This window comes from Anguilla rostrata, chromosome 8, assembly GCF_018555375.3.
Source record: "Anguilla rostrata isolate EN2019 chromosome 8, ASM1855537v3, whole genome shotgun sequence".
NCBI classification, from domain to species: domain Eukaryota; kingdom Metazoa; phylum Chordata; class Actinopteri; order Anguilliformes; family Anguillidae; genus Anguilla; species Anguilla rostrata.
The window spans coordinates 25,753,960-25,812,338 of NC_057940.1; the positions used below are offsets into that span (position 1 = coordinate 25,753,960).

The 58,379-nt window shown below is 45.1% G+C and overlaps 2 protein-coding genes across 5 annotated transcripts in view; both read left to right on the forward strand.

The window, feature by feature from the left end:
* Positions 1 to 471, forward strand: part of kansl3 (KAT8 regulatory NSL complex subunit 3) — an 18,411-nt gene extending 17,940 nt beyond the window's left edge. For all 3 annotated transcript variants that reach the window (XM_064347339.1, XM_064347341.1, XM_064347340.1), the window contains one exon: positions 1 to 471. This exon is cut by the window's left edge and continues 582 nt beyond it. The gene's annotated coding sequence lies outside the window, so the exon portion shown is untranslated.
* A 12,969-nt stretch (positions 472 to 13,440) lies between these two features.
* Positions 13,441 to 52,465, forward strand: bmp1a (bone morphogenetic protein 1a). Of its 2 annotated transcripts, none has more exons than XM_064347343.1 (20): positions 13,441 to 13,732; positions 28,297 to 28,410; positions 29,176 to 29,319; positions 30,925 to 31,042; positions 32,239 to 32,417; positions 33,081 to 33,186; positions 40,549 to 40,673; positions 42,690 to 42,805; positions 43,092 to 43,194; positions 43,474 to 43,590; positions 43,956 to 44,101; positions 45,686 to 45,881; positions 46,439 to 46,564; positions 48,174 to 48,334; positions 48,698 to 48,878; positions 49,031 to 49,156; positions 49,363 to 49,490; positions 49,941 to 50,154; positions 50,418 to 50,668; positions 51,527 to 52,465. In XM_064347343.1, the coding sequence occupies exons 1-20, from the start codon at positions 13,588 to 13,590 to the stop codon at positions 51,659 to 51,661; spliced, it is 2,931 nt and encodes a 976-aa protein (XP_064203413.1). In that variant the 5' UTR covers positions 13,441 to 13,587; the 3' UTR covers positions 51,662 to 52,465. The 2 variants fall into 2 exon arrangements, with proteins under 2 accessions (XP_064203413.1, XP_064203412.1); XM_064347342.1 differs by having other exon boundaries at positions 13,442 to 13,732; positions 29,170 to 29,319.
* The last annotated feature ends 5,914 nt before the right edge of the window (positions 52,466 to 58,379 follow it).

A 58,379-nucleotide genomic window follows, 5' to 3' on the forward strand; every position in this document is an offset into this window, starting at 1 on the left:
TAGTTTCTGAAGGTGGTATAGTGGAACACAAGAGCATCTGGATTGTCACATCACTCCCAAGAATACTGCTTTTGATTTCTTTTTAATATTTGAGACTTCAAAAATGAAGCCTTACTGAAGTTCAGTGTCATCACTTTTGAGTTTGTAGTCATTTTCATGCTGTGGCATTGTAAGGCAAGAGTTTTAGAGTTGCGTGAAACGCAAGCTGGCGTTTTTGCTTTGTTTTCTTCCCTCTGTCAGTCCAACTTTATAAATGGGTTATGTGTTTTTGATTGTGAGCACTGTGGAATATGACTTCTGCTGAACAAATAGATCATGTATCGTTACAGAATGTGCAAGGAGTTGAGGTTGTTATAATTGAACCTGATAAGCTTGGCTTGATTTAAAAACAACAAAAAAAAAAACATTGTCCATCAAAACAAATGCTGTGGAATGGATTGCTTTTCCAAATAAATGTTCAAAGTTGGAGAAGGCTTCTGGAATCATTTTAATCGGTGTGAATATTTGAATAATTTATCATCTGTTCAAGGGCAAAATAACAGATGTTAACAGAAAACTGAATTTAACACCTTATTTTCAATTTCTCCCTGAAATTGAAAAAGTATACTCTGACGTCCGTCAGGTATTACCAACTAACAGGCATTTTGGCTTCTGTAACAAAACAACGGTGTATTTTTCAGCATCACTGAAAAATACACTGTTTACAAGTGTTACTCCTCCATATTTAAATATCAGTTGCATGATAAGTTTGGAAAAAGGGGCTGATGGGATGTTTTGTGGCCCATAGGTGCCAGCAGTATAGGCACTGAAGCTGTGGATCAGATCTACTTTTTATTTTGTATTGAATCTATATTGATTCTCGTGATGTTCCAGCGGTAACAAAAATGAACCTAATAGACTCTCCCTAAAAGTAAAAAATAAAATAAACGTTTTCCATGCATCATTGTCTGCCAAATGTAGAGAAACAATCCTTAAATACTTTACATCGGTCCTGATAAAATAAGTTGGATGTTCTTGGTGCACAAAACCGAACTTGGGCGACCCTTTAGATGAGACTGTACATGAGCGTTCCAAATGGGCACCGTTTCTATCACCTTAAAAAAACCGTAAGCGCACTTTTGACAAAATATGATTTAATCACGGCATTCCAGACAAGCCCATCTACGAGGCGGACGTTGTCACTCATTTCTCAAGAATGTAACTTCAAGCGTGCTATAAGCCTATTCAGGTATTCGATATTACTATTACTGTCGTAGAGTAGGCTATGTCTGAAAAATCGGCAAGCCTGCGGGATTAAACAGTAATGGTGGTTGGCTACCGTAAATCTTCCGAAACTCTGGGAGAGCCCTGATGGAATGGAGAAGTGAATGAAACGTTTTGCTATATAGCCATCTGAATATCAGCGGGAAGATTGTAATTGCACTCCTAAACTCAATCAAACGTTTTCATCTCTAATGTCAGTAATGTCCCTATACAAACGTAATTTTAGAAGTCACATATCACACACGTGGCAGTTTCCTGTGTTGCCTAATGGCTTTAATGAATAAAAAATGAAATTATAAAAACAATGATTTCTCAGGTGTGAAAACAGACCTTGAAACGTTGTGGAATTAATGTAGCCGATCGAATGGTTTTCATAAATTGTAAGTTTTCGACGGAAACGTGTTTAGTAGCCTAGGCTTCTTTAAAATAAAATTGGACCTACATTTCCTACAAAGTCCTCTTTATATGTGACGGTTTTTCTTTGTTGGATAAAAATAGTTAGCTTTGATCGAAGCCAATTAAGCGTATAATTAAATAGCGTGTCACAATAGGCTATACATCAAATATCTTTTAGAGTCACTGTGATTCTAAATCTCATACCATATTGGTTTTTTTTTTTTGGTTCCCCCATTTCAAATATTTATGTTTTTTAGGCGGAGTACCACGTGTAATTTCAGTGTGTCACCATGTGTAGAAGTGTACGACTGTAAAATGAAGATGTTATGCATTATGTATGTGACAGTGGACCCCTTTCAAAAGTGCTACCTTCAGTGCCATTTTGTTAAAGCGTCTAATTTCTTCTGCTGCCTAAGTTGTTGGGGTGAGTATGAAATTGAAGGAAATAATCATTTTCTATGAAAGCCTACCATAAAGGTGGGCTTTCATAAAATCAGTCCACAAGTGCCCCTTACGATGGCAGTTTAATCTTACATTTTGTCCAGTGGAAGACGTATTCTAGCACACTTCAATACATATCCAAGGTCGGGAGGAAATTGTATGTAAAATATTGCAAGTCACAAGAAATCACCTCACAAATAAATGCATTGGCTTATGTCACCATGCAACTTGTTTGTATGTCTGAATATATTGTGTTACCTTTTATACGGTATTATATCTGCCAGCAGATTCTCACTCTTTCACTCTTAGGCATTCTACAGACTATTGGAAAATCAAGGTTAATAGTGTCTTTTAGTCCAAATAAATTGTTCAAATGACATTCCTATTTGAGAAGAGAACAGAAAGGCTTTGTGTTTATTTATTTAAGTGAAAGAATAGTATTGTAATTATCCCTTTGTTGTATGTGTTTATCACAAAATAATTGAATTGCTGAATAAATTGACTCAAGAAATTTTTTATAGTCTCTTATGGAAATTTAAAACAGTAGATTCAAAGTTACGTAATTTCAATTGTTTTGTATTGTATATGAAATTGCAATATGTGTAAAACACATATTTGTCTCCAGGGTGATGACAAGGATTAGGCTCTTGCCATTCTTTTTTGTCTCAAAGCTAATTCAATTAGCTTTTTTGGCATGGAAATTTATTTTCTTTGCCAGAGCTTGTACTAATAAACAAACGCAAAAGCAGTAGTGAAATAGCCCGCTAAGACAATCATGATTACTGATGATAATCTGGCAACAATAAGGACATAATTTTAAATGGAAAAATGTGATCGAATAGAAGGTTGCATTTGTGCATATGCAGGATACAATTTTAATCAGTTTGTCAAATGCATGTCCTGAAATTCTACTCCGTGCTGTTGTTTTCCCAAAATCCTAATGTTATCTTGCTTTTCTGTACTTGGTATAGATGAGTGCCATTATTCTTATCCTCCCACAAGCTCTGTCATTAAAACACAACTGTTTATCATGATTCCAGTTGAGTTGGATGGCAGTGTCTATCTTTAATTGGAAGTACTACATCAAAGATGGCAGTACCATCAATCCATGCAGGGGTAGGACCAATGCTAATGCAATGTCTAGCGACAACTGTCATTTCTATGAAATCAGTGACTGGAATAAGTATACCATCTTGACACTTTTCGAAAATAATTCTCTTGCATTCTTTTGCTCAATGCTGCTGCAGTATCAGAACATGAAACAGCTCCATCGAGTCAAATAACTGGTGCCAACTGCAGCACAAGTAATTTGCCAATCCTAATCCTGGATATATTTCTATTTTCTCTCTCATCCTCCATTGCTCTCTCATACTTTTCCTGTGCAGCATGTGCCCCTTCAGGAACAGGATGAGGTACCTCACAGCCAGACCGATGATTGTGTTCATCTGGACACTGGCCTTTGCCATCAGTTCCTCTTCTGCCACCACCATGACAGTCATTCACTTTACTGACACCTGAAAAGTGCAGGACAAATCTTCCCGCTCTTCATCTGCTTTGAGCACTGGGTCCGTCCACACATGCAAAAGGTCCACACAGTCATCACCTTTGTTTACATACAGTACATCTGGCTCCCCTTGGTCTCATTGGCTTGTATGGTTGCATCATCACCAAACTCACTACTTGACTGAAACAGGTGGACAGTCATTCACAGGGCCTGTCACAGGTACTGTTGGCCAGGTACATGGGGAAAATCAGGGTTGTGAAGATGCCAACTGTGGTCACTGTGTTTTCCACAGTCTCCTGGCTGCCCCTCTGGACCCTGTTGCAACTGACAGACAATGGGGCCAGGAGCAGTCACAGGTTAACTATGTCCATGTCTACCTTTTCCCCTTAGGGCACTGGTTGGCAGAAACAAGGTCATCAACCCCATTATTTACAACTTCTACAGTCCCCCATCACTTACACCTTCACGAGGGGCTTCATCAGGGTATCCAGAGAATCTTCTTGGAGGAAACATTCCAAAATACAGTTCCCATTCAGGTAAGGGGTGCCTGGGTAAAATGAGTGGGCTTGCCTTGTTGAGAAGTTAAGTTTTGGTCATATACTTACAGGATATGCTAAAAAGCTTCGATATCAGAAAGGGTCTGATTAAAACTCAAGTAGAATTATTTTACGGTGATCTGGAATGCACAACTAATTCTGAAGGAGAACTTCAAATTTGTATAATTTTAGGTGTTGAATGTCTCTGATGCTTGGGATCAGAATTAAGAGGTTACAGAGGTAGGATGAATCTCTGATGAGGCATTCCATGTGGGGGGAAGTGAAGCTAGAAAATAATTCTGATAAATGGATGCTAATTCTCTCCGTTTTGAGATTGCAATCCTTTCTGTTTCATGATTGCATTATGTATTTTTTGCATTTGGTATAACTTTCATTACATTGACATTGCTAATTTGCCTTGCTTTCCATTCTGATGCTGATCCCCCTATGTTTCCGTTCTGCATTTTCTTCTGGATTGTGTTAAATTTCCTTATGATAAAATATAACTGCAGTTCTGTAACTATGCAAAATAAGGTTTCTCTAAGCTGTTGCACATGATTGCCTTGTCTCTCAGGCCTGACTGCTCATTCCAATTTGTTACATACCGTTATTCAGAGAGTCATCAATCACTCAGGTAATCATCAAAAATGTTCTATTGTCTGACAAATTTTTTTATAGTTTTTGTGATCTAAACAAGATAGGGTCTTTGCCCACAGACTAAATATTTTACTTATTATGCCTATGCTAATGCTAATGTGCCAGTTGTGTAACGAAGCCTGTGGATTACTAACACCAAGAGGAGGTTAATAGCAGCACGTGCAATGACCTCATTTAACCTTCACCAGCCAAACATGCTTACACGGTATTTTGAATATTTAATAAGGACCATGTGTTGCTTTTTAAACACAATTAAACAGGGCCCCTACTCCCACACCAGATAGAGGGGGCAAAGCAGCCCAAGATGCCATAGGGAGGGGGCGTCCAGCGGTTGGAATGTTTCCATACTTGTTGTGTATATGAGTGAGCGTGTTTATCATGCACCCCTGAAAACAGCGGAGGACAGCTGGGAAGAGACATCTGTTACCTAGCCCAGTGCGATGGAAACAGTGAGCGAGTGGAACGAATGCCCCGAAGGCTCCTCTTCTTGGCACATGCTGTGCAGTCTCCCTTCCCTGCAGACTGGAAACAGACAGTGATTTTTTACTGAAGCCATTTAACTAAGCCTTTTAAAGATAAAACTTTGCTTCTGTGAATAGAAAACTATAGAGGACACTTTTATTGGCACACTCAGTACATCCCTTCTTTACTAAACCAGTTCCCAGTCCTGACTTTGGCAAATACCGCTCAATGTGGTATAATGTATATGAGAAAAGCATTTCTGGGGATTGAGGAATGTCTCTTACAGCCAAATTGGAAATGAGTCATGGCTTTATTGAATTGCATATGAATTCAGAAGTGCAGTACAGAGTACAGTAAAAATGTTGATAAGGTCCCTAAACACATATGTATGAAATATGTATAATATTATGCCTCGATCACCCATTTTCAAAGGTGCGTGTGCGTGTGTCTGCGTGTGCAGGGACTAATCAGACAAGACAAAGGTACCTCTGTGCGTGTTTCAGTATTATCTTACAAAAAATGAAAACCATTTGTGATGTGTACAATGTGTAATTTTCATGATTTGGCAGCAGGTGGCATTAAACTCAAAATAATGCGCCCCAGTAGGTGACTTACTGCCATGTGCAGAAATGATAGAATTGTGTGAAGCATTATTTTCTCAGATAGGCTGCTGTATAGTGTATACCTGCGCTACTTAGCTCCATGTCCTGCGGGTCGCAGTGTCTACCGGTATTCACTCCAAAGAAGCAGTACACCACCTGATTTCACTCGGTTGAGGAAGTTAATTTGTGAAATCAGGTGGTGTAGTGCATTCCTGAAGGGAATGCTTGCGGAAGGAACTGTTGAGTGGCCCTGGTGAATATGCTCACTCCTTGAGTTTTGGTCAATATTACTTTTAAAATATTTAAATTCCAGAATATCCGAAAGTGATCTGAAAAAAAAAAAATTCAGTTTGAGAAAAGCAATGCACGGCATTTCATTATTTCACTTAAAATGTTATACATATTGAAACGCATGAATATTTGTTAATGGAATAGTTTGCCTTGTGTACTGCAACTAGTGTTAAAGACCAGACTTAACACATTTCCAGGGTCACTCTAACAAATTATAAGCAAAGTGATGAGTACAATATTGATCTGTTCTTATCATTATATATTCAGATGGACACAGCTAGCCATTCCTTTTTCAAAATGTGATTATACTAATTTTTAGAGTTGTCATTTGAATTCAGCCTTGATTGAATTCCCTTCTGCTGTTTTGTAGATCCTTGTAAAATAGAGCTATTTCAGGCCTTTATTCCCCAAGGACAATTTTGAGAATAAACTATTCATATACCTCCTCAGTTCCCACAGTCACATCCTCTCTTGCTGCTAACTGATGATTCTTATTTGACAAGCATCCAAAGATGTTGTTTGAATAACTGAACAACTATCGTTTGCACCTTCAAAGCACAGTTTAGCACACTTTACACTTCATAGTGTAAACTGAACAAAGCGAGCTCAGTGGGCTCAGTGTTGACTGATGACTGTTGTAGTGCGACAAACCAAACCCTTTACTTGGAATTATTTTTGAGAGAACCCCCCCCCCCCCCCAAGGAGCCTCTTAATACTTTTACTGGGCCTTGAATTTCCATAGGGAGAGTGATTGCCAGACTTTGGAACGCATTAGATACTTGCAGATGCCATCCTAAAAATTGCTTGAGCAAAAACAAAACGTATTAAACTTCCCAGTTTTACAGGATAATTCAGGTATGTTTATTTCATTTTGAATTTCAGTATCATGTTTACCACTCATTTATGATGCCCCGGAGTGAACCTTCCCAGACATAGTTATCACTTCCTTATTCTTCCCGCAGTTCTCATGCTCGGGTTCCTTTCTATATGTAGTATATATATATATATATATATATATATATATATTCTACATTTCCAAAAGTATGTGGCCACCTGAACATCACACCCATATGTACTTGTCGAACATCTCATTCCATGGGCATTAATATGGAGTTGGCCCCCCTTTGCTGCTGTAACAGCCTCCACTCTTCTGGGAAGGCTTTCCTGTAGGTTTTCAAACATGGCTGCGGGGATTTGCTTCCATTCAGCCACAAGAGCATTAGCGAGGTTCAGCACTGACGTTGGGCTTAAGGCCTGGCTCACAGTCCGCATTCCAATTCATCCCAAAGGTGTTTGATGGGGTTGAGGTCAGGGCTCTGTGCAGGCCAGTCAAGTTCTTCCCCAACAAACTCAGCAAACCATTTCTTTATGGATTGCGTTTTGTGCATGGGGGTATTGTCACACTAAAACAGAAAAGAGCCTTCCCCAAACTGTTGCCACAAAGTTGGAATGTCATTGTATGTTGTAGCATTAGGATTTCCCTTCACTAGAACTAAGGGGCCTAGGTCATTCCATGAAAAACAGCCCCAGACCATTATTTATCCTCCACCAAACTTTCGACTTGGCACTATTCGGCCCAGTACAGTTGGCACTATAAATTCAACCAAACCCAGATTCATCCATCTGCCAGATAGTGAAGGATGATTAATTTCTCCAGAGAACGCGTTTCCACTGCTCCATAGTCCAATTGCGGTGTGCTTTACACCCCTCCAGTCAACGCTTGCCATTGCATGGTGATCTTAGGCTTGTGTACGGCTGCTCAGCTATGGAAACCCATTTCATGAAGCTCTTGACGAACAGTTCTCTTCTCTTGGAACTCTGTAGTGCGTGTTGCAACTGAGGACACACTACGCACTTCAGCACTCGGCGGTCCCATCCTCTGAGCTTGTGTGGCCTGCTGCTTTGCGGCTGAGCTCTTGCTCCTATATGTTTCCACTTGACAATAACAGCACTTACAGTTGCAGAAATTTGACAAACTGACTTGTTGGAAAGTTGGCATCCTACTTTATGACAGTGACATGTTGAACGTCACTGAGGTCTTCAGTACAACCCATTCTACTGCCAATGTTTGCCAATGGAGATTGCGTGGCTGTATGCTTGATTTTATTATTATTATTATTATTATTATTATTATTATTATTATTATTATTATTATTATTATTATTATTATTATTAATAATAATAATAATCATCATCATCATCATCATAATCATAATAATCACTTTATTTATATAGCACTTTTCATACAATGGTCTGCAGCCCAAAGAGCTTCACAGAAGAGCATTTGCAATTAAACAATTGTATGCACCTTTTAGCAATGGCTGAAATAGCCAAAACCACTAATTAGAAGAGGTTTCCACATACTTATGGAAAATGTTGTAGGTTATCCGATTGAATGCACTGAAAGATTTGACTTAGCCCTTTGTATAGACTGACCTACTGCAGAGAACAGGTCATTCGTCTATATCACTTCCCCATTATGTCTCAGAATTGCTCAACAATCTCCTTTGTTTTATAAATAGCAGATATAATTCAGTGTGCACATTCCGAAGAAGAGCCAATCAAGGCTAAACAAATCTTTGGATTTTGTGCTTCTGCCCTTAATTACTTAATTATTCCATTGCCCAATGATTCATATTTTTAACCTAAAATCTAATATGTGAACTAATGTATGACCTCAGTGTTGTACATAGCTTAAACACAGCAGCTCGCCAAGACCTGGGGGTATTTAACCTGGGCGCTCTTTTTACTTCAGTCCATCATCCAGATTTTGGAGTGTTCCGGGTTTTACTCAGCACAGGTATCCAGCTGACTCAGCAATCCTGCTTTGTGAAATGGGCCTATGAGCTGTACACCCCTGTGAATGTGAAAATCCAAACATGGTTCATTGTGACTTCTTTCTGTTTTCTGTGCTGTACTCTCAATTTAGTTCATTTGTCCATTGCCCATGTTTGTTTCCTGCACTGATATGTTCATAGAACACAAGATCAACTGTATATGCTGCATCTCCTCTGTTACAGTGTTTGGAATTACTGAACAAGGAGAGTTTGACACACACCAGCTCGCTCACAAATAGTAGAAGTACTGCCAGATGGAAACAAACAGACTAAACAGTTATATATGCAGATGCATTTGGTGATTGAATTTGGGTTGTGTTAGATTCAGTATCTTTATGTGCACAAAAAAAACTTTGGATTTACTCAGTTGAATTGTGGATGGTGGTTCCATGTGATTTACATGCTTTAAATGTACCGGATATATTTGTGTTTCCACATGTTAGCAGCCTAAACATTAAATGATTACTTTGAATCAAGCTGTTCTGGTTTAGTACTATTTCAAAGGATGCTCCTTTATTTTTATGTGTGCCTTGCTGAGCTGTTAGCTCTTACACAACAAGTGTTGTCTGCTAATAGAAACCTCTCTCCAATACATGCAGTTGGAAAGCAGCTCCCTTGTGACACCAGGGAAAGCAAGTAAGGCTCACAAGGCCTTGGGGCATTCGAAGCACCCCCACCAACGGCAGACGAACCGGGCTCGTTCAGCTGTCGAATCCGGAATTATCCATGTGTAAACCACCTGCCACCATGCATAAGCAGCTGATCTCAAGGTGGAATACAAAGTGCCATTGTTGAGCAGGTTCATTCGAGGGCTTCTCCCAGGAGATGTGCCTCTTGTCAGCTCCCATGACTGCCAATGGCTTGTAATTCTTGGCCCTCAGGTCACCTTTGCATTTGCCTCAGATACTTGCAGGTAAACCTTGTGCTCATATGTGCAAGGTAGGCTCTGTGTAACAGCTGAATCTAATGAAAATGAAATGAGCGCTTTAACAAATCAGTATTTCGTAAGTGTCTGTTTAGTCATAGAACGCACTAATTAGTGTGTCAAGCTGTGTCCTTTTTATGACTTTCTTTTTCCCCCTAAAAGGAGTAAGGACCATCTGCCAGTCTTGTTAAAGCCATCTTGAAAGACAAATGTTGACAGGATGTTCTCTTGAAAATGGTCAGTGCATTCCTTTACAATTAAAAGGTTGCACTACTTTTTGTGCCAAACCCTTCTTTAGTATAATACTTATTTGTTATTTATCTCCAATGGGAGAGTTTGGCTGGATATACTAAGCAAATACTAAGTGAGTGGTTCCCTTGTGATGAATTTAAATGTGCTTAGCATCTTTGGCCACAGGCTTTCAGTGGATTTTGGGCTCATGCACAACCACCTTAGGTACCTTAGGATATTTATCGCTCACCCAGAACTTGACAGCAAGACCTTCCAAGTGTTGTGCTTCATAAAACCATCTTTCATAGAAAGTTGAAACAAGCAAAGTAGAAAGCGGGAGGGGTCAACTGCAACTGCAACACCGCCAACAAGCAATTCCTACCATGTAAAAGTTGTCCCTCCCTGTTGCACAATACCACAACTGACAAACGAATTAGGACAAGGGGGGGAGTGGAAAGGATTATTTTTTGTGCTGCAGAGGCAGAATTCCTCAACAGCCCCCCCACACTTAAAAGGGAACAGCTGCCCTGCTCTAAAATCTAACAGACAGTGTGCTTTGTTTTGTCCTGAAACAGATATATTGCTAGAGCCATACATTCCACTGGACCGCAAACAGGACCATTATGGGTGAGGGGTTTCAGGCTGAATGGCTGGTGACGCTAAACCGAAGTCAGTGGCACTGTTTCAGGCAATGCACCAAAAATGAACAAATAAATGAATACTAATTTAAAAAATCCATGGATCTCGTTATTGAAAATAAATGAGCGCACGGAAACATAGGAAGCATTATGCTCAGGGATACTGGCCATGTACAGCAACTTAGCAGCCTCTCTTCTCAGAGTGAGAGATAAATGAATGGAAATGGCTACAGGTTACTATAAATAGCCACCCCATGAATAATAAATGTGCCAAATCGGAGCCCCATGAAGTAAAGCTGGATTTATTTATTTTCATATCCATTTTGTAGCCCTGTGGGCTGTGGCTGGTCATGACCAGAGATTGTGAGCTATATGGCAACAAATTAAATGAGATCTGATTACCATTCCTGATTAGTGTGCCAAATGTGTGATGTCAAAAGTTATTGATGTGTGAAAATGAGTTTGTGGGCCATAATGGGATCCGGAGTGAAATAAAATATTATGCACACATCTGGGCACCCACATTGGACATTCTGTTGGTATATCCAGCAATCAGGAGTGGTTTTCACAGTCTATGCCCACTTAATGCATTTATCTATTGTAATCCTTTTAGTATAACTTAACCCAAATTCCATAGGTGTATATACACAGATGCATATACATTCACATTTTCATATATAAATAATATCACTGGGTTACACAGACTTTGGCTGAGCGAGCTTAACATTTATTTTCCTTAGACTTCGAGATGCAGCTGTTCTCCATTCATAATTACCCTGTTCCACTGTCAGTTCTGATATACCTGTAATCCCTCCAGCTAATTCCTGGAGTATTAGGCAGTGGCAGACTTTTGCAACTATTTCAGGTGAAATGCCGACAAAAGCATATAGCTGCATGCAAGGCTTCTGCTGTTCATTCGGGCCCACGGGGCAGGGCGAAGCACTGCCAGAGGGTTCTGCACACAAAAGTACAAAGTTATAAGGATTCTTGAATATGAGATCATATGTAATTTATGTTCACAAATTGAATAAATCAAGGCAGACTTTTGTACATGTATATGGCAGCTGTATCATGTGTAGTCACAGATCTTGCGTAATTAAAGAATTTTATGGACATCTATGGACTGCGGCAAATTATCCATAAAAACAAAACCTAATCAGGCAATGCTGTCAAGACTAAAACCTGGAGAACCAGAAAGAGAAAGAAAGAAAGAAAGAAAGAAAGCCTGTCATCAAAAGTGTTGAGAAACTTCAACATGCTCTGACACAGGTTAAGGGTAGAAGACCTTGATTGGTCTAGCTGGTTGATGCTCAGCGCATTTAAGGACTAAACAAACATACAAACAGCAAAACAATACCAACTCCAGGTTTGACAGCATTTGGTGAGATTAATTATAGCCTCAGTCAAGAAAAGGACACAGGGGAGCCAGTTCCTATCTGGTAAAAATGTAAAACTGCATTATAGATCAATTGTCCAAATACACTACATTTTTTTGAGATACCATTAGATACCTTTTCACACACGAGGGTATTGGGAGTATATGAACTGGCATAAAAATGAACCAAGGAACAGCCATAGTGCTTGAAAGTTAATTATGCGGTGGGTGGAAGCACTATTTGCATAATTCATGAATTCATAATCCCAAAGAACCTTTGGGACTGTTCCTGCTTGGAATTGGAATGATCTCGAATGGATCTTCAATTAAACCCATTTCATTCCATTAAAAATCTATCTGGAAAAGAAACATACTGATCGTGCTTCGTGAGAATTCCAGTTGTAACGCCTTGTGTTTTCCTTGATTTTTTAAATTATTTTTTTTACACAAATCAGTTGCTATGTTGTTTTGTTGCTATGGGCATTTATTGCATTATCAGTCCACTGCGATTACATAACCTGGTATGATATAGAAACTTTTTTAGAATGAGGTTTATAGAAAGGCCCAGGATTTATTGTATAATTTTAGACAGTTTCGACGGAAGTTAGAATACATCTTGTTCTGATTTCCCTGCCAATAGGCCTCCGCTACTTAACGAGCTTCATCGTTTAGCTGGTTGTAGGGCTGAAGGTTCAAATTGAATTAAGTATTGTAATTTAGTGAGAAACGAAAGACACGTATTCCTGAATTATCACTATTCCATTCTTGTGGTAGTGTTACTGGCACTGGCACTGGCACTGTTTTTTGTTGTTGTTGTTGTTTTTTGTTTTTTTTGCAATTAAAAAATTGAAACTTGAGAAATGATGGGTTCATTGTTGAGCTACCACGATAAAGACGCTACTGCAAATAGCTACAGATTAGGCTATATTACATTTTCGTTTGGTGAAATTGAGTTAAAATGTGACAGGTTTAAATATAGCAAATATTTAACTAATATTTTCAAGAGTTATTCATGGCATGGTTGTATATTGTACATTGGGACGTTTATTTATTAAATGTGCAATAGGCAAGTGGAAGAATTCGCAAATTTGCTTTTAAAACCTTTCCAGAAATGATGTCTTTTGTGGACGGGGTTAGAAAAAAAGGGAAATAGCTATCTCAATCCTGTGAGCGATGTGCCACGATCTCCGTTTTTGCAAAGTTTTCAGGCTGTACACTGGCCCCGAGCCCGACTGTAAGAGCGAATCACTGCCCCAGAATCAAGACATTGTGGAGAGGCTGAGCTGTGCTTTTAAACCCGCCCTCCGGAGAGATCTCATTTCCCCCTAAACCTCCCATTTTCTCTCTCTCCCTCTCCCTATCTCATTCCTCCTCTTCTTTTCTTCTCTATTTCTTGTCTTTCCTAAGCCGTACCCCCCACTCTAGAACCATGGATCTCACGACGAGATGTTTGTTTCTCCTATCCTGTCTTCGCATGTTATTGGCGATCGATTTGGACGCGGTAGAACCAAGCTACTACGTGGAGACCTCTGCCACTTCAGATGTAATCGACTACAAGGATCCCTGCAAAGCTGGTAAGGTTTAAGAACGTTATGTTTTGTTGAGTACAGAGGTAGAACGTGTTCCGAAATGCTATTGTGTGTTTGGTATCCTGTGGTCAAGACAAGAAAAGGCATTTGAAGATGACAGCGGTGAATTTTATGTGTCTTAAGGACAAGAGAAAAAAAGAAGAAAGAGGAAAACATTCGTTCCAGATTTGATTTGCTGATTGTTTTAATACACATGCGATCATTGACCTGTGCACCTTCAATTTAACGTGTAGCAAAAATAAGTAATCGCGGTTGACAAATGTTTGAAAACAACACGAGTGGAGCAATAAAAATGAGGATATTTTCACCATTTTTCAGGTAGTCAAAAAGCCACCAGAAAAGTTTTGGACACTGTTTCAAGAAGAGGACGGACTTAAGTTTGCGAGATTTTGTTACCCAATGAAATACTTATCTTTTGCATTGAGCACACGTAGACAGCTGTCAAAAGATGACACTTGGGACATAAAAGGGACTTTGTTCAATTCATCCATTTTGATAATAGAGATAGCATTTTGAACATAAACGATTACGTTCAGATTACTACTTAAGAAAACGAGACAAACTTTCTACCCCCCATCTTGATTAGTGCGTGCATTTTCTGTTAAGGAAACCGTTTATAAAATTAAATTTTATTGGAGAAATATTTTAAAACACTTTTCCTGGAAGGTTTTGTCAATGCGCAAAATGACGTTGATCTTGTAATGACGCAATTAGCGTCTTGCCGGTCTTCGGATATTTGAAGCGCTGGGTTGCTCTCTGACCACGGCAACGTAGAAAATAACTGGTTGGTGGGGGTCGCTACATGCAATGAGCTTTATTTCCGTAGCAACGAGCTCTTGTCCTCCCAGCGGTGTAGTGTACGCGAATCTAATTGACTATAATTAAACTAATTAAATCTGACTATCTTATATCCGAAGTCTTGGTTATTTTCTCCATCGCCCGAGGCTGTAAATTCACTTTTACTTTTTTGATTCATGAGCTAACGAGTCGTACTAAAGATTCCATAAAAGTAAAGGTTTCTAAAAAGACGCCCTTAATCATGAATCGGTCAAGGTCAAGCGCGGTAATAACGGTGCTACTTAGCACAATGCATGTCGTGTCTCCAGAGTTTGTTACATCTTAATGGTATTTTTATGTGCCTTCATATTTTACCTGTCAAATTCTTCCTTGAATGTAGCCTACATGAAAATACATGTCTTTAAAGTGACATGTGCGAAGAAGTTCAGGTGCAAACCTGAAGTGATAATGCTTACATTCCTTAGGTTGTCTACCTGGCCACGTTTATAAAGTGGAGGTCCTCTTCACTGTGTGTTTTGAGATCTTGCTCCTACTGCTAATTCATTTGACTGAGAAATTCAACAGGGCCAACCTTGATAATGAGTCAAAACAGCTTGACACTCAGTGAAGTTTGTTTTACTTGGTCTAATGGTTCAGGATGACAAGCCTCTCATCCCAGCCGCTGTGACTGTTTCCTGTGGTGCGTACGCTAAGTCTACTTGTAGAACTCAAGGGTGTAGTCTCTGTGACTACATCAGTGCAGTTCCCCCTCCTCTCTATGTTCAGCTGTTTCATAGCCTGAATTCCCCCCTTGTCATAATTTGCAGCTGAAAGGACAGGCTGTGTTGTTGAGTAACCTCCCCACACTCAAACCCCCCCTCCCCCATCCCCTCCAATAAATGCTTTCCAGTGATGGGGGATCACAATAATAAATCTGTCATTGGCCCAAATTTGCTGTGTCTGCAGATTGAGCCTTTTGACCTTGAAATCCCCGGGGAACATTGATTCCTCTTGCTGGGCTTAGCTTTCCCTGTTGTTCCCTTTTCCCTGGTTCATTTCTGATACACGCTTTACAGCCCCATAAATCGCAGCACAATTGAACAACGGCAAAATCATGGAGTTACATTCTTTGTTGTGACTTTGATTATACCGTTCAAAATACAAACTAGCCAAACAAATGCATCTGGAGGTGAAGGGGTGTAGTATAGCATCTTGTAGAGTATAGCCTGAGGGGCCACTGCTTCTTGTTTGTCTTGCTCACTGAGTGTGTCAGAGGTTATGTGATTACTTCATGACTCGAAGCACTCAATCTTTTGCCTCAGGTTTACACAAGTTACTACTACATTGTATAACCTGATACCGACATGTAAACGCTTGCCTCCTGTTAGGTTTGCTTTTTAAACACACCTTCATCCTTTGACGTTGTTTTTGTCTGGTTTTTTTTTTTTTGCTAATGGACAAAGTTGGGGAAGGGGAAATGCAAGGGTAAAACTTCCCATAGGTCACAGTACGATACTCTCGAAAAAAAAATGCTGCCGGGTGGGTGTCCCGCCAAGCATGTTTGCTCTTTGGGTCTCTACCGTCAGACAAGGCACATGTGGCCAAATAACAGCTCGCAGTGGTGATTGTCCAGGGAATCTGCCTTTCAGCAGGGGACACCGACCCAGTGAATGCTAACAACAGTGTTTGCCATCGATTCAAAGGTCGCGGGCGGCAACGTCGTTCAGGTCATTCGGTTTTGTTTAGAATTTGCTGCGCACTCTGCTTTTTGGAATTCTGTGCATACATTGTATTGTGACTCTGCCAGAAGAGAGCCAACAGTGGACAAAGCTGCCTATTGGAATCTTTTTTTTTTGTCAAAAGCTACTGTTTTGTTTGGATGTGGATGCAGATTTATGAAGGGGGGACAGGAGCGTTGAGGTGTGTATTGTTAAGGTCGTAAAATTTTGCCAGGGTGAGGATGGATGCAGTCATTTGCCAGGGCTCTGAATGCAATAACGTTTATATTCATTTTTGAACTTGCGAATTGACAGGGGCTTACGATTCTTTGAGATATGGTGCAAATGGAGGTATATGTAGAAATATGCCTGATCATTCATGTGTCCAATTAAGTATGTTTCAGAAATATGTCTTTAAGAGAGACCTGGCCCATTTTCTCAAGCACAGACCTCTACCTTCATCTGTTTCGCAGATGTCTGCCATGCTGCTAAAGTATTTAAAATCCTAAATTTCTTTTTAATAGCTACCACCACCCCCCCCTCCCAGAAACCCAATTCTACTCCCCCCTACTGCCACCCCGTTCCCCTCCCCCTCCCTGTCCTCACGTGTGTTCAGTTGCCAATATGTGTTTAATAATCCAGCGGAAGGCACACAATGCCCTGGAACTGACTTGAACTCAGCTCTCAGAACTGTTGCAGTCTCGCCATGTGCACAAATGCCTGTGTTAACTGCTGAATTTGTGACTTCTATGCATCCTAGAATTTGGGGAAAATGTAGACTGGGAAAGGTGTGCGATTCTGAGACTTGCACAACATCACTATGATTGTCTCATCATTGCCTTTTTGTCAAACCGAGACTTTGTCATAAGCCTCTGCTTACAATATTGCACATTTTTCTTAGTCACATCCTTACACTTAGTCACATCCTTGCTCAGTGTAGTGCTGCACAACTGCAACACAGCTAACATGACTGGATCCTCAGCTCTATAGTGTCTGACTGCGTTGAACTTACTCACAGTTTAAAAACTGAGCTGCATCAGAAAGGAATTTTATATTTGCTCTGAGCAGTTATGTCTTAAGCATTTTTCTGTAGTAATGATCAAAAGAATGTGCCAAATAGCTTGTTTGATCTGTAGTTTTGGCCCGAACTTGTTTAGATTTTTAATAAATATTTGAGCCCATGCTTCCAAAGGAATTATTGTTTCTACTGTGATTTGGGTCTTGGCATCTGAATACAGCGTTAGAACATGTGGTGCAACTTTAGCACAGGGCAGGGGACCCAACCAGCTGAAGACCAGGCCATTATAGAACGCGGAAAAAAGAATAAATGGCAAAAGTGCCTAGTGCCAAGAAGCACTACCTTGATTTGCCTGTATCCATTGAGTTTTTTCAGGAATGGCTTTTTGAGCTTTTTTTTTAATTTATTTTTTTTACCTTTGACCTAATTCAGTGTTCTATCTGCATACTATACTCAATAAAGTTAACTGAGATTGTAATTTTTGCCAGAGCTCTAGTTTCTGGGAAGTGTATTATCCGTATAATCTGATTATATAGCGAGATAAGCAATGCATTTCCAAATGTGAATTCCATTATGTCATTATCCAGCCAGTTGTTATGATAACATTTTTACAGTAACATCACTGTGGTGTTGTCTTATGTTCTAAAGTCCATGCAATCATGGTGCTTACACTGCACCTTCTTTGATAACCAACCTTAATGAAGCCTTTAATTATGTACTTGAACTTAACATACCTGTGCAATTATGAAATTGTATAGCCACGGGGTAAAATATGATGTTAAATGTTATTTCATGGAGCTGGTGGTGGGTTTTTAGAAAGGGCAGACTTGAAAGCAGAATGGTGGAAAAAGCCATATTTGATTGAGAAGGGCTTGCTGGTGAAATATGCATTTTGAAATCATGCTACGAGAGATAAAAATATCTTTACACGGTTGCGGTGTCTCCTTTATCAGTAGTTGGTGTGATTATGGGCCTTTTCATTCTGTACTACGATCTCTCACCCTTGGCCAGTGGCCAGCCTGGTCAGTTTGAATGTGTGAGTGGTTGCAGAGCATCCAATGATGCTCTGATACCAATAAAGTTGTTGCAAAGTATCCAATGAAACTAAGCCCATAGGTTAATGACATTGCAGCGTGTTACCACCTTAACGAAGGTCGGATGTATTGAATGTGCTAGGTTTAACACCAGGCATGATTAGTTGGGGGATAATTGGATTTCGTTTTTGGCATTGACCTGCATGTCATGTGGCTACTTTGTCAGACATACAAATGTGGAAGTGTTTGAGAGCACATTGTGCTTGCAGCGAAGATTGAGAGTGTTCTCTTTTTCTCCACCTCATTTGTTTTATGGGCCTCTGTTTTGTGTCATACAATGGGGTCTTTCTATGGCTCCAGTGCTGGGAAACGCAAATCAAGACCAAATGAGCTTGAGCATGGCCGAGGTGAATCTGAGGCAAAGTTCAAGTCCAGGGGCTGCATTAGTGGGCTCCACAGCCTACAAGCCCTGGGACAAATTTTTACCCAATGTTTTGCCTAACGATTTTACCCCGGGTTTTATGACTTTCATCTCTCCACTTGTTTACTCTTGACCTTTATGTTAACTCTGTGGTGACTGCAACGTAAACACTGAGTTATACTGTTTTAATGAAAGCCCAGATACGGTGTATCAGTTGCACAGTGCTCCAGACACCTCTGTGGACTGACAAATGAGGAAAGAGGAATAGCCTACAGTATATCATCACTTTTTATGCAAGAGCACTGGGCAAAGAGCATCTTTTTGTTCTGGGGACTCCTGTACATATGCATCTTGTAAAGATTTGGCCGCATACTAACAAAAGCTTTTTTTTTAAAAGCACATTTTGATCTTCCTTGATCTAAGAAAATGTTTAGTCCTCTGGAGGCAATTGAAATGTATTAGAGGGACTTGCTCAACCACAGAAGAATCCTTATGGGTTTCCACGTCTTGTGTGTGCAGTAGACCTTGCACTGCTCCAGGGCTGTACTTTGAAAACCACGCTAAATGTGCGTGTCTCTTTTGAATGGTGCAAGGAGAGACTCCTCTCCGTATTTGTGGCGTCAGTCCGCCTCCCACCACCCCTCCCCTCCCAGACCTCGACCGCTCATGCAAGGGTGTCAGTGTTTTCCTGCCCCCTCGCCCCGGTGCTGCAGCCAGCAGACTGTAGGTCATTCACACCATGCCAAGGGGAGAGCTCTGCTGGAAGCTGGTCAAAGTATGCTGGGCTACACCACCTGCCAGTCAGGGAGACTGCTGGCCATTCAGAGGGGACTTGCTTGCTACTCGGAGTTGTTTACTTCCCAGCGGTGTAGAAGTGTGTGTGTGTGTGTTTGTGCCCGCGCACACGTGTCTATGTGTGTGTGCGTACGCACGTGCCGGTAAATGTTTTCACATCAGCTTAGGTCCCTGACTTCATGTCAGGGTGAGGAAAGGGGATTTGGAATGTTGATGTGACATCCTTTCCATCCCTTTGACATTCCAGGAATCCCTTTGGATGTCTCTCTGATGCGTTTCAGGTGGGCTGCGGGCCAGTGTGGCCACTTATTGCTTGCAGCTTGCGGCCTTGTTTCGAGGCGGCTCGTGCAGGCAGACGCAGAGCAGCCTGGCCGGTGCGGTCAGGCGGGTGCGTTGTTGTCACCGTGCCGGCAGACCAGATCTCGACACGGTGAATGCAAGACTCGGTAGTGAATGTCACCTTCACTCTAGAAAGACATCGTTATGTCTTGGAACATGTCTGCCCCTCCCCCACCCCCCCCCCCACTTCGGTGTCAGGCCCGTCACTGCACCTGGAGGTGCTGCCATTGCATTTGGGCCCCTTTTGCTCAGTGAATGACCTGGCAAGCACCAAAAAATAACAAAGCCTCGAAACCTCTTACGCAGCGTGCGTCTGGAAGGGGCACTGCCAAATGTTCCCGGAGCCTGCGTTTATTGAGCACCAAGCAGTGCGGCTGTCGAGAAAAGATCTGAAGACTTATGTGCTGCTAACTTGTTTTGACAGAGAGGGAAAAAAAGAGTGCGATTTGCTCTCGAAAGGTTGGGTTTTTGTCGAGCTTGTGCCTCGGACACGTTGTCCTGGCAGTTACCCCCTTTGGCAATGGCGCTGGCCATAACTAAAGTGATTTTAGTCAGCTGTGGGGGAGAATAAACTGCCGGGTGTAAGCATCATTCCATTTAAAATGACTTATTTTCACTTCATGCCTGGTTTTAAAATGTGCCAGTGTGGATTTTAATTTAAATGAAACAGCTTTAAAAGGCCCCTACAAAGAACTAAAGTAGTTTTCCTTACAGCGATGATTAATCTGGTGTGTTTAACCGGAGATGGAAAATTAACATATATTTTTCTAAATAAAAAAAAAAGACCTAGAAGAGTTTTTACAGTGTACTTCAGGCTCACCAGTTAGCGGATGTGCTCGCTTCCGAGGTCAGAGGCCCTTGTGAGGCTCATTATAAATGCTTTGTGTTTCCCTCCGCACGCTTTCTTTTTATCATCTCATAAAGCCACATCGGACGCCTTAGTCCGCTTGGCATCCATCACGCCCCGAACAGCGTAGCAGAGACCAAGCGCCCTGTCAAAGCTGTCCCTTTTCATCCTGTGATTTTTGGAGCTGTGCCCATCCGAGTACCTTTTTTAATTCAAGTTAAAGGACCTCCCTGGCCAGTCAAAGGTAATTAGAATGCCAAAGAATGAGCCTGTTCTGCCTTATAAAGGCTAATTCTATTTAATGCAATGCTTGGAACAATATGTTTGTTGTAAGTGCTAACAGCGATCACAAAAGCTCTGCGAATGCTCATTTAAATGACTCAACTCACGCCCAATTACCCAATGATTATGAGAATGTTAACTGCCAGAAGGAGCTAGGCTTCACTCTCCAAGTTAATCAAATTGGTAATTCAGTTCAACTGTTCTGCCACTGAATAATTCAGTGGATCGGCGTTGTTGTTCATCTGAAACTTCTTTGCGTTTTGATGTCTTAACTCTGTAGATGAAAATATTTCAAATATTTATTGGCTTTTTGGTTGTTGGAGATGTATCAATGCCTAATTATTCTTTTTTTGTTTGTTTTGTTTTGTTCCACCACCTCTTTAATGCTATACTGCTTGACATTGTATTTACTAAGGCTGTATGAACTGTTCACATAAGGCCAGTATTTGAGTATTTATGTGCTTGCCTTCTTAAAGTGATCAGTTGTTCATAGTTTACACTCGATACGCATTGATCTTTCATTGATATTTTACACAGTATATTCAAAACAGTGGCCATTTAGACAGTGATGTGGGTCTTGGCATTTATCAATAGAGCAATAATGCATGTGGTGCGGCTTTTGGGCAGGGGGGTACAGAAAACGAGGTGGACAACAAATGCACATGGTTTCCTTGTGTTGACAAACCCTGCGCGGTCACCGTTTCATTTGGCCTGGGTCGATGGCACGTGGGTCGGAAAAGCCGTCGGCCATTGCAGGGAGGGAGCGAGGGAGGGAGGGGCTGCTCCTGTTGTCTCTCATTACCCCATCCCTTCTCTCGCTGTAGCTCGCTGGCAGGGGAAGGGCAGAGCCTGGGGCGAGGGTGGATGGGGGGTGTGGGGGAGGCGGGTTTTGAAGGTGAAACGAGAGCATGACCGGCGCTGCACCGCGCCGCGCGCCCTGCTTCCGAATTTATCACCGCTGCCGGGCTGCTGGCGGCAGGCTGCCTCCAGGGCCTCGCCGCCTCGATCTCCATCCGGCTTTCTGCCGCAGTAGGTGTGCATCAGCCGGTCTTGTGCAATCGAACGCGGCATTAGAAAATAATCCCCCTCCCTGGGTTCGAGCCTTTTGCCTCCGGCTGCTCGGGAGAACAACTCTACTGATTATGCATTAAGATCCCTTTTAGAATAAGCAGCCAAGCATTTTTCCACCCCCCCGTTTGGCACAAATTGCAGTCTTTAGAACTGTGAAGGTAAGCATTTACCAAAGAATTGCAGCTACAATATGTTTTTTTTTTTTTTTTCACCACAGTAGGGGGGTCATTATTTATTAGGCTTCTGTTTCTCATAACCCTGCCTCTACCTCCACCTCTACATGATTTAAGCCTCTGAAAGAACTTGTGAAATCAGATCCCTGTGCAGGCTACTCATTTATTTTTTCCAACCTGTACCTGTTCAAGTTGCACTAGCACTGTGCTGCAGAGTATCTGTTATGTACAATGTGGTACACGGAACAGATATAGCAGATCGCATAAATAACACTTACACTCATCCCGCAGTAATCCTGGCCCAGCACATGACCCCATTGACTGTAAATGCAGTGTTTATGTCAAAACAACCAGGTAGTGCAAGGCGTGGCCTTGCCTTTGTCATGCATGGCAAGTGCACAAGCAAATAGAGTCCTGCCCCTTAGCTGCAATCTTCCATCTCTCTATTGAAGAGCACAGCCCGAAGGTAAATGTGGAGCTTTCTCTGGCTGGTGAAGATGCGCTATCCAGTCCATGTTTTTTTTTTAGTGAAATGCAGAGCTGGCTGCCATTTTGTTAGTTAAGGACCGACTGCGAGGCGCTGTTGTGATGTGGATGCTGCCACTCTGAAGAATAGTGTGGGGCTTTGACAGTGTAACTAACACAAAGCTGCCAACGCCGTGTGAGTTCCATTAAGACTCAGTGGGGTGTCATTAGATAGGGATCTGGTATGTAATCTGACTAGACAGGCTGATTGATGGGCCTTGGAGGATTGTGGGGGGCGGGGAGTAGGGGCTGTAGGGGTGGGCACAGAGATGAGATGGCGATTAAGACGATGAATATTATTTGAATTGACTTCTCCCCCAGCTCTGGGAGCGATTAGGTCCCGTAACAAGCGCAATTAGTCAAAACCGCTCAAAGACATCTCCTTTCCCCCCGGTTTTCCTCGAGAGGAATTCTCCCATTTCCCTGACCAGACTTTGACAAATCGTTTGTTGCTAAAGACCATGGAGCTGTGGGACATGGGGCGCTGGGTTTGTCACATTGATGGCGATGGCAGCCAGACTTCCTCCGCCACAGAGGGTGCTGCATTGGAGCTGGGACTCCAAGTCTCCTTCAAAGGTGAACAGTGGGAGTGGAGAGCCAAAATGTCTCCTTTTGGAAGTTCTGTCTGTTCCAGTACCACTGATACCCAGCTGCTGCTGCTAAAATTTATGTAACGAACCTGGCAGGCCCAGGGATGCTAAGCTCCCATCTGTCTCTCTCCCATCCCCATCCCCCTATCTATTAAGCAAATGGGAATTTATTATCTAATTCCCATTGTCAATTAAATGTATTTTTAGTTTTCTATATATATATAGCTTAGCTATACATAAAGCATTATAACACTGTTTTATGGAAGGCCCTGTTCCATTTTGTGGATTCCAAAGTTTCTAGATTCTAATCTCTGGATAATCAGAGCCAGGAGACTAAGGGGATTAATTGGAGATCCCTCCGAGTGAGATTTTCGGATAAACCCCGCTGTGTCTCCACAATGACTTTAAAACCTAAAAAAAAAGAGAGTCCCAATTCCACTTGTTTACGCATTTGCTCAGTTCAGCCTTGGCTGTCACCGAGGAACAATTACACGGCGGATTAAAAGCTTGTCTCCGGAGCGTTGGGGTGGCTGGTTGCGGCTCAGTGGAGGGAAAAGGGGATTCTGACCCGAGGAGTCCTCACACAGAGCCAGCCCGGCGAGGCGGCGGAGCCGGTTCCGTCCTGGTTGGCATGCCGAGCGCGGTGCTTCGCTAACGGGCTTTGTTTCGTCGTGTGCGGAGCTGAAACGGACTGCAGCCGAACGCGGGGTGTGAGAACGGCCGGTTGTGTACGGAATGGTTAAAGCGGAATAACGTTACTCCGCCTCCGACGTAGCTGCGCTGTTCTCCGCTCCCTTTCTCTCAGTTAGGTGGAGGGAATTTGGCAGAAAGGAATAAACAAACAAATGTATTCTTAGCTCTCAGTATATCAAATCTGCTGCAGTCAAAACATCATCATGAAGTATGGAAGATGTATGTGTGTTTTGTTTTTGTTTTTTTTAAATGAAATGCTTAATGTGGCAGCAAAAATCTTTCCACGCTGTGCTTCCATCACTGCTTGCTGTCCTGAAAATGACAAGTGCTTTGTCTAACTTAAAGTTTTGTCCAAATTCAGTTTTATTTTCGGTTGATACACCATTTGATACACCAAGAAAAAAGAAAGACCAAGAAGATTAAAAACAAAACAGCTGTTCCTTATGTGTCTGGCATGGGGTGCATTATGAGCTTGGAAAAAAAAAAAAAAAGTTGTTGGCCTCGCAGCACAATTCTTTATTAGCGGTGATCCTAAATAACCACCGTTGTGTGTTGCAGGAATGCGGTTACAGTGATTCGCCTTTTGTGCGAGTGCAAATTAGAGGGGCCTATTGACCCCTCCAGTCTTCTAAACCTGTCTTCTGAGCTTGCCTGATCTTGCAGGCGGAGATTTACACCTTTGTTGCCGTTGTCATTAGTTCCTAATCCCATCTAACCCAGCCGTTCCACAACATGCCCTCCTCGACCCCTCAAGATGGTTGTTCTCCCAGGAGGGGTATTGTAGCTGCCTCCCAGCTACATATTGTTTCAATAGTTCTAGGGAATTGTGAACAAAAGCCAGCCAAATTTTTTTTCCTTTTTTCCCCCCTTTTTTTCTGCTTTCTCTCTCCTACTTGCCTTCAGTTACAAAAAAAAAAAAAACGTAATTCTCTCTGTACACTTGGCTCTGCCAGACCTGGACAGCAGTGCTCTGAATTCTCCGCCTTCATTGACATAAACCACAAGCTCAAGGTTTGCCCAGGACTCTCTGCCGGGGAAGCTCAGATTGCTCTCCATCTCCGGTTGTTCAAGCAGCCCGTATTTGTGATGAATCTGTGGAATTTATATTGCAAGAGACGGATTTTTTTTTTTTGCTACTCTAAAATGAAGCATTTGCACCGCGCTTGTGGGATATTTGAGTTTTAAAGGAGGGGGATGCCTTGTGATGTCATGCTCAGCCATGTGCTGAAGATGGGCTGTGTTTGCTCAGACCACCGTGAGACCCGTAAGCTCTGCAGTCTAGGAGCGCAGCCCCCTAACCCGCTCCCCCCCCCCTCCCTCCAGCATTTCTGCTAGATTCTTAAGACTTTCTCCCAAGCTCTCAGACAATACTGGCAACAATGAGCTGCTCATGGAAATATGTGTCTGTGTGGATCTTTGGATCCTCTCTGTGCTTGCCGCTACAGGACGAGCGCATAGAAGAGCTCAGTTTGCTCTTAAGAAAGGTCTGAAGGCCTCTTCAAAACATTGCCCCCCCCCAACACACACACACACTCGTACCAAGCACACACACCAACCTGACCAGGGTGGCTCTGGCATCCAGTGGAGATGTGTCACAAATGCCCCCAGCCGACCCCCCACGATCCCATACTTGTCTCCTCAACCCCCCCTGCCCCGCCAACCTCCTGCTCCCCGCCAGCCCCCTCCTGCTCCCCACCCCCACCCCACCCCCCAGCCTGCTCACAAAACAGGCTGTAAATTCTGCAAACGTGCGGGTGTTAAAAGCTTGTAAAACAGTGCCCGCTGTCTGTGCCCAAAGAGCTCGAACCCCGGCCATTACAGGAACGGTGCATTTATCTAGGAATCTCGTAAAAGCCGGGCTTCTCATAAAGCGCGCCTGCCTATTTATTTTCCCCTCGCTTTAGGCCTTATTTAAAAAAGATGCCATGTTTGCAAACGGGCCCTGAAATTCAGCGTAACTGCCTCTGCGGAATTCTCTGTTTCGTAGCCGACTGAATCGGGATCATTTGGGTGCCTGGAAGAAAGGCTCCATTCAAATTTTTTCATTCATTTATTTATTTATTTTTTCCCTCATTCACAAGTTTAATGTCGTAGTATGTCATAATATAATCATTCGAATTGGACTGTGAAAATTCATTCGATACGCCCTCTCTTAATGAAAAAAAGCTAGGGTCAGGGTTAGCATTGTTCTTCTCCCTCATGTTTTTCTTTAGAGGGAATGCTGCACTATAGACAGCGGTCTTCCTGTTGCCGCGGGCCGTATAACTGGCGGTTTTGTGACCAGTTTTATGTGCGCGTGTGTGAGGGGCCGCGTCGGCTGCTCAAACAGCGCCCCGTGCTAGCGGGATGCCGCCGTCGGAGCTGTGAACACAGACACCGGGCTGTTCGCCGTCCGGGGCAGGGCAGCAGCCGAGGGCAGGGGCCATATGTCCCGGAGAGTGGCCTTAAGCGGACCGCTGAAGGCTCCAGTCGGGGCCTGATCCAGCTTCTGTCCGTCGCTCCGGTCAGGCTTCGAGTGCTCCTGCTGTCACCAGCGTCGTTCCACCGGGCCGTCCGCCTCTCGCCGCGGTGCCCCTCAGAAGTCCAGCGCGCTCGGTGCAGTGCCGGCCCGCTCTACCTTTCCTTATCTGTTCTCGTCCTCTGGGTGGATTGACACCTGTGAATGGTGAACGGGGGTCCAGGGACAGAGATTTGGCCGGACTCTTGATGCTGCGTTGTGTTTGAGAAGCCCAGCTGGTGATAAGCCCAGCCCCCCCGGGGAAGCAGTGTTTTAATGGCCTCGCCATCGCCCAGAAATGGAAGGTTTGAATTGGCAGGATATCTCGCACCTCGTCGGCTGACAGCTGTGAAAGATTCACAGTCCGCTCGCTTGGATTTCAGAGAGAAAAGAGGTGGCAGCCAGTTAAACTGCTGCACCTTTCTAAACTGACGGGAGACTGTGTTGTGGCTGTGACAGGCCTACGTTTACAGTTACGATATGGCATTGCAAAGTGTGGAACAGAGATAAATGGAAATGATGCAACAGTGTAGTCGCCTTTTTTGCCTTCGCTTTTGGCCTATATACACATATCTGTGTGCAGATAGGTGATGGGGACACAGTGCAGTGTCCTGAGCCGTCATTTGTGTGGCAGCCATGCTATCCGAGCTCGCTGTGCATTCCTGCTGAATTGACTCGGATCAGCTGACGGTTGAAACGGCGCAAATCTCACCACACTGGCTGAATATGAGCAAGGAGCCCACATGGAGCTTTATGGAAAGCACCAATGACGATAACTGGATAAATTCATAAAAATTGGCCGTTGATACAGATGGCATATAGTGCTCATTATCTTAAGCATCTTGTGTATGCTAGCTGTCCAAACAACTGACTCAGATCAGCTGACGGTTGAAATGGCGCAAAGCGGTGAAATCAACCACGTCCGCCACACCAAATTTCACCCACGGTAAGAAGTTATCATGCCCACAATTTCCGCGTTGTGATTCACTGTCAAAATCGCGCAGTTCACACGCAACTTTGGGCTGAGTCTCTGTGAGTCAGTCTGTGAGTCTACTGAAGGGCTCCCTTCACCAGTTGGATTGTCTGGATGGAAAAGCCAAAATCTCACCACACTGGCTGAATATGAGCAAGGAGCCCACATGGAGCTTTATGGAAAGCACCAATGACGATAACTGGATAAATTCATAAAAATTGGCCGTTGGTACAGATGGCATATAGTGCTCATTATCTTAAGCATCTTGTGTATGCTAGCTGTCCAAACAACTTAGTTAACAGATACGAAATTACACTATATTCCTCTGCAATGGGATATGTGGAAATACTTTTTAAACAGTTTTGGGGATGTTTGCTGAGTGCAAATATAAAAGTAAATGGATTTCCGTAACTTCCGTTTTTTTAAAATTCGTAATAGGCGCCCCTCAGCAAACGGCAGAGCTCATTAGTATTCACCGTGCCCAATTAAAATGTTAGCTGAAATGAAAACGAGCTTACGGCTTCGGTTCCCTGGGACTGGGGTTTAGCAACACCGTTCGGTGCAATAAAGCATGCTTGAAAACGGTCTGTCCTCTGGGTCCCTGCTGTAGCTGTTTAGAGGGTCTGTGTGATTAAAGAGGAGGAAGTCCTTGGGGGCACAAGGGGAAGTGAGAAATTATAGACTTTTTGGGCTCCCCCCCCCGTGCTCCACGTTGACTGGAAAAGCAGAACCCTGAGGCCTGTCTAATGTGCGTCCGTCCGTCCGGCCGGCCGGGCTGTCCATCTGTGTGTTTCAGCTGCCTTTCTGGGAGACATTGCCCTGGACGAGGAGGACCTGCGCATGTTCAAGGTGGACCGCATCGTGGACCGGGCCCAGCAGACCGTCCAGGCCGTCAACCGCACAGGCCCGGGTGAGTGAGCGGACGCAGGCAGCGGACCTGGCCCCCGAACGGTCTCAGCGGCCATCTTGGGGCTCCCCCTGCATTCTCAGGTGGTTAACCATGAGTTAGAGTCCAGGGGAGTACTCTGCCATTTCACGCTTCAGCAAGCCACTTCACCTGAACCGGCACGAACAAAAAAATTGACTGTGGGGTTGTTTAAACAGAACATCTAAATATGTACATGTGAGACGTCTCAGTTTTCCTCAGTGGTATAATCTTGCTGATATTATGCAAGTATTTTCTGTGATGATGCTACTGTTGATGCCAGTGATATCTTAGTAATGCCTGAAATATCTTGCACCTGGCGATGGCTTCCCTCCAAGACTGTGTAGGTGGTAGCAACTGTTAAGACCAAGCATTATTTAACACTGTACACGTGTTTGATAGCATGTATAGATTATTATGCAACGTATTTTCCAGTTATTAGCATTTTGTTCTTGAGCTTGAGTAGATAGTGTTCCTTATAATCAACAGACAGCTGATGAAACTGACAGTGGTCTAAGGTGCTAGCTGCACATATAGGTTTGTGTGAGCAGATATGATTCTGGAATACCCCGGAAATGTTTTAGCATACTGTTGAGATTCCAGTGCACTAAATCCACCATGTGATCAGTGGTCCACAGTATTTCTGGAAATCTGTTTCTCTTTCAGTCCCTCAGGTTCAATTCAAGGCAGGGTTTTTTTTCCCCCATATCCTGTATGTAAAACCTCTCCGCTGTTCTTCGTCAGTGACAGGGTCTGCAGCGAATGAGGGGGGTCAGAGCCGCACAGTGCCCAATCGGCAGGGCATACGCCGTCGAAAAAGGGCGGCGACCTCCAGACCTGAGAGGGTGTGGCCAGAAGGTGTCATTCCTTATGTCATCAGCGGTAACTTCAGTGGTAAGTCTGTTTCTTGTCCCTAAGTATAGGAAATATGACACCTACGTCCTCTGCATATGCTAATATGCTTGCTTGTTTGCTTGTGTGAGGCCATCTGACTGAGAAAATACAGTCCTTCGGTACAAAGATAATTATCTTTATAAGAGTTAAGAGATAGAGCAGCACATTTCTATTTATCTAAAATACATTTGCATGACAAACACCCCAAAGGTTCTTGCAGTTTATCTGTGTTGATTTTGGCTCATTTTCTTCTATCAATAATGTATGAAGGTTACAAATGTTGGTTATTTCACTTTGATTGCACCAAATTCACTGCTATGCCCGTTGCTAGGAAAAACAGATATAGATGTTAAATATAGATATTAAAAGTGTGGACGACAATGCAAGGTTTCTCCGTAGCGCTCGTTAGACTTTATCAGTCTTAAGACATATTTCAGTGGCTCTCCAGGCTTTTGTCCTCTATCTGTGATTTGTGATGAGTAAGAGCCACACATGATCCCATCTTATCTCTGATGGATTGAGCGAGCCCACTTTCGGCTTAAAACAGCTGAAGGACTAAAGCCGAAGGCGGGAACACAGAGTTCCTGCCAGATTTTAAAGCCTGTTCTTTGAGCGTCGTCATTCTGCACACCGAGCCATATGACCACACCATATGATAGTGTTCGGCGTCAGTCTCATCTCGCATTTTTTTGGGGAGACCATGGCACAAGTTCCCATTTTGGACACTGAGAGACTAAACTAATCAAGATAAACAGTGCTCACCATTTTAGGCAATGATGTATAGCACAGTCCAAACGACTGTCGCAAGTGAACCCTGAAAATCAGGCCAATGTATGGGTGGGTGCAGACATAAGAAGATGGTAAGAGCAGATAAAAGTTGGCCTTTCTAGTGTAGGTTGTGTGAAGCTGTGGCTTTGGGTGTGGAGGGTTGCTCTCAACTTTTAACCGCCGGCATATTTGCAAATATATCTGTCTGACTCGGGTCACTTGGGTTCAAAATGTGCATCGTAGCGGTGTCTCTCAATGGCAAACATCTGTGGGAATGCTCATTCATATCAGATGCAGTACAGTCAAATGTGGCCATTTGTGATTGATTTCATATGACTGGTGGGTAGGCACGCAGCTGTGTGATACTTGTAGTATGCTTGGGGGTGCGTTTTTGCCAGTTTGATCACGCTGCTGGTGTAAACCGACTCCTTAAATAATCTAGGCCGCGACCCGCATTAATTGGAACACGCTGCCTGCGGCAGGGGTGGGGATTATAGTGGAGGTGGGAAATGGCTTACGCGTTACATCCTTGCCCGTTCGAATTTTAATGTGCCGCCTTTGTTATGCGTAATCCCATTAGCTTACCGCGCTTTCTGTTGCAATTTCCATTAAAAGATAGCGGAGTGTTCCTCGCCAGCGGAAGGCCCCGTGCGAGCGAATTTGATTCCAGTTTGTTGAATCAACCGGTGAATTCTCTGAGAGCCGGACGGATTAAGTGAATGGGCCTTTTAGCCTCTCAACGTCAAGCCTTTTGTGCGTTTTAGCCGAACGTTTGTGTAATAGAGATGGGTAATGCGCCTCGCTCATCGCCCCCAAACCTTGCGTCCCCTTCTCCAGGAAGCCAGCGGGCCATATTTCGGCAGGCCATGCGCCACTGGGAGAAGCACACCTGCGTGACCTTCATCGAGAGGACGCAGGAGGAGAGCTACATCGTGTTCACCTACCGGCCGTGCGGGTGAGTCTGGGGGTCGGGGGTCGGGGGCCGGACAGGAAGGAAGCGCAGTCGGAGATCCTGTTCTCGGGTCGGCAGTGAAGGCGCTCTCTTTTCTGAGCTCCCGTCGTCTTCCCGCTTAAGTGCTTTTCCTTGCCGTGTCCCTGGACCGGGCCTATAGTCCCTGCTCATCCTCTTTCCCGAAACTCCCTGCCTGAGCCGTGGTAATTGCGGCCTCCCCTCCCCAGCGGACCGCGAAACGCTGCTCTTGAGTCCTGAAGAATGCCTCCCTGTGCCTTTGAGTCATAGGGCTTCTGCGGTCGACTGCGCGTGTCACGTGTTTCTGGTTCCGTCTCTGTTCCGAGCTCGGCGTGCGGAACGGCTCTCAGGGGGGAAGACCTGCGCTGCTTTAATCTTTCCTGTCTTTTTCTCACTCTCGCGCTTGAGCATCTGGCGACTTTTTCTTTCTGAGAAGAGGAAAAAAAAAATAAGCGCGCAGTAAAAGAACTTTGATCACCGCAGTCTTCCAGATAAAGTATCTCCACCAGCTCTCAGACCACAGAGAGCAGAGGCGAGCGAAGGCACAGAAGTGGGTCGTCAGCCGGCTGAAAAAAGGGAGAATACCCGTGTTTTACGTCCTCCGCTGATGAATGATTTAATTTGGGACTCGTAGCCGCGTCCAGCGGGGAACCCGTGACAGAGGTGACACTATCCGAGCAGACGGCAGTGGCTGGCGGTGGGAATTCCTGATGAATGCATAATCGGCTGCCCTTCTCCGTCTTCTTCTGGGCAGTCGAAGGCGAATCGCGGGAGTGTCTGGCTGGACCAGAGAGAAAATTATAGAGTGGCTCGCGCGGGCCCAGATGGGGTGCGGTGCACACCAGTCGACGGGGCTCCCACACTGGGCCTTTTCATGTGAAAAAATAACCTGCAGTCCCTTCCTCGCCCCAGCCAGCCGAAAGGCACAGCCGTCCGCCTGAGTGTCAGATCCACAGTGTTTATGTCTGCCGTTCCAAGTGCCTCTTTTCTGGCTCTTTCCGTAGGCTTTCTGGAATTTGCGCTCTGAGTTCGCGGGTGACTACGTGGTCAAAACAGATTCGTGTTTTCTTTTCTGCTGTCCGCGCGGGGGGGGTGGACTTTGTCCTAATGTTGACTCGTTGTCCTCTCGCTCCCGAGTTCCTAATTTGTGCGTGCCGCCCCCCCCCCCCTCCACCCCGCAGGTGCTGCTCTTACGTGGGACGTAGAGGTGGGGGACCCCAGGCCATCTCCATCGGGAAGAACTGCGACAAGTTTGGCATCGTGGTGCACGAGCTGGGCCACGTGATCGGGTTCTGGCACGAACACACCCGGCCCGACCGGGACGACCACGTCAGTATCATCAGGGACAACATCCAGCAAGGTAGCCTACCTCTCTGAGGTATATTCTGTGTTTTGGGTGGAAAAAGTACTTCTGAAATGTGTTGTGTTATCATTACAATTATTACTGCTTCTGAAATGCAATATATTACTATTAGAATTATGAAGATTTCCAACCCAGTAAACTCACTTTATAAAACGCTACTTCTGTGGTTTCTGTGGTTTTGTTACAAAAGCATGAAATGTGGTTCCTTGTGGAGTGTGTAGGTTCATTCCTCTTTAGCGGGGATACATTTACTCAAGTTCACTGAAGTGCACATTTGGAGAAGGACACCAGACCATAAAATGGTTCCCATAGCAATTTTAAAAGAATTAGAAAGAGGTCTGAAAAGACCTCTGTGTTCAGAAAAGTCTGCCTTCTTACCCTCGTACAGTAGGTTCTGAATGACTGCACTGCTGAGAAACTGTGCAGAAAAAAATTATGGGAACTACTTAAACATACTGCGGCTGAGTAGAATTAGGACTAAATTTAGCCTTAAACTAGAATTAGTGGACTTCCTTATCCACTCTGGTGAACTGATTACAGTCTTTGAAAGGTGGTGTTGAATATGAGAGGGCGAATGCTTTCTGTGATGTCATGCCTGACTTTTCTTGGCATCAATCTCTCCCGCGTCAATCTCAAACGCTGTTGGGTGTCTCCTCACAGGGCAGGAGTACAACTTCCTCAAGATGGAGCCTGGCGAGGTGGACTCGCTGGGGGAGGTGTACGACTTCGACAGCATCATGCACTATGCCAGGAACACCTTCTCCAGGTACAGTAGGGCCCACATGCTATAGCTGACTCATCGGGAGCAGGGCAAAGCATAATATTTCTTCGCGCGTTTCCTGTTCTTGACGCATCCCGCTTTTTAATCAAACAAAGAATGCTCCTCTGCTACCAGTCACTGTTGCTGCGTAGTTAAAAAATCTGTTCATCACAGGGATTCAATTATAATGAGCTGGCTTCTGCCAGAGGGCTGACTCGTCTGTGGCGACCTCCTTAATTGTAATTCTTCGCATACTGTGTTGTAAACTTTAATTTACGGTTGTTTTCCGTGAGTTAATGTAATGGCTGACATTTAGTGCCCGGAGCGTCCTCATCTCGTCTCCCCCCCCCCCGGCTCCCTTGCACAAATATTCCGCTCCATATCTGCCTCCGCTTCCCACCACGGGGGCCTCTTGGCCCCCCGGCTGGCTGCGACTCTTAATTGGCAGAGCGCTGAGCGGGATTTTCGCTCGCGTTGAGTTTTACGGCTGCCTCCGTGCCTGGAGGCGGGGAGTCACAGGGAAAACAAAGCTTCTGGGGTCTGCTGCTTCTCCTCCTCGCTTCTTCCATTTCCTCTCTGACAGAAACGCGATTCGGTTTTTTTACTGTCCGGCTCTTTCGGCAAGCGATCCGGTCTCGGGCTGCCATGTAAGCCGATGGGTTGGGGGGACGGGCGGAGGTGCGCCTAACCGGGCCGTCCGGGATTAAATTTAAGAGACCTGTCTGATGGGGTCGGGGATTTGGCGGATCTGAGAAAAGTAGATAAAAGCAAATGCGGTCCCTCTTTAAACCCTCCGTCGTCGTTGGCCTTGATGGCAGAGGCGGTTTTTTTTGGCCGGGTAAGAGCGGCGTCGAGCTATCGGATGATTATAACTTTGGCCGCTGCTCTCTTTGAGACCTGTTTTTAATTCTGTTTGATTTAAACCGGCTCCCGGCCCCCGTTCGTGTGAGTTGACACGACTATTGGAGAAACATATTTGGTAACCGGTGGTGCTGGCTGTGCCCTTGGCTCTGAGGTGAGCTCGGCCACCGCACCCCTCCACCCACCCAGGTTCACCTTTCGGGAGAGACCGCAAGGTGTCCTGGGAACGCGGTGTCAGCTCTTCTCGGACTGGCAGAGGAATATGAGTTCCTTTCACCTCGGTGTTCAGGCGCCGTGCTTTAATCCAAACCCTCTTCCTCCTGTGGTGCCCAGCTCTATTAGAATGTGGGAGTGCAGCGGTTTTAACCTGGGCCATGTCTGCAGGGCTACGTCAGCAGCAGCGGGAGACCGTTTCAGCCTCTGCTGGCCAGTCCCTGTTTGCTTTCAGCCTTTTCCAATTAACTAGCCCCCCCCCCACCCCTTGATGCTTGCTGGCTCCTGTAGCTGTGACAACAAGCCAGGAAAACCTGCGCGTCGATCCCGCGGTTGAGTTATTATGCTGTCAGGGGCCCCACGTCACATCAGCCCGCCCCTCTCTTTCTTCTTTTCATAAATGTCCTCATGAACCCCCCCGCCTTACCGTGATCCGCCTCATTATGCCAAAGACCGCCGCTTTCAAGGAGCTTTGATCATTACTGGCGAAATTCAGCGAGGCGTTTGTTTCCTTTCTTTGTGGATTGCTGTTTTGCCTCAAAAGCTAATTTGTTGAGCGAAGTGTCAGACCAAAAGGCTGTGATTAGTTTGTTTTCTTTTTGGTTCAAACATAAAATATGAGTTGAGAGAGCATTTGAGGTAGAGTGCAGGTGCACAATCGAAAAAATGTCACACAAGCCTATGAGCCCATTACAGAAGAGGCAGCTTGTTTGTGTGGCATCAGTTTACGATGCTATATATTTGTACACGGTCCTGTTCTCCTGGGTCACCTTGGTCTGCAGTTTTGCTTTCAAAGCATATTTTCTGGAAATCGTGCTGGTGTGCAGTTGACTGGAATATCAATGGGGGGAGGAAGGGGTTCAGTGCTTTCCAAGAGTCCGTAGCAAGACTTTTCCCCACAAAATCCATTAGTCATGGATTGTGCCGTATCCTGGGCCTGGAGAAGACGAGTTAAACAGATTGAGTCTGAATGGACACAATTCAAGGACGGAGTGACAGGCAAATGGTGAGGGCACCTAAAGGGCTTTTCTGTCTGTGTAGTGTGGAACAGGCTGTGCGTGGGCCTAGTTTTTTTTATCATAATCTGCCACTTGTTGTGTGTCTGCTGCCCAGATCCTCCTTTCTGTTATAACTGAGCCATTGCTGTGCTGGGCAACATTTTATGCCAAAACATCTTGTAACTGTGCATGCATTATTTAAATTAGTGTAGCATCGGCAAAAAAACGTGCAAATACAGTAAAGACCACTGTTGTTTTGGTGGCCTTGTTTCACCACGTGAGGAGAAAAAAGGCAACACCTTTTTGTAATTGGAAATGGACAGAATGTTTTTGACAATGGAACCAAGACTGAGTTAGATAATGTCTGCTCACAACATACTTGTGACGCACAATCTGTGTTATTGCTCTGTTCTTCTAACACCTAATGCTGCTGAGGTAGAGGTAACAAAGGATGCTTACATAATCCTTGCCACGGTTCCTGCATTTTCTTATTTTCTGCCACATACCAGCATGTGGTGATCAATACAAATGTTCTCAGTGACAGTTTTTTTTTTTCTGTTGCAAGTTTGCAAAAGGCAATGTTTCACTTTGGCCTTCCATCTCTGGTTAAGCATTTTAAAGTTATGCAACTGACTAGCTTCCTCCTTGGCAAAGGAAAATAGAGGAGCAAATGTTTCATCATCTTAACAAAGCCCTCTCGTGCCAACCTTTCAGTCTGCTCCAGCTGATTTCAGTTTTGCTAGGATTCTTATTAGATGTTTCTGGAACTTCTCTCAGATTCCAGCCCATCAATAAAATGTACAGCTGTGTTAAAGTGGCTATTCCTTGGTTTGGATTGGAGAAAGAAGCCATGGCAATATGCTTGTGTTTTTTTTTTGGGTTTGACCAGTCCTCTTTTTTTCCCCTCTTTTATTTGGGGGGGCGGGTGGGGGTTGCAGGTTGGTGTATAGCTGTAGCTTATATCCCTGTGAAAAGCAGTAATCGCACAGACTTGAGGGAAAGCATCTGCAGTTCCATGTTGGACGCTGGAGGCTCATAATGAAGTGCTGGCTTTCTTGAAAGCGGAGCATTTGGGAGAGGAGGCTGTTGATAAACACAAAGAGCTGTAGGACATGAACAGCACGGTCTGTCTGGTTTATGGCGCAAGTTCTTCTATGCTTTTTTCTGTTTGTCAACCTTTTTCTGATCAGCACATTCTGTAGACGAGTAGTGCAGGCGAATATTGCTGGCGGGTACTGCAGGCGGGTACTGCAGGCGGGTACTGCAGGCGGGTACTGCAGGTGGGTACTACAGGCAGGTACTGCAGGTGGGTACTGCAGGCGGGTACTGCAGGTGGGTACTGCAGGCAGGTACTGCAGGTGCAGGTGGGTACTGCAGGCGGGTACTGCAGGCGGGTACTGCAGGTGGGTACTGCAGGCAGGTACTGCAGGTGCAGGTGGGTACTGTAGGTGGGTACTGCAGGCGGGTATCGCAGGCGGGTATTGCTAGGGTTGTTTTTCCACATTCCAGCCTCCTTTTCTGACGGTCCTCTGCAGCAGTTCCCCTGTGTGGCTGTAACACGAGCACCGGTCCACGCGAGCGAGTGCGTAAAAGGCAAGGACAGGCTGTGACGATTACCACACTGTTCTGATATGAGAACCAGCTGTTTGGGCTTGTGGCGTTTTTTTTTTGTTTTGTTTTTTTTTTCCTGTTCTTATTTTTCATTTTTGGTTTTTTTCCCGGTCCTTTATTCCTCCATGCACGTTGCATTTGTAGCTTCACTGTCTGGGCCATTTCCCAAACAAATTGCTAGTCACTCGTGGCAGGAGGATTCTGGGAAATGGAGGGCAAATGCTTTCTACAGAAGGAGGCTGAGGTTTAATACGGAGGCATGCCTCAGGAACAATTGGCCCGTATTACTCAGAAAGTTTCCAAAGTCTTTTCATTCTTGATATTAGAAGTTGGGAGTACTCATTTTTGTCCTGTTGTATGCTGTCTTTCCTCCTCTCTCTGCTCTGTGCCAAGTGCATTCAGTAATAAGAAAATTGACACCAAACGCATTTCTTCAGTGCGGACGAAATCTGAATGCATATGAGAGCTCGGTTCGACTAACAAAATTTTTCAGTATGGTCCTGTGGAAAATCATTTACCAAAGAGATGGCCTGTGAGGACAGCTGCTCAGAACTGAGTTGATATTGCTGTGTTGGAGCTGCAGTTAAACCGCTCTTACTGAGATTCACCCCTATGCTGTAATTATCCAGCAAAAGGAGCACACCGCCTCCAGCTTCGTTCGCTTTTAGTGGATGTGAGGTTGTGTCCGAAGCCTTAAAGTAGCCGGCTGCCTTTTGGCAATATTTCACGGTGAGGGTTTAAAAAAAGCACAAGAGGTTTGTTTTCTGCGAACCAAATTAGGATTCTGTCTACTTCAATGAATTGCGGCCTTTAAGTCTTTCTCCGCCGCCCTTTGTGCTCGTTCGGTCTTAAAAGAACGCGGGCTCCTTTTGTCGCGTCGCGCCTGATTAACCTGTTTCGGTTCGCTCTGGTGTCCGTGATAAGTCTCGCGTTCTCTTCTTTGTAAAAAGGCTAGTTGACAAGCTGATTTACTTTTCACCACCGGTTTCCTTTATTCCCCCCCCCGTCCTTGGGTCTCGCGGTGCGTTTTTACTGTAAATCACCGTGGGAAGCCGCCACTTCTGCTCCCATTGTTGTTTGAAGGATTTCACGGCCGGCCTTCTTGACCGGACGATCCTCTGGGGGGGGGGACAAGGGAGACAGGTCCTCTCACTTTTTTTTTTTTTTATCCCCCCCCTCGAGCCCATTTATTTTTAGGAAATGTTTTCGGGGCCCACGGAGTCGAGCGGAGTGCCAAAGCAAATAGAGACCTGCCAGTTGGTTCCTTTGTTCTGGGCTGACACCGGCCGGAGTGGCCCTATTCTCCAGCAGCCAGCGCCGGGGTTCCTGGGAGCCGCCGGCCCGCGCTTAAACTGTTAGCTCAGGCGGCTCTGTTTGCACATGCCTGCCGTTGATGAGCGTGTCGCCATGGGAACGGAGCGGGAGCAAGCCTTCGCCCGCCGCAGAGGAGGGAAAGGAACGGCGATAAAGTACCAAAGTGTCAAGTGAGAAAACAGTGGGAAAGGACCCCGAAGGGCGTCTCTGTGCGGGCCGTTCTAGGCTTCTATTCAGGCGAGGGAGAGAGGGAAAGAAAACAGAAATTGTTAAGGTATACTTGGAACGGTCATTGTCTGAATAATGCTAATTGATGTTTACAATGAGAGCCATTTTGTTCCTAAGCATCTAATTATCGTGGACCTTTGAGAGGCACGGGGTCTGGAAAATATTCAGACGCTATATTACGTGTCTGCCGTGGCGCAGTGCAGTTTTGAGAGCTCAAAGCAAGACACGGGTTTTGCCTCGATGCTGTCACAGACACGCTGTGATTGGGCGTGCATAGAGCGATGCTCTCTCAGACTGGATGTCTGTAAGCCGCAATAAGAACAGAATGTATGCTCAGATCTAGGGTACATGGTGTAGGGCTGAGAGTTTTTCTTCCAATGTTGCCTTTTTTTTGGCTTTCACTGGGAAGTGGTTTAAATTTTAATCTGCATTACATAAAAAATACGAAATCGGATCAATATTGTAGAGTGGTGAATCTGGAATGCGCAGCTGAGGTGGTGCAGAGTCTGGGCTACGCTGTCTCCTGTAATTTGATTCTGAGTGGGAAGGCCTCCCAGCTGGAGCCATGTTGGACTGCGGGCAAGTCGCCGTTAGCAACGAGTGATGCGTTTGTTTGTACAGTTCCAGAAGGGTGGAAAAAAAACCAAATGAACAAAAACCGGTCAAGTAAGAAGACCGGAGACAGAGTGAAAGGGAAATGGAATATTTGGGAAGATGGGAAATCTTGCATCACCTGGAATTCTCTGTTCTGAAAGCAAGCAGTACTTTGCCTCTGTTCTGCTGCTGTAGGCGGCTGTAGATGTTTTGTCTATGGGTGTGTGCTGTATTGTATTACAATAACTCCTACACTACATGTTTTCTTCTTTTTTTTAAAAAAATGTAGTGTTTTAAGATGTTCGTGTGATGGTTCCATTGTATTGTGTATATGACTCTACAAATGACGTTCCTTTGATAAAAAGTGGTTCTCAATGTGTCACTTAAAATATCAATGTAGTCCCACGCTCAAAAAAATGGTTTTGTCATCAGAAAGCACCTCTGAGTGGTACTGGTGAACTCTGAGCAAGATATTGCTGATTTTATTTTTTGTGTTTTTTTTGTGTGTGCTATGGGGGAAGTCCAGGGGTCGCTTGCAGAGGTCAACCCTCCCTGTCTGGTTTTCCGTGTTCTCCGTGAGAGCCTTCGTGACTCAGCCCGCGCAGCGTGGCCTGGCACTACGCCCCGTCCTCCCACAGCTCAGCTGGAATGCCCCGAAACTTGTGTCAGCATTATCGCCCCATAATGTTAGCATTACAGGCAGAGCCTGGAGATTCGTAGGTGCCAACATTTCCAGGTCATTTATTTGGAAGGTTTTGGAGGGGTACACACACCTGCACTCCTCCTGGTCAGTTTGTACGGTACCTTGCTGCCGTGAAGATGAACAATGAATGTTCCCAGACTAAATGTCTCAATTCCCTGCCATTAAGTGGTCCTTAGAATGAGAGGAGGCAGCGCAAGGTTTCTGCTTCCCTGGATTTTCTTGGCACTCTCCTTGAATATGATTCCTTGGCAGCAGTTCCACTTGGCAGCCTTTCACATTCAGCTCTGGCCAATTGAGTCCATATCTGTAGGTCAACATCCTAAAGTGAATCATTAAATAACATTTTAAGTCAATGGAGATGAGGTAACGCTGTCTGTGGCTTAACATTTGCCATCCTGAATGAATGCGTGAATACATGAATTTAATATCAATTCTGTGCGTGCGTATCTGTGTGTGTGTGTGTGTGTGTGTGTGTGTTCAGGCAGTTTAAAGCCTCAAAGTAAAACGGTACTTAGAAAGCAATTCCATAGGCAATCATGTGTAACTCACTTAATTACGGTCCTTATTTTCTTAGTTACAATTACAGGTACAGTGCTGTGTTGTTTTAACTGTTATCTACCAAATTAATTGTTTTATTGTTTGTGTGCATTTTACACAACCTCTTATTAAAACAAACATTTTCAGGGACAAGTATAGGAAATCATTATAAGCTATAAATGTTATGTTTCAGTACATCTGAATCGGATTATTGTCAAAAAGTCCTTGTGAACCTACACAACTGAGCGTTTATTTCATATGTATTCTCTCAGTTACTCACAATTATTTTTTTTCCTTCCTACAATGCAGAGGCATCTTCTTAGACACCATCTTGCCGCGCTACGATGTGAACGGGGTCCGGCCACCCATCGGCCAGAGGACCAGACTGAGCAAAGGGGACATCGCACAGGCGCGCAAGCTCTACAAGTGCTCAAGTAAGAGCAGCGCGGTTCGGCCGCGGCGCAACCGGCGAAGCGGTGGGGGAAGGGCGGCTCTGTAGCCGCTGCTTTTTCCGTACCGCGGGCTGCCCCGGGTCACAGCCGAACCCTGTCCGCGGGGCGCGGAAAGTGTCCGTGTGCGGGGCTGCTCCCACGATTCTCGGAATGCGGGGCCTGCTTTATGTAGTGTTGAAATAGCTGAACACCCACCGCCGATGCGCCGGCGTATCCTGGGCTACAGTTGCCGTGCTTCCTGGGCCGGGGGAGAGAATGTAAACAGTGCCCTTGGACAGGAAGTCTATCAGAGCCGTTTCCCAGAAGATGGCAAGAGAACAGCTGGCCTCAGGAGACTGATGGGCCGCGAAGAAGCTGTGAATCAACATCCAACCCACTCCTCACTCCCCACTCCCCCGCTTGCGTGTCCGCACTTGTATCGCTTACGTGAGGTAAAGGGCAATGCCGTCATTACATCAGCGCAGGAGAGATTTTTGAAGTGGGGGGGACCAAACTGTGAGCAAAAGAAGGGTCTCAACTTTTAAGCTTATCGAACTACCCCTATCTGGGGGGACGGATAGGGGTCCCTGTGAAACTGGGGGGGACGTATTCCCCCCCGTCCCCTGCGCCCCTGCGTCATTCGGCCGTCATCAAGTCATACATAGCGTTCTCTGGTTTGTGTATGCGGGGAGACAAACAAACTGGGTCCTGGAGGAAGTGAGGAAACGTTATGACGTCGACGCGTCCGCGCGTTTACGCGTGTAGCCACATCGTGCGCTCGTCATCTCGTGAGTTTGTTTGTCCAGTTTGTGGACACTGTGTGGGCGGCCAAAAAAGAATAAACAAAACAAAAAACGTCTTGGCGGAAAGCGCGGGGACGTTAGAATCAGAATGTTCCTCTGTCAAAAACAAGCGCTCGCTCTTATCGCTGATTCTGATCACCGAACCGCGAAACCGAGAACCGGCGGGGGGGGTTTTTGGGAAGAGATTTACAGAGCCCTGCTGCCTAAACCGTGGTGGTGGTTTGAGGATGAAAGGCGGTGGATTAGAGAGTGTTGTTTAACGGTACGGAGTGGAGGAGCCTCGCGCTGACAGTCTGCCCTCAGTGTGAAAGGGGGTGAGGAGTGCGTCCGTCTGATCTGTGAACCAGATGCCGATGGATGATGTGGCGCTCGGCGTTCTCGGGGGGTGGCGGGTGGAGGGGGGTTAGGAAGGATCCTCACAGCTGACTCACAGAGAATCTGGAGTGGATGGTGGATTCCTTGTTCGCACTGGGTTCCTGGGGGAGGTTGTCAGCCTCGGAGTGCTAGACCTCTTGTTAACGGTTTACATCATCGGACCTCCGCCGCACATTATTTGACAAAATCTCTTTCCATCTTCTTTAATAGGCCGGCCAAAACGTTATGAGCAGGGCGTCAGTGAAAATGAACAGTAGATGGGTTTTTTAATCATTATGGTTGAAATAAAAATGGGACAAGTAAGATTAGAGGTAATATTTTGACAGGTAGGTGTCCAAGAAATAGAATGTTTGATCTCTCTCTCTCTCTACTTCCCTCTTTCTCTCTCTCTCTCTCTCTCTCTCTTTCTGACATCTGCTGTGATAATCTAGTACAGATTTCTCCGGGCTAGTTTGTGAGAGCTACAGAAATGTTGTTGAGGTTTTCTCTATATAAGCTTCTAGGAGCTATAGGATATTTCAGTCTCTTTGTCCTTGATCCCCTTTTTCCTATCCTTCATCTTTGAGAGGAAGTTCAATATCTACAGCAGATGTGCCTTTGAACATGAAAGAGAAGAGCTGCCTTTTGATGGGGATTGTTCTGTGTTGCAGGTCTCTTATAGCATGTTTGACAGAAATTGAGCCTCCTACACTAAAGTTCGGTGATGAACTGTATTGCATTGTAAAAGGAACCATCACCATGCATCACTTACACCCTAACAGCCAGTAGCCTGCCTACCCCATGATTCAACCCTTTGGCCAACGAGAAGTCTTCACGCTCTACATGTCTTGTCTCCGGGCAGGATGTGGTGACAGCTTGCAGGACAGCAACGGGAACTTCTCGTCTCCTGGATTCCCTAACGGATATTCAGCGTACATGCACTGCATCTGGAGGATATCTGTCACGCCTGGAGAAAAGGTGGGCACATTAGACGCTGAATGCTTCATCGTGGAAATTTGCGGGAGCGGGAATCCAGACAGAGAGTTCAAGGGGTTCACTCGAGCCTGTGAGAAAGATGAATGTGTTTGACAAAATTTAAGGGCCTCATACCTGAACTGTACGGATTCTGGCAGGCTTCCTGAAGGTGCTCTTGGTCTGTTTAATCTTTTTACTGTTTTTTCTGAGCAGTTACTGCTTTCTGGTTTGTCTTAACTATATGAACCTTGACATAATAATAACTTCAATCTCCTTTGTTGTTTTAAAGATCATTCTGAACTTCACATCCATGGATCTGTATAGGAGTCATCTATGCTGGTATGACCATGTTGAGATCAGAGATGGCTACTGGCGAAAAGCTCCTTTGAAAGGTCAGTCTTTAACTGAAGATAACTAGTATCTCGTTGCCTTAAAGTCTTGCACCATTCCACCATTATTGAGTTTTCACCAATCACATCCTCACTCTGTGCTGCTACTTCTTTTTAATCCATGGTTTTGTTTCATAGTTTCTGTTTTATAGTCTGAGTCATAGAACTGCGAATGAAATATTGCTTTTGCTTTTTGTAGTGGTAAGTTTCGAGTGTAGAAATGCCCAGCTGATTATTTTAGGACCTCGGTGCAATGGGGCCTGACTCTTGTGTGCTCTCCAGGTCGTTTCTGTGGGGATAAGGTGCCAGAGCCAATCATCTCCACCGACAGCCGGCTGTGGATCGAGTTCCGCAGCAGCAGCAACTGGGTTGGCAAGGGCTTCTCGGCGGTGTACGAAGGTAGCGTCAGCCGCCGCCCGCTCTGTCACGCTCCGCCTGCGCCGAGCCCTCCGTGCCAATCCGCGAGTGGGCCAGCTCGGGTCTGGTCAGGGGATTGCTGCGGTTTTATTAGCGGGGTCAACTGCCAGACTGCCAACCTGTCAAACACATAGCATTCAGCGCAAGGCTAATCTGGTTTGCCACCTCATTAATGTGCGCCACGGTGCAGCTGTGTGCCTGAGTCTGGGTTTGTGTTTCCCGTGATGTGTAATGAAGGAGCCCGGAGGCTTGTTGCTCTCGGTGTCAAGGGGAGGTGAGTCGCAGCGCTTTGTGCCCCGTTGATGATGTCATCGGTGATTAAGGCGTTCGGGTTCTCTCTGTCTCAGCGATCTGCGGCGGGGAGGTGAAGCGGGACAACGGGCAGATCCAGTCTCCCAATTACCCCGACGACTACCGACCCAACAAAGTGTGCGTGTGGAAGATCACCGTGGCACAAGGTTTCCACGTGGGCCTAACCTTCCAGTCCTTCGAGGTGAGAGAGAATAGAGAAAGTTCTCCCAAACACAGGTCTAATTCATCATGTCCTCTCACACACCTTCACAGACTATCACCTCCTTAAAATAGCATCTTCTCTCTGTTCAGGTTTAGGTTTGAAGTGCATGAAATAAAGGCTGTTTTTCTTTAATAATGATGCCAAATACTGGACTCTGCTGAGTTTCATGGTGAAGTGGCTGCTGTAAAACTTGAAGAGAGTTAAAATGGAGCCGGTTTATGTCTTCTGAGGCCACTCACCGAGAAACACGTGTACTCCTGAACAACCAGACCGACCTGTGAAAGTCTTAGCACAGTTGTGAGAATGCGTTCTCGGCACAGTGGGTTTACTGTAACGCAGAAGACATCCCTGCTTGAATCAGATAAAGCAGATTTGGTTTTGTGTCTCTCAAACTGAAACAAAAGGAGGTAACTTTGAAAAGTTAGACTTTTTTTTTTTAATGTAAAACTGTTGCATAATTTCATGGTTGAGAGCTTGTTGCTCATATTGATGATATTTTCACAGACTAGTGGTTAAAAATAATGACTTTACCTGTAAGATAAAGAAAACACAGTGATGCATTATATGGCTGTATACCTTGAACAAACCCTTATTGTAACAGATGAATAACAGCTTGACACCTCTTTTGAGTGCATGTGCATGCGGTCTGTTGCTGGTTCCTTCAATAGTGCCTTTCATCTGACGCTTACCGTAGTCTCAGATTCTTCACAGGGTGCTGCTCATCTGTACCTTGGGTGTACTTTGCTCTCAGATGTTCTTAGTGGGGTTCAAGTCAGATGCCTTTGAAATTCAACTCATAACCTCAGTTCCCTTTCCCTCGAACCTCCAACCGTTCCTTTTCCGCCGTAGACACGGAGGTGCTGTCCTGTACGTCACCTGGAACCGTTTTTTTGCCAACCGTTATCTAAGCAATCCGTCAAATTCTGAGTGCAGTTCAGGTCAGAAAGCGTTGCTGCCTGTGGCCCTGAACGGAGTGTGCTTTGTGATTCTCTTCACCTGCCAGTGTCTTTTCCCCAGCTGGCTGTGGACCCAGAGAGATCAGACTTTCCTTCCTGCTGCTGGCCCTGTCTCCCTTTGTTTTGGTGCTGCTTTTAAGTGTGTGATAAATCCAGTCAGTTACGTGGTCTATTCCCTGCCCAGACTCCATTGCCTGAGATTCAACAGCAATGCAACTTTTAAATCCAGGACAAAAAATCATTATGATATAGGCATGTTCACGAAAAATGATGAATGTCAATACTAATACCTGCCATGGCTGTGCACCGGTGTTACTGTATAACGGATTAACCGGGCGAATCTTTTTATCACTTCTGGAGAGTGACAGCCCCCCCCTTTTCCTCTTGAGCTTGAGTGGCGATAAAATCGTAAAATGAATTGTAAGTTCGGGATTAAGCATAGATCCTCTGCTAGTATTTGTCGCAGAAATCCAGGCATGAGAATAGGGCTTTTTGCTATGCGTGGCCTAACACACTGCATGCTACCGCTCCCTCTTTTCTCTTAGGGTAGATTACCCAGAGTTCCACTGTCCCTCCCGCCCTCTCATGTCACCCTCTCGCCCCGCAGATCGAGAGGCACGACAGCTGCGCTTACGACTACCTGGAGGTGCGGGACGGCCACTCGGAGACCAGCCCCCTCCTGGGCCGCTTCTGCGGCTACGACAAGCCGGACGACATCAAGACCAGCTCCAACCAGCTGTGGATGAAGTTCGTGTCCGACGGATCCGTCAACAAGGCCGGCTTTGCTGCCAACTTCTTCAAAGGTCAGAGGTCGAGAGCCAAGCTAGCGAGAGCCAAGCTAGAGGGCTTATTTCTTCTGAAAAACATTGACGTGATAAAGAGTCAATAAGAATGAGCCTAGTTCTAAGTCAGAGTCAGTTTTGATGGATTTTGTTTGCCAGAAGCTGTATATTCAAATGTACTGGCTGCTTTGTGAACTTTGTGGGAACATCATTTCTGAATGACAGTGCTGCATATTTCTTTCTATTGTTGCGTATTTTCATAATGATCAAATTTGCCCTGAAGTGCTTATTACCCTCTGTCCCTCTGTGGCTGGTAGTGTACAGTGTATGTCAAACTACACAAATGTATCCATATTGATGCAGTTTTACAAGAAAAGATGATCTGGAAAATAGCGATACACTGTATGGTTATTATGAATATTGTCACAGCTGGTAGGCTTACCAACCAATCAGCGAGCAGGACAGGAACAATCACTTTTGTGAGTTTATCTCGAGTGTTGTTGTCGCCTGTGTGCGGCTGACATAAGATTGGTGGTGTTCAGGCGGTGACTCACACCGATCTGTTGTTTGTACTGCAGAGATGGATGAGTGCTCCAAGCCTGACAACGGTCGCTGTGAGCAGCGCTGTGTCAACACTCTGGGCAGCTACAAGTGTGCTTGCGACCCCGGGTACGAGCTGGCATCTGACAAGCGCAGCTGTGAGGGTAAGTGAAAGCCTGGAGCTGACGTCTTTCCGCTGTCTCTGTGTGCACATCAAAACAATGTCCACACCTCGGCGTTCTGTCCTTACAAACCCACTGTTTTACCTGCCCAACATACCTCGGTCCTGTGTCCCCACAAATGTACCACCTCCCATCTTTTACACACTCTTTCGTCCCACAGGCTTGCTGTCCCCGCATCACTGTCCCTACAAATCTCCTATTCCTGTCTCACTCTTCTGTACTCACAAGCACAGCATCTCCTAATCTCTCACACACTCCTGTGTGTCCCCATCTCTCACACACTGTGTCCCTGTAAAAACCCTGTGTCCCCATCTCTCTCACACTCCTGTGTCCCTGTAAGGATTCTGTGTCCCCAACTCTTACACACTCCCGTGTCCTTGTAAACATGCTGTGTTCCCATCTCTCAGATACTCGTCCATCACACATTCAGCTCTTTACAACTGCACAAAATAAAATCCAAAGTTTATAAACACAAGTTCCATTGCAATATAACCTTGCCACAATGTATTATGATTATAGTTATATTGCAAACCCCAAGATAGATTTGATTGCTTTAACAATGTCCCATGTAGACGACTGCAATTGCTTCTGGTCCTCTGTCTGATATTGATTGATATAAACAACCTCGAGATGGTGAAATTGAAGTGTCTGGAGGAATCCTGTGAAGTCAATCCCGTTCTTTCACACACCTGATATATTCATCTCAATGTTTTTATTGCTGAGCTAATCAGACCATTGTTTTATTGCTTCTGCTCAAAATCTAACCACTGTCTGCATCTAGAGGTGCTTCTCTGTTATTGCACTTTAAACTGGTCAGTAAAACCCAGCTTAATTACGTTCAGCAGAAATATGTCTCCCCTTAAGGCAAGACAAGAAAGAAACACAGAGTTCTCAACTGGCGTCAAAGCAATCCAGAAAAAGGCAACGGTGGTAGTCCGTTCTTGGAAATGACTTATGTGTCAGGGTGACTCTTGTGCTGATAAGACTGAAGCAGTTTGACATATAGTACAGTACATTACACGACTATGCAAATGCACACCAGGCCAGGTCAGGCCATTGCACGAACCATCACTCTAGTCTTTCCCTAATACTGAGAGCCGAGCGCTGCAGCGGTGGCTGTAATTTATTAAGCCGTTTGCTATGACTGCCGATTGATAATCATCTCCCGATGTCGGGCTAGACGCTGACCGCAAGGCCGCTGAACCGGTTTTATCTCTCGGTGCTGGACATGAATTATCTGTTTTGATTTATAGTGGTGCAGCGCTTCACTGGAATCACTTTCAGTGTTCAGAAATCGCCTACACAACAACACAGGAGGACGTTGCATTAGAATGACTCTAGATGCGAGGTGCTCTTGATTTGGATGTAGGTTCGTAGACTTTAAAGACTTTAAAGCCTGTCAGTTGAGCTGATGAATTGCACTACACATTTCCACAGAATGAAATGCTTGAACACTCCCTTGCTATTAAAACGGGAAGCTGGCTTACCTGAATCTCTTTGTAAATGCATACACTGAAATATAAATGTTTCAGCACTCTATGGATCAAAGTGGAGTGGTGGCTTTTTGTTAATGCTTGTGTCCTCTCTGCAGCTGCCTGCGGAGGCTTCATCACCAAACTCAACGGCTCCATCACCAGCCCCGGCTGGCCCAGGGAGTACCCGCCCAACAAGAACTGCATCTGGCAGCTGGTGGCCCCCACGCAGTACCGCATCACCCTGGTGTTCGACGTCTTCGAGACCGAGGGCAACGATGTGAGCGCCTGGCGAGACGCTATTGTATTTTTATGGTTTTTAAATTTTTTATTTTGATTTGAAGTGATGTTCGAGGGAATATTTATCATTGTATTGTTGCAATTAGACAAGGACTCTTTGAAAGTGGTAGGTGAGAGGGGTCGCACCTGAAATGCTCACACTCACAGCCTTCGCGGTATTTCCTTTGTTAATTTTTCCTTAGCTGAGGGTTATCACGTGAAGGCAAAGCAGGCTATTTACTCATTTAGCTTTCTGTTCAGTTTCATATGTCGCGCATCTGGTTTCATATCGTTGGAAAAAACGTTTGCGCTGATTCATGGAGGCTGTTGGAATCGCCTCACCCCCAGACGTCTCTGTCTCCAGGTGTGCAAGTACGATTACGTGGAAGTGAGAAGCGGGCTGTCGGCGGACTCTAAGCTGCACGGTAAATTCTGCGGCGCCGAGAAGCCAGAAGCCATCACCTCGCAGTACAACAACATGCGCATCGAGTTCAAGTCCGACAACACCGTCTCCAAGAAAGGCTTCAAGGCCCAGTTCTTCTCCGGTGAGCCGCGGGAGAGGAGGGGTGGGGAATCGCCGTCATGGTGATTTGTGATTGACGTCTGGCCATGGGCTGCGAAGGACGGGGTTGGGGGGGGGGGGGGGCAGTTGGGGGCGGGAGAGCGAGCAGCCGCTGAGGTATCGTTTCCTTCCCAGACAAGGACGAGTGCTCCAAGGAGAACGGCGGCTGCCAGCACGAGTGTGTCAACACCTTCGGGAGCTACAGCTGCCAGTGCCGGAGCGGCTTCGTGCTGCACGAAAACAAGCACGACTGCAAAGAAGGTACGGCGCCCCCGCCCACCCGATCCTGGCCCCCGCGGGGAGCCTTCGGGGCTCTGCGTGATGCCAGAAACCCAGGCTATTTTTAGGAAATATCTTCTGGTAGCAGTGGGGGGGTCAGGGGCGGGCGTGTGCCAAGAATACAGGTGCTCAGTGTGTGGCTTGGAGAGCGGCCGCCATTTTGACATTTTGTGGATGTGTTTTTGCAGCGGGCTGCGATCACATTGTGAACAGCGTGACTGGTATCATCACAAGCCCCAATTGGCCCGATAAATACCCCAGCAAGAAGGCATGCTCCTGGGCCCTGTCCACCACCCCAGGCCATCGCATCAAACTCGTACGTGCCCCACCCCGCCCCCTTCCATTCTGTCCGCGGCTCATCTTGCTCCTGTGTTCCATGGGTGTGTGCTGTTGGGCTGTTGAAGTGATTGAGGACTCGGCTACGTAGCGGAGTCGACCGACTTCTTTCCTGAATTTTTGATCCCCGCGATTTTTCTTACACGGCTTGCAGTCTCTGTGCTTTGAGTTCTGTCCCTCTCCATTGCTTGGAAGTTTTACTGCAAGATCAAGGCGAACGTGGGCTCACTCAAAGAATGAAAGAGAATTCATGCATGCACGCTTTCTCTGATCTGTGCATATGTGAGTATAGGCTTGTAGCAAGACTTCACTCTGTGAGAGAAACCTGTGCCTTGTGTATGTAATACGTTAGGATGTTTTTCAAATGTGCGCTCCAGGTGATCCACCCTTCCCTCTCACACTCGTGCTGCGTCCATCTCTGTCTTTTAAGGCCTTCAACGAGATCGACATGGAGGCCCACCTGGAATGCGCCTATGACCACATCGAGATCTACGACGGGCGCGACGGCAAGGCCCCCAGCCTGGGCCGCTACTGCGGCACCAAGAAACCGCAGCCGGTCATCTCCAGCGGCAACAAGATGTTCATCCGCTTCTTCTCCGACAACTCGGTCCAGAAGAAAGGCTTCGAGGCCTCCCACACTGCAGGTAGTTAATGTGGAGCCCTGAGGGTCAGCAGGCAGTACAGCAGCAGAATATACTGTATCTGCTGTGGAAGGATCTCACTTAGTTTGGTGCCGTTTTCTCATAAGCCGACCGGTGTTGTGTTTCCTGTTTCCCAAGTACAGCTTGTAACATTTGCCCTTTTCTGTGTTTGCTTGCTTGTAGAATACCAATGTATTTGCCAGCAGCGCTTATTCCTACTTAACCCTCTGTACTGTGTGTGTGTGTGGTATTCTGTGTCTGTTCAGAGTGTGGAGGTCGTCTGAAAGCAGAGGTCAAGACGAAAGACCTGTACTCCCACGCCCAGTTTGGGGACAATAACTACCCCGGGGGCTCGGACTGCCAGTGGGTGATCTCTGCGGAGAAGGGCTACGGCGTGGAGCTCATCTTCCAGACCTTCGAGATCGAGGAGGAGGCCGACTGCGGCTACGACTACATGGAGCTCTTCGACGGCGCCGACAACAAGTCCCCGAGGCTGGGCCGCTACTGCGGATCAGGGGTGAGCCGAGCTCCCGAGGAAAGGGCAAGGGGGGGAGGAGGGGGGGGAGCAGTCGACTCTCTCCCGGCTCTCCATTATCGGGGTCTTTATCGACGTCAGCCCCGTGATGAGCTGGGAAAGCGGGCTCGCCACGCGTTATTGACGGGCTGGTTTTGAGGGCCGGCTTTCTGATGTGGAGTCTTTACGGTGCCCTTCTGAGGTAATGGGACTGGAGGCCGGGCGGCTCTCCGCTTTCCTCCATGGCTCCCCAGCCCTTAATGGCTTCATTACCGTTGATTCGTTCCCTCCAGGTTGTGATGTATTGCTTCATGATCCGTGGCTGCAGAGCCTGATAAAAGGGGCCCTTGCAATCTGAGGGTGCCAATCAGTCTTTTGAGTGATGGTCTGCGGGGGGGGGGGGGGGGTCGGGGCTAATGGGGTGGCGTGCGGCGGCGGCGGTGGCGGAAGGGAGAGCAACGAGGCCGGTTGGGGAATGAAAGGGTTGTTTGATAGGTCAGAGAACAGCTTGATTTCATTTATGGCGGCTCAATGAGTTCGGCTTCTTTTCCTGACACCTATCCCGGTAAATCAGAATTGGCAGGTATATGAGAGCACTTAATGCGCGCTGCACCGTTGGGATGCTCGGTCTATTTAAAGTAGAGCGGCAAAGCAAACGAAGGATCGTGGAGTTAAGTGAAAAGCTCATTAGAGACCCGCAGTTTGATTTAAGGACGTTGACTGGCAGCTCCCCCACCTACCCGCTCCTCCCACATCGCAGTCATCATTTCACCTTCAACTGGCACCTTTTTTATGCACGTGAACAGCTGAGTGTTTGTGGGGGAAGACCGGTTGAACCGCTCTGTTTCTCCCCCCCCCCAGCCCCCAGAGGAGATCTACTCGGCCGGCGACTCCATTGTCATCAAGTTCCACTCCGACGACACCATCAACAAGAAGGGCTTTCACGTGCGATACACCAGCACCAAATTCCAAGACACACTGCACTCACGCAAGTGACCAGCGGGGGCAGGGAGGAGCCGAGCGGGGCAGAGGGCGAGGCGGAGGGGGCCCAAGGGGAGGCGCCAGCCTGACGCCCGGAGACCCCCGCCCGCCAAGATCATCCAGACCAGACGGAACAGCCGCAAGACCACCAGGCGCCCCTCAGCTCCAAAGGACCACAGGCTCCCCCCCTTGACTGTGAGGAGTTAAGCCATTCTGCAGTAGACCTTGTTTTTACCTTTTTTATGGTTACGACGGGGGGGTGGGTGGGTGGATATACCGGGTTAGGTGGATTCTGGGCGAGAATTGAGTTGACTTGGAATTGTTTTTTGTTTTTTTAGTTTTTTTTTTTTTTTTTTTAAAGACACCTCCGAACAAAGATCAAAAATGAACAACAATGGTTTCTCAGGATCCTCTGAAAGGCAGGCATGAACCAGTCAGATTCCTGCTTTTGGTCGGACCAGCCCACCACGTCAGGGGGAGGGGGGTGGGGAGTCGGTACGGGAGGGCCCAGAAGGATGCACCTGCCCTCCTGTCCCCAAAATCTCCGGAACGCTCCTCCCCTCTTCACCCCTGTCCTGCCTTTTGTTAAAGGGTTCACAATCCTAAAGGAATCTGTACCCTTAACTAGTGATTTTTGATACTGTATGTCAGAGACTTGCATGTAATTACAAAGAAAGAAAGCTGCTGCACCTTTGCAGCACCAGCATTTGTCGGACGTCGGTCTGGGGTTAACTTCTTCATTATTACCGTTAACAAAGAAAAATTTAAGAAGCAGTTATCTTATTAAAGGACTAATAAATGAAATGTGGTCCATGTCTACTGGTTGTTAATTGCTTGTCTTTTAAGCGCCTGTTACCTCTGAAAATGGCATTAGTTTCCAGTTCACAATGTCGTAGAAATACATGGACCCGAATCAAGAATCCTTTGTGCCGTGTCAATACCAATCTTGCGGTGCGGTTTTAAGCATTGTATTTCAATAGGCTTCTATTTCTCCTCTCATCACTCTTTTCAAAGCACTTTTTCTAAGGTGAGGAGCTAAAGACACAGGTTGTGTGAAGCAGTACTGAGTCCCCATTGCTTTTGCACTTTAGGTGTGATTTTCATTTCTTCTCTGTGGCAGGAGCACCAGATGCTAATTATATATTTCTCACCAGAGGAGGTGAGGCGCTGCATTAATTCCCGATGGCTCCATTTCCATGGTAGCGGAGCTGGGGCTCGCAGTGTTCTGACATCTGCACAGGAGGGGAGATTGGACCACTGTGATTGCAGGTCAGAGCTGCAGCCTGCCAAGGAAGACCTTAAACAATGGGGTACCGGTTGTCATAGAAACACACTGGGGCATGATCGAGACTCATTTGTGTTTGGCTGATGACTGCAAAGCACACCCAGTCGTCTTCAGAGTGAAGTCACGTGTGCCTCAGGAGGTAAGAGTAGGGATTTGCGGTGATCTGAGGTATTAGCTGTCCAGTTGTCACCTTCTCATACTTTTCCGTTCCATCTGTCTCTTTGCAGGTGTGCTAATCTCAGTGTACTCTGCATCGCTGGATGTGATGGGTACTGCTGTTGTGACAGGCAGCGCTTACTGCACTCTCTGAAGTCACAGATTTTGTTTGCAAATTCCAGATCGATAGTCGCTGCCTGGGGGCCTCCAGCAGGTGCTCTAAACTCGCTGTCGCTTGGTTTTGAATTGCACACTCTCTCTCTCTCTCTCTCTCTCTCTCTCTTTCTCTCTCTCTGTCTTTCTCTCTCTCTCTCTCTCCTGCTTTCTGTCTGTCTCGGTCTTAGATTTCATGATCTGCCTTCTAAAACCAGTCCTCTTACAGGAGCAGTGGATGATTGTAGCCCGAGGTCCCTGGATGAGTTTTTTTTTCATCTCGCAGAGAAACAGTTCCACAGGATTGATTAGTCTGAAGTGCACCTCATCTGTCGAGGTGCCTCCGGCTGTGCCAGGCACAGATTGTTCCGGCAACGTTCGCCGAGGGCGCCGCGCCGGCTATTTCCGTACAGGAACACCTGTGCGTCGTATCTGAGGAGACAACTGGCAATTTCCTTTCGATTCACCCCAATGATTCGACTCATTTCTGCCTGACACTGATGCATGTACCGGTTTTGTTTCTCAGTTAGTTTCCTGCCTGCTACTTCCCCCAGACTTTGTGCTTGAGTAATGTATCGCATGCATGCCATTACCTAGCATTTCTAGCAGGTTCCTGTTGCTCAGTGTGGAGTGCATCCACCCAAAGCATTACAAACAGTGGCAGTCAACATAAATGGCAGGAGGTACCCTGGAGGGTATTGCTACAAGTGGGTCTTTGGCTCACAGTTTGGAGGGTGTGTGATGTTTCTCAATTGGTGCAGAGAGAAGATGGAGAGCAACTGTTATCATTCAGTTTTTTTTCCCAGTGGTTCTCTTGTAAATCATATAAAAGCATTGCCCTGCCTTCGTAACTTCGTAATCTTTCCAAATTACATTTGTGTAGAAATGTAGGACATTAATTTATTAGAATTCCTCCAAATTCAATCTGAATTATGAAATGTGCTCTGATCTAATTAGTTGAATGTGCTCAAAAACAGAAAATCATTTTAAAATTGATTTAACAGTGACTACACCACTTCCTTTAATATGTATTGTATGCATGGAGTTTAATTTTAGAATTGTGAAAGGTTTAAAGCAATATCCAGTAGGTGGCACCAAATAGAATTGCACAAGGATTGAATGTTGTACCAATTAATCCTGCACTTAAAAAATATAAAAGTATGAAGTCAAAGTATCTTAAATAGATGGAAGCAAAATATAAAGAGATTACATATGAAATGTCACAGGATACAAGTATTGCCATTATTTCTATTTCTTATCATTGAAAGCCACACTAACTCGTATGTGTAATATGTAGGATATTTTGAATGATCATTCCACTTGATCATTCCACTTGCATCATATGGTGGCTTTAACATACATTACTTTTTTTATTACCATGCTGTGTCATTTCCTGTGTCAGAGGTTTTCAATTTCCTCCATTCATATAGTTATAATTGGTTATAAAACCAATAGATGTTATGTTAAATTAAATTGGAATTAATTCCCCCACGGGTCATCTGGATTGGAATTGCTCACAGATTATAATTGCCTTAGATGATAGGAATATTTTCATGTAACCAGAATTACTACTTTCTGATTATATTTAAAAGCGGAGTACATTCAATTTGGTTCTCTCCTCTTCATTTTTATTAAAGCTTTGAGTGAATCAGCTTATTCTTTATTTCTTTGGCCTCTGAGGTTTTCCCTGCATTGCCATTCTTTAAGAGTACAAGTGCAGTTCAGAGTGAATTAGAGTGAAAGAGAGTAACTTTATTATTTAAGGCATTACTGTATAATAATACACCAGATAATTATAAGAAAAAAGTGATATGTATATTGGAGAGAAAAATATTGTCTTTTCTCAGTCTTTTCCACTGCAGAATAATATAAATCAAATGTTTTGGTTTATTATTCACTGAGCCAGAAGCAAAAACAAAAAGTGCTTATTAAATTATTGTTTTACTCAAAATATATTTAAATGCATATGTCGCCTTTTTGTTGGCTACTTAGGGCATGGTTTAACATGTGATTAAAGGGGTTGGTTTCAACATGTATACAATAGACAAATAACATTCTATCATGCCCGGCATGCTTCTCAACTGTGCAGGTGGATAGTCATGTCTGTAGCAGGTAAAGAGTGTGTTTTCCTCGTTAGTTACACAGAATTTCAGGTGGCATTGAAGGTTCATCAGCTAAGTAGATGATTAGGAATTTGTTTTTTTCTATAACAATGCTTTCAATGCATTTTGTCTTACTTGCTTACAGTGCCATTCCTGGACATTATAAATTGTAATATTTATCTTATACAAATTGCAGTCCTCCTTTTTATCACTAAGCTAATGGTGCCTTTACCCTAGTTTCAATATGAGATATATGGCAGGCAAGTACTGTATGTGCATACCAGCACTAGGACAAGCAGTTACTGAAGTAAAGGAGGGTATGTTGCCTGATTTAATTATGTCTGAAAACAATCCGTTATTTTATAGTAAATTGGTTCCTCATCCAAGTAAGTTAGAAAGTTGGAATGCTTTAGAGGGACCTGGGTGCTTTAGGATAGTGTACATTTCTCAGGAAATTGTATGGTTAGTAGTTACAATACCATCAGGTACACCCCACCATGTTGCAAATGTTGGGAGATATTATGGAAGTATTAAAATAATGTATTGTTTTATTATTAAAAAATGCCAATCAATTTCAGCTATCTCTTCCTTTGAGTGGTTTCTAAAATTAGTCTTGTGTAGGTATGTTCTCACAGGTATGCTTGTTTTCCGGAAATACAAGTCGCATCTACCATGTCGAACCCTTGAGTACCAGCCGTGCAAATGGTCTAAACAGAAATAAATGTCCAAACAGTTGTGCGCACACACTGGAATATGGTTCACAAATCTTTTAACGCGATATGACTTTGGATACCAGCAAAAGATGAGTAAAATATCCATTTAACCAAGCATATTTGCACATTGTGATTATATTTTTGGCTTAATTCACAGTTACTGGTTTGTTTCTATTGCTACATCATCCAGAGGCTACATGATCCAGGGGCTATCACTGCAAGCAGTAAGGAAAAATGATGTTCTCCCCTTTTTCCTTCTATTGTACCTGCCTGAACACTGATGGGATCCATATTGGATGTTTGGAGCACTACTGCGCTTTTTAATTCATTTTTCATAAGTACGGTTTCATTTTTTAGGCCCACACATAACAATGTTTTTTCTTGCTTGTTGTAAACTAGTTTTCAGTTCAAATTTGGTTTTGCTCACAAACATCTTTGGTGTCGTGCTGTAAAATGGCTTATTTACAGGGTAAAAACAATAGTGCAATAATATATCAATAGGGTGCTGATATATGTGCAGTATTTCCATCGTGTTCTCAGAAGGCAGTTGAATAAAAACAAAAAGAATGCCCTTCATAGGCTGTACTTTAATAACTGTCTATTTGGTGGCTGCTTTTACAAACCTGCCTGTTAGTCTCCCCTGTCCTCTATCCTCTGATTTTTATTACCAGTCAGGCATCTATCTATCTATTAATCCTACCAGGCAATTAGAACGGAGATTTCTGCCACTGAACTGGATTTATGGGCAACCATTGCAGTTTGTAAACATGATTAGCTTGCATGATGTTTGAACAAGGCAATTGAGAAAGAGAAGGAGGGGAACATATAGCTGCAGTGGCTGGCAGCTAAGCAGCTTTCAGGTCTCGATGAGGCTCCTTTTACAGTTGCCTCTCTGTTTGAATTTGAATGCTTCTTGGTCTCTCTCAGACTGGAGGGCGAGACACCTCTACCCTTCCTAACAGGTCCGCGGTCACATCCTAAGGAAGAGCACTTTGATTGATGGGTTACCTTTTAAAGCAAGGGCACTTGAGCATTTCCGGTTTAAATTGAGGAGGTACGTGATACTGTCTGAATAGAAAGACACAGTGACTCTTCTGTTCTACATGCGCTCTGACCCTCATTGGAGCAGCACCAGGAGGTTTCAGCCACACGCTGCTCTTATGGGACAGGTGAAGGTTCCTGGTTCTATTTTGAGGTAAATTATCGATCTCCCTCTTTGGAACCATTGATTCCTGCTCCACCCCCACTGCCCATACTGTGCCTCACAGCCTGATCTATGAGTAATGCATCCTGCTTCCACATCGCAAGCCTCAGACTTGGTGGGGAAATAATGTACCAAGTCTGTCTTCTTAAACATATTAAAATTTTTGTGACTTTCCAGGTTCATAAAAGTTTTAATAAAAATATTTAGGAATAAAGTCATCGCTCTGATTATTTTTTGCTCTCTAGCTGAAAATACTGTCCTCTTGCTTCTAAATAGGTGTCTTGTTCCGCATTAGGGAAAGTATTATACACCACTAAGAGTGCTGACCCCCAAGTCGAAGGATAGCAGCATCAATGAGACGTTCCTTTGGTGAGATCAGCCTCATTGCAGCAAAATGGAGACCATACTCCTCTGCTCTGGAGTGAATGTTGTGAGTATGCACAACTACTGTGGTACAAAAATAACCCTTTCCTGTAAACTTGGAAATATCACAATGGGTGGCATGGGGGATTTTGAAAGTACAAAAAGCTGAGAACAGTATGTATATGTAGTATCATACTGTGAGTATGTATCCCCATGACTATACTCCACTCCAGTGTTAGAAAGACATACAATTGTATTGTTGAATCTAAAAAGGAATCAAATCAGGGGAAAACAGTGATGCCGTGATAATTCCAGCAAGATTAGTAACGTGCTGTGAATATTCCAGCATGTGTTAGTTGCACTGTTGGGGATGACGTTATTGGTCCGCTGTATGTGAGAATACAGGAGATTTCACCACAAGAATTGTTTGCATTCGCCTCAGTTTCTTAGTGCAGTGTTGTGTGCTCTCTTCTGCCTCTGAGGTAGCCGTGGAACCACCGAGCTGGAGCATAACATCGTTTAATTATTCAGAGCCACTTATTAATGCAATTTACTCCTTTTAAATAATTTGTGATGGCATCCTCTAATGCCTTTTTGCATGCTCAAACGTTTTCCCCCGACCGTTAAGAGAAGCAAATATCTGGAGGGTGAGGAGCGGGGAACTCGTCCGTCTCTACGGCTGTGCTCTGACCAATAGAAACGCCTGTCTCGGGGCCAAACGGTTGAAGAGCTCCCACACAGCCCCTCTTCTCCTGAT

Bases quoted from the DNA above. Each gene is read 5' to 3' on its own strand.
- bmp1a (XM_064347342.1), top strand. From the start codon at position 13,588: ATGGATCTCACGACGAGATGTTTGTTTCTCCTATCCTGTCTTCGCATG. The intron at 42,806-43,091 runs GTGGGCACATTA...GTTGTTTTAAAG, and splicing joins CTGTCACGCCTGGAGAAAAG to ATCATTCTGAACTTCACATC. The intron at 48,879-49,030 runs GTGAGCCGCGGG...TTTCCTTCCCAG, and splicing joins CAAGGCCCAGTTCTTCTCCG to ACAAGGACGAGTGCTCCAAG.